General features: G+C 43.2%; 7 protein-coding genes across 15 annotated transcripts in view; 2 read left to right on the forward strand and 5 right to left on the reverse strand.

Annotated features, from left to right (window-relative positions):
- Nucleotides 1-6,135: 6,135 nt before the first annotated feature.
- Nucleotides 6,136-7,634, forward strand: LOC121551811 (prostaglandin E2 receptor EP1 subtype-like). The gene is made up of 2 exons (XM_041864524.1): nt 6,136-7,050; nt 7,371-7,634. Exons 1-2 carry the CDS (start codon nt 6,136-6,138, stop codon nt 7,632-7,634), a joined length of 1,179 nt encoding a protein of 392 aa, XP_041720458.1.
- A 1,099-nt stretch (nt 7,635-8,733) lies between these two features.
- LOC121551326 (long-chain fatty acid transport protein 1-like) lies at nt 8,734-20,604 on the forward strand. The gene is made up of 13 exons (XM_041863921.2): nt 8,734-9,228; nt 9,627-9,794; nt 9,997-10,391; nt 11,221-11,388; nt 12,584-12,653; nt 12,808-12,899; nt 13,073-13,182; nt 16,850-17,059; nt 17,273-17,399; nt 17,597-17,734; nt 17,903-18,067; nt 18,577-18,723; nt 18,885-20,604. The coding sequence occupies exons 2-13, from the start codon at nt 9,628-9,630 to the stop codon at nt 19,040-19,042; spliced, it is 1,947 nt and encodes a 648-aa protein (XP_041719855.2). The 5' UTR covers nt 8,734-9,228; nt 9,627; the 3' UTR covers nt 19,043-20,604.
- A 681-nt stretch (nt 20,605-21,285) lies between these two features.
- Nucleotides 21,286-34,650, reverse strand: LOC121551327 (zinc-binding protein A33-like). 5 transcript variants are annotated; one of them, XM_041863925.1, is made up of 8 exons: nt 34,270-34,341; nt 33,218-33,253; nt 26,541-26,790; nt 23,742-23,837; nt 23,356-23,586; nt 23,197-23,219; nt 22,102-22,220; nt 21,286-21,948 (listed from the first exon to the last, which is right to left on the reverse strand). In XM_041863925.1, the coding sequence occupies exons 1-8, from the start codon at nt 34,317-34,319 to the stop codon at nt 21,407-21,409; spliced, it is 1,347 nt and encodes a 448-aa protein (XP_041719859.1). In that variant the 5' UTR covers nt 34,320-34,341; the 3' UTR covers nt 21,286-21,406. The 5 variants fall into 5 exon arrangements, with proteins under 5 accessions (XP_041719859.1, XP_041719857.1, XP_041719860.1 ...); XM_041863923.1 differs by having other exon boundaries at nt 26,541-26,820; XM_041863926.1 differs by lacking the exon at nt 33,218-33,253 and having other exon boundaries at nt 26,541-26,820; nt 34,270-34,333.
- A 6,027-nt stretch (nt 34,651-40,677) lies between these two features.
- LOC121550773 (transmembrane protein 238-like) lies at nt 40,678-42,609 on the reverse strand. The gene is made up of 2 exons (XM_041863134.1): nt 41,869-42,609; nt 40,678-41,335 (listed from the first exon to the last, which is right to left on the reverse strand). The coding sequence occupies exon 1, from the start codon at nt 42,408-42,410 to the stop codon at nt 41,886-41,888; it is 525 nt and encodes a 174-aa protein (XP_041719068.1). The 5' UTR covers nt 42,411-42,609; the 3' UTR covers nt 40,678-41,335; nt 41,869-41,885.
- An 872-nt stretch (nt 42,610-43,481) lies between these two features.
- LOC121550789 (phosphoinositide-interacting protein-like) lies at nt 43,482-45,241 on the reverse strand. Its single transcript, XM_041863147.1, has 2 exons — nt 45,151-45,241; nt 43,482-44,861 (listed from the first exon to the last, which is right to left on the reverse strand). The coding sequence occupies exons 1-2, from the start codon at nt 45,151-45,153 to the stop codon at nt 44,466-44,468; spliced, it is 399 nt and encodes a 132-aa protein (XP_041719081.1). The 5' UTR covers nt 45,154-45,241; the 3' UTR covers nt 43,482-44,465.
- An 808-nt stretch (nt 45,242-46,049) lies between these two features.
- On the reverse strand, nt 46,050-56,443 carry LOC121551329 (eukaryotic peptide chain release factor GTP-binding subunit ERF3A-like). 2 transcript variants are annotated; one of them, XM_041863927.1, is made up of 14 exons: nt 55,978-56,443; nt 53,861-53,908; nt 50,970-51,221; nt 50,570-50,603; nt 50,324-50,401; nt 50,028-50,208; nt 49,599-49,753; nt 49,160-49,300; nt 48,835-48,928; nt 48,389-48,469; nt 47,919-48,092; nt 47,695-47,784; nt 47,374-47,542; nt 46,050-46,869 (listed from the first exon to the last, which is right to left on the reverse strand). In XM_041863927.1, exons 1-14 carry the CDS (start codon nt 56,168-56,170, stop codon nt 46,817-46,819), a joined length of 1,743 nt encoding a protein of 580 aa, XP_041719861.1. In that variant the 5' UTR covers nt 56,171-56,443; the 3' UTR covers nt 46,050-46,816. The 2 variants fall into 2 exon arrangements, with proteins under 2 accessions (XP_041719861.1, XP_041719862.1); XM_041863928.1 differs by lacking the exon at nt 53,861-53,908.
- A 7,188-nt stretch (nt 56,444-63,631) lies between these two features.
- LOC121551330 (pyridoxal-dependent decarboxylase domain-containing protein 1-like) overlaps nt 63,632-69,007 on the reverse strand; it is a 16,538-nt gene continuing 11,162 nt past the window's right edge. For 2 of the 4 annotated variants that reach the window (XM_041863933.2, XM_041863932.2), the window contains exons 14-23: nt 67,378-67,438; nt 67,089-67,159; nt 66,906-67,011; nt 66,486-66,657; nt 66,174-66,292; nt 65,907-66,028; nt 65,631-65,723; nt 65,438-65,534; nt 65,253-65,351; nt 64,426-65,092 (exon numbers count right to left, since the gene is read on the reverse strand). In XM_041863933.2, coding sequence (XP_041719867.1) covers nt 64,770-65,092; nt 65,253-65,351; nt 65,438-65,534; nt 65,631-65,723; nt 65,907-66,028; nt 66,174-66,292; nt 66,486-66,657; nt 66,906-67,011; nt 67,089-67,159; nt 67,378-67,438 — 1,263 coding nt within the window. In that variant the 3' untranslated portion in view covers nt 64,426-64,769. Of the gene's footprint in view, nt 65,093-65,252; nt 65,352-65,437; nt 65,535-65,630; nt 65,724-65,906; nt 66,029-66,173; nt 66,293-66,485; nt 66,658-66,905; nt 67,012-67,088; nt 67,160-67,377; nt 67,439-68,336; nt 68,418-69,007 lie in introns of all 4 variants that reach the window. The other 2 variants (XM_041863931.1, XM_041863930.2) reach the window with 2 other exon arrangements.

Consider the following 69,007-nt stretch of genomic DNA (forward strand, 5'->3'; position numbering starts at 1 on the left):
TTTGAACTCGTTACCTGTATAAAAGACACCTGTCCACACACTCAATCAAACAGACTCCAACCTCTCCACAATGGCCAAGACCAGAGAGCTGTGTAAGGACATCAGGGATAAAATTGTAGACCTGCACAAGGCTGGGATGGGCTACAGGACAATAGGCAAGCAGCTTGGTGAGAAGGCAACAACTGTTGGCGCAATTATTAGAAAATGGAAGAAGTTCAAGATGACGGTCAATCACCCTCGGTCTGGGGCTCCATGCAAGATCTCACCTTGTGGGGCATCAATGATCATGAGGAAGGTGAGGGATCAGCCCAGAACTACACAGCAGGACCTGGTCAATGACCTGAAGAGAGCTGGGACCACAGTCTCAAAGAAAACCATTAGTAACACACTACGCCGTCATGGATTAAAATCCTGCAGCGCACGCAAGGTCCCCCTGCTCAAGCCAGCGCATGTCCAGGCCAGTCTGAAGTTTGTCAGTGACCATCTGGATGATCCAGAGGAGGAATGGGAGAAGGTCATGTGGTCTGATGAGACAAAAATAGAGCTTTTTGGTCTAAACTCCACTCGCCGTGTTTGGAGGAAGAAGAAGGATGAGTACAACCCCAAGAACACCATCCCAACCGTGAAGCATGGAGGTGGAAACATCATTCTTTGGGGATGCTTTTCTGCAAAGGGGACAGGACGACTGCACCGTATTGAGGGGAGGATGGATGGGGCCATGTATCGCGAGATCTTGGCCAACAACCTCCTTCCCTCGGTAAGAGCATTGAATATGGGTCGTGGCTGGGTCTTCCAGCATGACAACGACCCGAAACACACAGCCAGGGCAACTAAGGAGTGGCTCCGTAAGAAGCATCTCAAGGTCCTGGAGTGGCCTATCCAGTCTCCAGACCTGAACCCAATAGAAAATCTTTGGAGGGAGCTGATAGTCCGTATTGCCCAGCGACAGCCCCGAAACCTGAAGGATCTGGAGAAGGTCTGTATGGAGGAGTGGGCCAAAATCCCTGCTGCAGTGTGTGCAAACCTGGTCAAGACCTACAGGAAATGTATGATCTCTGTAATTGCAAACAAAGGTTTCTGTACCAAATATTAAGTTCTGCTTTTCTGATGTATCAAATACTTATGTCATACAATAAAATGCAAATGAATTACTTAAAAATCATACAATGTGATTTTCTGGATTTTTGTTTTAGATTCCGTCTCTCACAGTTTAAGTGTACCTATGATAAAAATTACAGACCTCTACATGCTTTGTAAGTAGGAAAACCTGCAAAATCGGCAGTGTATCAAATACTTGTTCTCCCCACTGTACATGTAGATGGTATCATCAAAAAATTATATCAATTTAGATCATATAAGAGACAAACCTTACCTTAAATTGAGGAGATCTGAAAAATTTTCAGTTAAGTGCCTGCACCTGCTGTCCTTTCAAATTCAAATCCAAATGTTTCAGTTGGGCAGTTAGGTTCCTGCAAGAACCCCCACCAACTAAGGAGGTTCCTCGATGAACCCCACCTCCTATGGGGTTCTTGGAAGAACCTTTTGGGGGCAATTTTCAGTGCCAAGAACCCTAAGGTTCTTCGAAGAACTTTGGGGATCTTAGAAGAACCCTTGTTGAACCCCTAATTCTTAGAGTGTAGGTGGATGTGGTGGATTGAGACGCAGCACATGCAAACTAACAGATATCTCTACATTAAATGTAAGGATTTCTATGGGGATTTGTGTATTATGTTTAGATAGTTAATAGAGTTAATGATTTTAAAGAGTAACAAAAACAAAACAAAAATCTGTGGTTGAAAACGATATTGCATCAATATCAGTCAGAAACATTTATTCTAGTGTAAAAATGTGCGACAAAGGGTAAATAGCATAATTTGGGTCATAAAGACAGTATCTTTAAAAACGGAGATTTGCAAGATTTATGAAGGCTGTTACGTTCCTAGATACATTGGATATTTGATGGTTGAGTTTTGATTTTGATCATGCACACTAACACTGGGAGTTGGTAATGCCTATGGAGATTTGTCATGCACGGAGAAACGCTGCGCTTATTGCGCTCTATCCAATTGTACAGCAGAACCTACAGACAGTGCACTGATAAACAGTGTGTAGCGTGTGCTTTATTTAGGATAGTTTGACAGCTTACTGAAGTTGTAGACATGTTCTCAGAAATCAGTCCTGAGCGCAGCAGCATCTGACTCGCAGTGTTGCCAACTCCTCAGTAAGGATTTATACTGTCTGCAGTGCAGTACTAGTTTTCATGCACATTTTTTGTTTACTTGAGAAATACGGCACCAAACACATTTGCTAGATGTAAAATTGCGCTACTAAGACCTCCTCAGCAAAAATCGTAAAGAATTCTTTTTCAGACTATTTGAGGGTGCAAAATGTCACACAAAAACTGCAGCAGAAAGAGGGATAAAGGAGTATAGTGGAAAAAAAATCTACCCAGCAAGTTTACAAAGCTACTGATTATTTCCATGCCCACCTGGAGATGTCATTTTGCTGTATTGTGCCAGGTGTTATTTTACCACAGCAGAAGGAAGGAAATGTAAGGACGGGTGGTTGTAATTTGCTGTTTGAAAAGAGTCGGCTGATGAGTGTGAAACATCATTATCCTCTGGCAGGCTAGCATGGCTGAAATGGAGTGGGCAGCCATACTAGCAGTCTGCAGAGGAAATGAATGAAGACTTGAGTGCTGGCCATGTTCAGTGATGACATCAATAATTTCCTCATTCAAGTGTTGACTACGGGCACAGAGCAATAACCCTGAATCCATTTTCTGTTCTGAGCTGCTCAGAAGTGCCCTGTAAGCAATCTGTTTTTCACTCTCTTTCTTTAACCTGGTGAGACCAAGCATAGATTCCAAATTAGAAAAAAAATATATAAATATTATTACACTTCAGAAATACTACCTTTTTAGAATTTTATAAGTTTGTAGAAAAAAATTCTGGAAACATTGCAAAAATACAACATTGGGCTTCAATGGTAACAAAAATGTGTAGTAAGAAAATTGTTAAATAAAATTTTAATCACATCAAAATGGATCACAAGCATGTACACTACCGGTCAAAAGTTTTAGAACGCCTACTCATTCAAGGGTTTTTCTTTTATCTTTACTATTTTCTACATTGTAGAATAATAGTGAAGACATCAAAACTATGAAATAACACATATGGAATCATGTAGTAACCAAAAAAGTGTTAAACAAATACAAATTATTTTATATTAGAGATTCTTCAAAGTAGCCACCCTTTGCCTTGATGACAGCTTTGCACACTCTTGGCTTTATCTCAACCAGCTTCATGAGGAATGCTTTTCCAACAGTCTTGAAGGAGTTCCCACATATGCTGAGCATTCATCTCAATTGGGTTGAAGTCAGGTGATTGTGGAGACCAGGTCATCTGATGCAGCACTCCATCACACTCCTTGGTCAAATAGCCCTTACACAGCCTGGAGGTGTGTTTTGGGTCATTGTCCTGTTGAAAAACAAATTATAGTCCTACTAAGCACAAACCAGATGGGATGGCATATCGCTGCAGAATGCTGTGGTAGCCATTCTGGTTAAGTGTGCCTTGAATTCTAAATAAATCACAGACAGTGTCACCAGCAAAGCACCCCCACACCATCACACCTCGTCCTCTATGCTTCACGGTGGGAACAACACATGCAGAGATCATCCGTTCACCTACTCGGTGTCTCAAAAAGACACTGCTGTTGGAACCATAAATCTCAAATTTGGACTAAAGAACAGATTTCCAAGCATACCTCTGTCTAATTTGGGTCTTGGGGTGAGGACATTTGGGTGATGGGTGGGGACAGCCATCTGAAATATGTCAGTGTCCCACGCTCCTAAACAATAGCACAGGCATGGAGCTCTGGTGACCTGTGGACCTAGTGGTGACAGACTACTGGCATGGCATGGCCGGGACTGGAGTCATCCTGGTGCACAGGGAGGAGCAGCAGTTTTACTGTACTGTGACCCTTGTGTTAAACAAATGAAAATATATTTTATATTTGAGATTCTTCAAATAGCCACCCTTTGCCTTGATGACAGCTTTGCACACTCTTGGCATTCTATCAACCAGCTTCATGAGGTAGTCACCTGGAATGCATTTCAATTAACAGGTGTGCCTTGTTAACAGTACATTTGTGGAATTTCTTTCCTTCTTAATGAGTTTGAGCCAATCAGTTGTGTTGTGATAAGGTAGGGTTGGTATACAGAAGATAGCCCTATTTGGTAAAAGACCAAGTCCATATTATGGCAAGAACAGCTAAAATAAGCAAAGAGAAATGACAGTCCATCATTACTTTAAGACATGAAGGTCAGTCAATACAGACAATTTCAAGAACTTTGAAAGTTTCTTCAAGTGCAGTCGCAAAAACCATCAAGTGCTATGATGAAACTGGCTCTCATGAGGACCGCCACAGGAAAGGAAGACCCAGAGTTACCTCTGCTGCAGAGGATAAATGAATTAGAGTTACCAGCCTCAGAAATTGCAGCCCAAATAAATTATTCACAGAGTTCAAGTAACAGACACATCTCAACATCAACTGTTCAGAGGAGATTGCGTGAATCAGGCCTTCATGGTGGAATTGCTGCAAAGAAACCACTACTAAAGGACACCAATAATAAGAAGAGACTTGCTTGGGCCAAGAAACACGAGCAATGGACATTAGACCAGTGGAAATCTGTCCTTTGGTCTGGAGTCCAAATTTGAGATTTTTGGTTGCAACCGCCAAGTCTTTGTGAGACGCAGAGTATGTGAACTGATGATCTCCGCATGTGTGGCTCCCACCGTGAAGAATGGAGGAGGAGGTGTGATGGTGTGGGGGTGCTTTGCTGGTGACACTGTCTGCGATTTATTTAGAATTCAAGACACACTTAACCAGCATGGCTACCACAGCATTCTGCAGTGATACGCCATCCCATCTGGTTTGCGCTTAGTGGGACTATCATTTGTTTTTCAACAGGACAATGACCCAACACATCTCCAGGCTGTGTTAGGGCTATTTGACCAAGAAGGAGAGTGATGGAGTGCTGCATCAGATGACCTGGTCTCAATAATCACTCGACCTCAACCCAATTGAGATGGTTTGGGATGAGTTGGACCGCAGAGTGAAGGAAAAGCAGCCAACAAGTGCTCAGCATATGTGGGAACTCCTTTAAGACTGTTGGAAAAGCATTCCAGGTGAAGCTGGTTGAGAGAATGCCAAGAGTGTGCAAAGCTGTCATCAAGGCAAAGGGTGGCTACTTTGAAGAATATAAAATATATTTTGATTTGTTTAACACTTTGGTTACTACATGATTCCATATGTGTTATTTCCTAGTTTTGATGTATTCACTGTTATTCTGCAATGTGGAAAATAGTAAAAATAAAGAAAACCCCTTGAATGAGTAGGTGTGTCTAGACTTTTGCCTGGTACTGTAAATCCTTGACACTCCATTTAGTATATGTTTAGTTTCGTATGGTATGTATTAATTTGTTGATGTCCATCACTCATTTCGTATGATATGTTACGTATTACAGTTCATATTATATGTCACAAATTTTGCTAAACGTACAATATGTTACAAATTTGAAAACATACAACATGTTACGAATTTGCAAAAAGTATATGTTACGAATTCTAGCTAGGTGTCTAACGTTAGCTAGGTTAGGGGTTAGGGTCAAGTTTAGGAGTTAGGTTAAAGGGTTAAGGTTAGGGTTAGGGAATGGTTAGCTAAAAGGGCTATGGTTTGGGGAAGGGTTAGCTAACATGCTAAGTAGTTGCAAAGTAGCAAGTAGTTGAAAAGTTACTAATTAGCTAAAATGCTAAAGTTGTCCGTGATGAGATTCAAACTCGCGACCTTTGGGTTGCTAGACATTTGCATTATACGCCCACCCGTCCACCCCGACTTAAGTAATCATCTGTCTTATGTAACCATATCAAACGTAGCATATCATATTAATTTGAGCGCCCTGGATTTACATTTACAACGTTACGTCTAGTCTATGAGACCATGTTGGATTATATAGACCTAATACACAAGTACTGTTTGCTAACAAACGTTTGAACCAGTCTTCAACTTAATTTCTCTCATTCTTTGCAGATGGCATTGAATCTGAAGACTCCTTGCTCCTCTATGACATCATGGCTACAGTCTCTGCCCCTCCTCTCCCTCCCTCCGTCCTCCTCCACCTCCCAGAGCTCAACTTCTCCTCCTGCCCCTGTCCATCCATCCAGACACTGAATGCCACCACGCTGCCACCCCCCATCAACCCTCCCTCCTTAGGAATGTCCTGTTTCACAATGACCCTGGGTGGCCTCTCCAACCTCACCGCCCTGGGCATCCTGGCCAAGTCCTATGTCCGCTTCCGACATCGGGCCAAAGCGCCGTTCCTGCTGTTAGTGGGGGCTCTACTGCTAACCGACCTGGCTGGTAATTTGATCCCCGGTGCCTTTGCCCTCCATCTGCACCTGGGTCTGAGTCGGAGGCACAGGGTGGCTGCAGGAGTGCGTGAGCCTGCTGGGGTGTTCTGCCAACTGTTCGGTGCCAGCATGGTGTTCTTCGGCCTGTGCCCTCTATTACTTGGCAGTGCCATGGCCGTGGAGCGTTGTGTGGGCATCACCCAGCCCCTCCTTCACTCTGCCCTGATCACGGTGACCCATGTGCGTCTGGCTGTCCTTCTGCTGCCCTCCCTGGCCCTGCTGCTGGCCGGGCTCCCCCTGGTGGACGTGGGTAGTTACACAACACAGTTCCCTGGTACGTGGTGCTTTCTGAGCGTCCACGGGCCGCTCTCCACGGCCGACGCCAGCCTGGCCCTCACCTTCTCCGGCCTGGGGCTCATTGCGCTCAGCCTCTCCCTGATTTGTAACACCCTGAGTGGGCTGGCTCTGCTGCAGGCCAGGCTCAGCTCCCAGGGCATCAGAACAAACACTACAGCAGCACCAGGTCGATATGGAAGAACCTCCTCCTCCTCTCCCCTACGCTCGCTGGACGTAGAGATGATGGCCCAGTTGACAGTGATCACAATGGTGTCCTGTGTGTGCTGGAGCCCCTTTCTAGTGAGTAGCTAGAGCCCCTACTGACATTTGACCTTGTTTATACTGTAGATGGTTTAACATTGGTAGCCTGCTTATCGTAGGCAAGGCTTTTGCTTGTTTAAACACAGACACATAAGTGTTTCTAAAATTAATAGTAGATTACAACATATTCACCTCATGGATTCAGGCCTGTCTCATACAGTGTGCCTTTCAGTGACCCCCAGTGGATTTTCTGTCCCTAACATATTTCCTAAATAGCTATTCTACAATAGCACATAATCATGAACTACTATACTGCTAACCACATCCATACTTATTCTCACTCCCTCCACCATCACCAGATCTCCATCTCTCTGCTGGTGGGTCAGTTCTACTGCGGTGGGCGAGGCTCCAGCCACACGTTGCGTCAGTCAGAGAGGCTGGTTCTGTTGGGCCTCCGCATGGCCTCCTGGAACCAGATCCTGGACCCCTGGGTCTACATCCTGCTCAGACGGGCTGTGCTGCGAAGGGTCTTCCGTGTCCTCCAGCCAGACACCAGGTCCACCCTGACACAGAGCAGCTCCTGCACTACAGCCTCACGCAGACAGGGGATCGGACTAAACTGACCCATGAATGTATTATTCCCATTTGTGGAGACACTCTCTGTGATGAACTGAGTGAAGAGAGAACTCAAAAACACCAAGTGAAACTGGTTTGAGATGCTGTACATCGATGCATAGGCCTACAGTACAAGTATGTGGACATATTCCCATAGCAGAAGAGCAATTGGCAATCATGGGATAGTCAACTCATTAGAGATGTTTCACTTAGTTTGGTAACCTGTAAACACCAGCAAGTTTATCAGTGTCTAATTTCTACTACTGTATTTGTGTTGTAAAGCTTGTAAACAGAGAGGAAGAGGCGAAGCGAGAGGGTTTACACCGCCCAAAATCTGTCCATGAAAATAAGACCACGAAGTGCGGAATTTTTGTATGAAGGTCAATGAGAGTGTCGAATTTGGTCAACAAAAAGTGCAATTGCTAATTTGATCGAATTGACGTTTCGTAATGGTTAGGTTGTTACACGTGGCATTTCGGCCACTTAGATTTATTTTTCTTTATATCAGAGCGCTTTATCTGCCCTCTCATTGGCTAGAATGGTCCCACCTGATCTCGCCTCCTCTGCCTGCCTTCCATCTTTGAGGACATATATTTCCATTGTTAGAGCAGTCACTTGAATATCTTGTCATTATAATAGATAATCTTTGTTGTAAACCACCAGACTGCAATGTTTATGTTTACTTTAAATGGCAGCATGGAATTGCTTCATTGTGATTCAAAATAAACAGCTGCTCCTCGACAAAGTTTCATTTCAACATTTGTAGAAAGGATTAGGCTACTGTAGAGGTCAAAACTATTTGACTCATAAGGAAAGTATAGCCTCCCCGAGAGCCTCTGTATGACAAAGTAGAGAATAGATCAGGGCTTTTTGCATCACACACATATATAGTTTCAGTAAGATATCTGTATACAGTACACAGTATTTGTCTGAATGTGACCTAATATTCTCAATATGTAGCAACACTTGGAATCATTGGTCAACTGGATGAAGTGAACCTGAAACAGGCGGGTGAAGAGGCGGATTTTCCTTCATCATCATAACATCGGCCAATGGGATTGAGTCGGTAATTCGATGAGCAGCAAATGGCTGAGTTCACAGAGAAGGAACGATACAATTAGGGCGGTGCTGTTGGTGGTCGTCGCAATGCAATTGTATTCAATATGGAGTACAGAGTAGTGTGATTCTTGTATTTCGGCTACTAGATAAGTATCCATTAGCTGTCTAGTCATTCCATCATTTTAGCCGCTCGGTGGGGAATCTGCTGTTTCGAAACTCTTTAGAGCGCGTAGGCTATGCATTTGATGTTCATAAATGGATACATTGTTAACGTTACAGGAGAGGCGTTGTTCTGATAGCTATTTGGTGTGGTGACAGTTAAACTGTTGTAACATTTGGATACGTATTAATGTAGCAATATTTCAAATGATACATGTTATCCTTGCAACGCATTCAACAGCGTGTGGTGGAGATAATAATTTGTATACAAGCCTGGTAGTGGCTAAAGCGCTATTGAACGTTTTGTAGAATACGAGGTTACTAGGTGAAAGGTTAGGGACACCGTTCTCAAATAGTTCGTCGTCGGGTCGTGTATGATCATAGGTAAGTGACTAGGCCTACGTTCTGTAGGCAACGCTACATTATATGATTACATTTTTTCCCAGTACACTTTCACTAGCCTGCCTACAACAACAAATAAATCACGGGCCAAACACCTACAGTATGTAATCCTATAAACTGTGCTATAAGGTCGTGGCTACCTTGCATTTAATTGTAATTCATTACACATTTTCACTGTTCAAGTTAGGTAGTCAAGTTAGTCATTTTTATAAGAGAGACTGGTCCAAAAGCACTCTTACCTCTCTCTGTCCTCCACTGCCACCTGTTGTACACCCTCTATCCTAACCCCTCTGCCATTACATTTTAACCGCATGTTGTAGGCCTATATCTCTCTCTCTCAATTATCCCACCCTTTTGAAACTCCTCTCCTCCACTGCTAGGATGCGCAATGCAGCCAGTGCCTCTGTGTCTCTGGGATCGCTGGGTCTGCTGCGTCTCTTCGGGGTCCCCTGGTCCTGGAGCTTTGCAGCAGGCTTCGGGGTCTTTCTGGGCACAGGCGGTTGGAAGTATCTCTACATTGTAGTCCGCACTGCCAAAAGAGACCTCAAGTGAGTGCCTTTAATTTGTTAAGAATGTGTAGTGTGCTTGCTTCAACTTCTCCTACAACCATAAAACATACTTTTAGACTGCTGAAGCAGGTACACACATTTTCTTCAGGAAATTTACCTTTCCTAGTTAGTCATTTTCACCATAGGCAATGGTAAAATAGTAACATTCTCTCACCAATCTCCCTCTCTTTACTCTTTCCAGTGGCCTTTACGTGTTGTTACGAGTCAAGATAGCCTTGTGGCACCACCTACGACGCAACAGCAATATCCCCTCCATATTTGCCCAGACGGTGAAGCAACACCCAAATAAACCTGCCCTCATCTACGACGCCACAGGAGAGACGTGGACCTTCACCCAGCTGGACCTGCTGTCTAACGCTGTGGCCCAATGGGCTCTGGCCCAGGGCTGGGCCCCGGGGGATGTGGTGGCCCTCTTCATGGAGAGCCGGCCCTTGCAGGTGGCCCTCTGGCTGGGCCTGGCTAAGGTGGGGGTGGAGGCGGCCCTCATCAACTTCAACCTGCGGAGGGACGCGCTCCTGCACTGTGTTGGAATGTCTGCGTCCAGAGGGATCGTGTTCGGAGCCGAGCTGGCTGGTGGTAAGTGGGATTCAGAGATGGGGAAATGTGGGGTTTGGGGCCCGTATTCACAAAGTGTCTCAGAGTACTAGTGCTGATCAAGGATCAGGTCCCTCTTACACATTATGATTTAAAAGGCAAAATTGATCCTAAATTAGTCAATGCAGGCTTCTTCTTTCAAGCATTCCAAAGATAATTTCTGATGGCCTGATGCAATATTCCATCTCAGAATTCTGTCTGTCTGTACGTCTGGGTGGGTCAACTGTCTGGCAACAGTCTTACGTCTGCTTATTTCAGAATTCTAGCTATCCTTATAAAGCGTTCCAACAATTTTTTTCTGATGGTCTGTTGCAATATTCCATCTCAGAATTCTGTCTGTCGATTCTGTCTGGGTGGGTCAACATTCTGTCTGGCAGCAGTGTTCCATCTGCTAATGTCAGTATTCTGTCTGGCTTTCTGTTTGTCTGAGTCTTGTCTGGGTCAACATTATGTTCTGTCTGCTAATGACATTTGTTTTGTTGCACTTTTTTTTGTCAACATTCTATGCATAATGCATCAGTACTCTATCTTTCTTGTAATGATTAGTTGTCTCTTTCATTGACCAGGTAGTTAATCGATAACTACCTTTCAATTCTGTTTTCACTTTCCCAGTGAAAGTCCCCTTCTGAAATATCCTATGGCTCACTCCTCTACTCTCCCTCCTCTATCGCTCTCTCTCTCCCTATCTCTCCTCTCTCTGCCTCCCTCCCTCTCCTTCCTCTCTCTCTCCTTCTGCCTCCTCTTTCTCTCCCTCCTCTCTCTCTTTCTCTCCCTCGATCTCTCTCCCTCCTGTCTTTCTTTGTCTTCTCAGCCATGTTGGAGGTGAGCTCATCCCTGAGCCCGTCGATGGTGCGGTTTTGTACAGGAGAGCTCAGTGTAGACTGTCTGGCCTCCCTGGCTGCCCAGAATCTGGACCCTATCCTGGCCTCGGCCCCTACACTGCCCCCTCCTCCCTGCATCCCACCCAAGAGCTTCAATGGTGAGTGTCCTCCTTCCCCTCACATCTTATTGTTCATCCAGTCTCTTATAACTTACAGATACATGTGGCTGGACACTTATATTGTGTATAACCTCATAATACTACACACTACTATGCTCTTTGCTGCCAAGGTAACTTAGACCTCACAATCTCTGGCCAGTCTCCAACAAGATAAAATGTATCTCGCCATATGTAAAACAGTTTAGCTAGAGTCCACAACTATCTGCTAATACCCATCTCACATTGACAGCTTAGTAGTTCAGAGCTGACGGGTAAAATGATCCCACAAGAAAAATTTGATCTGTATTCCATGGAGTGTATTCCACATGAATATTCCACTGTCATCCTCACTTTCTCAAGTGAAATAACAGTTCAGCCACTTTTCCTTGTCACTCACTATCTCACTCAGACAAAGAGCTGTAATTACCAAGACTAAATTGGAAGCCCTAAGATGATTGATCCATCCCGATTTTCCTGGTGATTTTTGTATTCTACTCAGTCCTGGTAATTTTTTGGTATGCGTGTCACAGATACAGTCTAGGGCAGATGTGGCTTTGATTGACAGCTCCAGGTGTCAGCTGAGCTCTGAGTCACTAAATCATGTTTTAGTATGAACTTATCTCCAGGGCAAATTAACTTCTTCTCACATACCCTCAGCCAATTCCATGTATTTTATCTATTCCGGTAGTAGCATACCTGATTTAACCTGTCAACTAATCATCAAGCCCTTGATTAGTTGTATCAGGTGTGCTAGAACAGGAGTATATCTAATAATTGGAACAGGCTGGGGGTACTCAAGGAGAGATTTGGGAAACTTTCTCTAGGACATTGCTTAGTCAGTCTCAGGCATATCAGTGGGCAGCCCAGTCAGTCAGCTGGCCATCCCGGAGAGTGTTATGGAGATGCTGGGTTTTGCTAAATGGCCTCTCTGGGGTCTCTGTGCTCTCATCAGATGTGTTGTGAGGACAGTGTGTGTTTGTGGGTGTCAGCATCTTGGTTTGTGTGGGTACCAGTGGCCACTTGTCTCTCTGTGGTTGTGAGTGTCAGTCTCACTGTTGTAAATAGAATGTGTTGTTTCAGTCATGTTATTTAACCTTCCCTTCCTCTCTCCATCCTCCTCTTCCCCCCCGTCCTTTTCTTCACCCTCTGCTCCTCTCTTCTCTCCATCCTCCCCCACAACCGCCAACCCAAACAGATCGTCTGTTCTATATATACACCTCAGGCACCACAGGACTCCCTAAAGCAGCCATAGTGGTGCACAGTCGGTGAGTCTCTGTCTCAGCACCCTAATGCCCAGCAGCGATACACTTGTCTGGTGTGTTTCTGCGTATGATGATTCCCAATGCTACAGCATAGCTTAGCACCCACTGCATTCATGTATTTGATTATTGAATCCCTTTTGTGTTGTTCTATCTCCAGGTATTACCGTATCGCTGCGTTTGGCTACCATGCTTTCCGCATGCACCAGGATGACATCATCTACGACTGCCTTCCCCTCTACCACTCTGCAGGTGTGTGTCTTCTCTTCATCCATCTCTGGCTTCATCTTTCTCTCCATCTTTGTTTCTGTCCCACCACCTTCCACCGTCTTTCAGGAGTCATTTGGTCTGACAGTGTGGTCCTGATTCTCCTGTCCTCTCACCTGTCACCCTCACTGGCTGGCCCATGTTCGTCTCCTGTACAGGTAACATCATGGGTGTAGGCCAGTGTCTCATCAATGGACTCACTGTGGTGGTGAAGAAGAAATTCTCAGCCAGTCGCTTCTGGGAAGATTGCATCAAGCACGACTGCACTGTAAGTAGAAAAAAAGCTTATGTACAGTTTTTTGTTATTTTTTTTCACCTTTATTTAACCAGGTAAGCCAGTTGAGAACAAGTTCTCATTTACAACTGCGACCTGGCCAAGATAAAGCAAAGCAGTGCGATTAAAAACAACAGCACAGAGTTACATATGGGGTAAAACAAAACATAAATTCAAAAATACAACCGAAAATATATATACAGTGTGTGCAAATGTAGCAAGTTATGGAGGTAAGGCAATAAATAGGCAATAGTGCAAAATAATTACAATTAGTATTAACACTGGAATGATAGATGTGCAAGAGATGATGTGCAAATAGAGAAACTGGGGTAAAAATGAGCAAAATAAATAACAATATAGGGATGAGGTAGTTGGGTGGGCTAATTTCAGATGGGCTGTGTACATGTGCAGTGATCGGTAAGGTGCTCTGACAACTGATGCTTAAAGTTAGTGAGGGAGATAAGTCTCCAGCTTCAGAGATTTTTGCAATTCGTTCCAGTCATTGGCAGCAGAGAACTGGAAGGAATGGCGGCCAAAGGAGGTGTTGGCTTTGGGGATGACCAGTGAGATATACCTGCTGGAGCGCATACTACGGGTGGGTGTTGCTATGGTGACCAATGAGCTAAGATAAGGCAGGGATTTGCCTAGCAGTGATTTATGGTCTGGCCTGGAGCCAGTGGGTTTGGCGACGAACATGTAGTGAGGACCAGCCAACAAGAGCGTACAGGTCACAGTGGTGGGTAGTATATGGGGCTTTGGAGACAAAACGGATGGCACTGTGATAGACTACATCCAATTTGCTGAGTAGAGTGTAGGAGGCTATTTTGTAAATGACATTGCCGAAGTCAAGGATCGGTAGGATAGTCAGTTTTATGAGGGAATGTTTGGCAGCATGAGTGAAGGAGGCTTTGTTGCGAAATAGGAAGCCGATTCTAGATTTAACTTTGGATTGGAGATTCTTAATGTGAGTCTGGAAGGAGAGTTTACAGTCTAATCAGACACCTAGGTATTTGTAGTTGTCCACATACTCTAGGTCAGACCCGTCGAGAGTAGTGATTCTAGTCGGGTGGGCGGGTGCCAGCAGCGTTCGATTGAAGAGCATGCATTTAGTTTTACTAGTGTTTAAGCGCAGTTGGAGGCTACTGAAGGAGTGTTGTATGGCATTGAAGCTCGTTTGGAGGTTTGTTAACACAGTGTCCAATGAAGGACCAGATGTATACAAAATGGTGTCGTCTGCATAGAGGTGGATCTGAGAGTCACCAGCAGCAAGAGCGACATCATTGATATACACGGAGAAAAGAGTCAGCCCAAGAATTGAACTCTGTGGCACCCCCATAGAGACTGCCATAGGTCCAGATAACAGGCCCTCCGATTTGACACATTGAACTCTATCTGAGAAGTAGTTGGTGAACCAGGCGAGGCAGTCATTTGAGAAACCAAGGCTATTTAGTCTGCCAATAAGAATGCCGGGGTTGACAGAGTCGAAAGCCTTGGCCAGGTCGATGAAGACGGCTGCACAGTACTGTCTATTATCGATTGCGGTTATAATATCGTTTAGGACCTTGAGCGTAGCTGAAGTGCACCCATGACCAGCTCGGAAACCGGATTGCATAGCGGAGAAGGTACGGTGGGATTCGAAATGGTCGGTGATCTGTTTTGTTAACTTGGCTTTCAAAAACTTTCGAAAGGCAGGGCAGGATGGATATAGGTCTGTAACAGTTTGGATCTAGAGTGTCACCCCCTTTGAAGAGGGGGATGACCGCGGGGATCTCAGACGTTACGAAAGAGAGGTTGAACAGGCTAGTAATAGGGGTTGCGACAATTTCGGCAGCTAGTTTTAGAAAGAAAGGGTCCAGATTGTCTAGCCCAGATGATTTGTAGGGGTCCATATTTTGCAGCTCTTTCAGAACATCAGCAAGTTGCAGCGGAGGGTGCAGAGCTTGTGGCCGGGGTAGTGGTAGCCAGGTGGAAAGCATGGCCAGCCATACATACACCTTAGCCAAATACATTTAAACAGTTTTTCACAATTCCTGACATTTAGGCCAAGGAAAAAATCCCTGTCTTAGGTCAGTTAGGATCACCACTTTATTTTAAGAATGTGAAATGTCAGAATAATAGTAGAGAGTGATTTATTTCAGCTTTTATTTCTTTCATCACATTCCCAGTGGGTCAGAAGTTTACATACACTCAATTAGTATTTGGTAGCATTGCCTTTAAATTGTTTAACTTTGGTCAAACGTTTCGGGTAGCTTTCCACAATAAGTTGGGTGAATTTTGGCCCATTCCTCCTGACAGAGCTGGTGTAACTGAGTCAGGTTTGTAGGCCTCCTTGCTAGCACATGCTTTTTCAGTTCTGCCCACACATTTTCTATAGGATTGAGGTCAGGGCTTTGTGATGGCCACTCCAATACCTTGACTTTGTTGTCCTTAAGCCATTTTGCCACAACTTTGGAAGTATGCTTGGGGTCATTGTCCATTTGGAAGACCCATTTGCGACTAAGCTCTAACACATGATGCCATCTATTTTGTGAAGTGCACCAGTCCCTCCTGCAGCAAAGCACCCCCACAGCATGATACTGCCACCCTCGTGCTTCACGGTTGGGATGGTGTTCTTCGGGTTGCAAGCCATCCCCTTTTTCCTCCAAACATAACGATGGTCATTATGGCCAAACAGTTCTATTTTTGTTTCATCAGACCAGAGGACATTTCTCCAAAAAGTACGATCTTTGTGCCCATGTGCAGTTGCAAACCGTAGTCTGGATTTTTTATGGCGGTTTTGGAGCAGTGGCTTCTTCCTTGCTGAGCGGCCTTTCAGGTTATGTCGATATAGGACTCGTTTTACTGTGGATATAGCTACTTTTGTACCTGTTTCCTCCAGCATCTTCACAAGGTCCTTTGCTGTTGTTCTGGGATTGATTTGCACTTTTCGCACCGAGGTACGTTCATCTCTAGGAGACAGAACGCGTCTCCTTCCTGAGCGGTATGAAGGCTGCGTGGTCCCATGGTGTTTATACTTGCGTACAATTGTTTGTACAGATGAACGTGGTACCTTCAGGCGTTTGGAAATTGCTCCCAAGGATGAACCAGACTGGTGGAGGTCTACAATTTTTTTCTGAGGTCTTGGCTGATTTCTTTTGATTTCCCCATGATGTCAAGAAAAGAGGCACTGAGTTTGAAGGTAGGCCTTGAAATACATCCACAGGTACACCTCTAATTGACTCAAATGATGTCAATTAGCCTACCAGAAGCTTCTAAAGCTATGACATCATTTTCTGGAATTTTCCAAGCTGTTTAAAGGCACCGTCAACTTAGTGTATGTAAACTTCTGACCCACTGGAATTGTGATACAGTGAATTATAAGTGAAATAATCCGTCTGTAAACAATTGTTTGAAAAATTACTTGTGTCATACACAAAGTATGTCCTAACCGACTTGCCAAAACTATAGTTTGTTAACAAGAAATGTGTGGAGTGGTTGAAAAATGAGTTTTAATGACTCCAACCTAAGTGTATGTAAACTTCTGACTTCAACTGTATCTTATTCTATGAGGATAGGAACAACACCTGACTTGAGTGGTCGATATGCAGCTATATGATTTTTTGATTGAAACCCGCATTGAATTTAAATCTGATTTATACGCTGTTCCCCATCCGTCCACTAGGTGGTACAGTACATAGGGGAGATCTGTCGCTACCTGCTGTCCCAGCCGGTGCGGCCATCTGAGAAGGGTCACCGGGTTCGCCTGGCCGTGGGGAATGGGCTACGCCCTAGCGTCTGGGAGGCCTTCACCGAGCGCTTCGGGGTGGCCCAGGTCGGGGAGTTCTACGGAGCCACCGAATGCAACTGTAGCATCGCCAACATGGACGGCAAGGTAAGGGGTCATGGGCAATGTCATCAACTGCCTCAATCAACAATTATGTAAATAATAGAGAGCAATATGTTTTTGCTAAAGTTGCAACTTTTGTAGAGCCACAATTCAATGTGGTGTACCTCAAGGATCTATTCCTGGGCCATTATTATTTCTTATTTACATAAAGATCTTCCTGCGGTATCAAATACTTTTTATGTCTTCTCCACTGTCCAGGTGGGAGCTTGTGGGTTCAACAGCCGCATCCTTCCCAACGTGTACCCCATCCGCCTCATGAAGGTGGATGAGGAGACCACGGAGCTGGTGCGGGACAGGCACGGCCTGTGTGTGCCCTGCCGCCCTGGTAAGTAAATGGGCACCGATATCAAAAGTCTACATTTTTAGACACGATATCGAATAAATATAGGAATTTTACAAAACCAACTGTGTGAATGTTAACTTGGGTAACTGTAAAGCATGTTGTGAAAAAGTTATGTAAAAAGGGATTCATAACTATGCTTGGATTGATTGACCTCTCCATGTACCTCCTCCTATCTTCAGGGGAGCCAGGGCTGCTGGTGGGAAGGATCAACCAACAGGACCCGCTACGGAGGTTTGATGGCTACGCCAACCAGGACGACACCAGGAAGAAGATTGCCAACAACGTCTTCAAGAAAAACGACTCTGCATATCTGTCAGGTAAACCCACAGGCCCTTAGTGTGATTAAACAATAACAATGGATTTCTTATGTTTACTTGGGTTATCATACTTGGAATTCATGCTATTATTATATCAGTCCTTATCTTCTCATTATCTTTACCACAATGTAATATGTCATCAACTCACCTCGCTCTACCTCCTCCCAGGGGATGTGTTGGTGATGGATGAGCTGGGCTACATGTACTTCCGGGACCGCAGTGGGGACACGTTCCGCTGGAGAGGAGAGAACGTCTCCACCACCGAGGTGGAGGGAACACTGAGTGGTCTGCTGGGCCAGGCTGATGTGGCTGTGTATGGGGTATCTGTACCAGGTGAGATGAAGTTCAGACTCTATGTGCACCATTTTACATGTATGATAGTGACAGGTGGTGAAACAAGGAGTTACTCTTCCACTTAAAGGCCCAGTGCAGTCAAACTTCAGTTTTTTCTGTTTGCATGGGTGGAGTTTTGGCTTGCCTGGTGCCATCACCAGGCGGTAAATCTAGTTAATCGACCAATAACAGCGTTCCAAACCTCTCTGCCAGTAACAGCTAGTTTTCAGTTGTCCCCTCTCCACTCAAACCACTCCCAGACAAAATTCTTGCTTGAGAAATAGTTTTTTGCTAAAAAGCTATTTGTTTATTTTTGACAATTTTGAATGGAACCCAGAAATGATTTGATATTGATGTAAAATCAGCTGTATTGGGCCTTTTAAATGTTGATTTGACTGCATTGTCCCTGTCAAATAAATGTAAAACTCGACCAGTCAACAGGGGGGTTGAGTGATGAGGAAGACTTTGCAGCATGGTGCAGCCTGACGTGTTTGTTTGTCTCCCCGTAGATGTGGAAGGTAAGGCAGGGATGGCTGCCATCGCAGACCCAACAGGGACATTTGACTGTGATGCGTTCCTGCGAGAGGTCCAACAGGCCCTGCCCCCTTACGCCCGCCCCGTGTTCCTACGCATTTCCCCACAAGTAGACACCACAGGTGAGTGGACTGGACTAATTCTGGCTAATTCTAATGTGAAATATCGATCAATTGTGTTTTTTATAAGGCCTTGCATGAAGCATCTAATGCTCATTCCAAGAAATAATGGAATATATTAATGAATATATTAATGGCCTATTATCTTTGTTTCCCTCTCCTAGGTACCTTTAAAATCCAGAAGACCCGGTTTCAGAGGGAGGGATACGACCCGCGCATATCAACCGACCAGATCTACTTTTTGAACTCCAGAGCAGGGCGTTATGAGGCTGTGAATGAGGAGCTACACAGTGCTATAGTGGAGGGTAGGATGGCTCTATGAGATGATGGACTACTTTAAGCTGGGTGTACACTACACGTTTATGAGGCTGCTTTGAGCCACAGCTCGTTGTAGCTACGTTAAATCTAATCACATCATTGTTTTCGCGAGATAGCGTGGTATAGACAATCCTCACGACCAAGTGAAGATTCTTGTTCCATGTGACCCCTGTCTGTGCCACATCGTTTAGTGTGCGCACCACTACGTTGGCAAGACAAAAAAACTACAGGAAAGACAGTCGTTTAATGTGAGAGGCTCAGCGATGTTAGGATTTTGAAAGTCATGTAGTGTACACCCAGCTTTAGGAGAGTGACTGTCAAGGTGTCAGATACTGCAGACGGAGTGGAAAAGCCTTATCATGCCGTTATAATGCATTTTAAGACTTGTCTTAAGCATGTATGACCCCTTATAATGTCTTATAGTCAACTCATAATGATCCTGTCTAAATACCAGAAATTTTTTGTCAGTTTATATTTTGATACGTTGCGAAAAAATAACATAGTATAAGCTTTACTATAAACCATTATAAAGGCTTGTGTGCTTATAACATGTTTATAAAGCATTACACCTGCAGGCTTTAAATAGTGTTATTGCCGACATCTCCATGTATCAGTGTTTCTCCCTACACCAGCACCCTGGATCTAGACTAGATCAGGGGACTGAAGGGCTACTGATCAATCAATAGGAAAACATTAACTGTTACAAAACAATGTTTTAACACTGTATCAATAACATCCAAGGACAAGGTTGTACGAGGGCATTTTCCCCCGTTTTATTTCTTCATTTGTGTTTCTTAGTTTAGCCAAATGAAAACTTTCAAGCTTTCAACACTACAATGCACATAGAGTAGAGTAAGTTTTTACTTGAAATCAGGACATCTGTTACAATGACAGCATTTGTCTTTGTTACAAAAGACTGTAAAAGAGATGAGAGCTGTGATTGAATATACCGCAGTCGTTGAGATATCAGTCTCTTGAAGAATATTGTGTTACAGGCTATTTGCTCCCAACCTTGTAATAGTTGTGTGCCACGAACACCACCATGTAATAGAACAAAATACTTAACAGATTTTAGCAATACTTGAGTGTCCATGTTGGATGAGGTGTTACTACCTGTGTAGTATGATAGAACATGACGCAGCTAAACATGCCTCTTATTCCAAACACTAACTAACCGTAGAAGTTTAGATTGCGAGATGACATCATTTTACTTAAAACTAAAGCCGATCACTTAACATGTTTGAAGTAATGGATGATGTGCACTTACTGACCACTCAGGTTCACACACATTGATATTATGTGCCTTGTGGAAGCCCTGTGTGTGTCCTGAAACGATTGGGGTGGTATGCTTAACCTGACTAAGGAACTCCAATACAGAAGAAAGAACATTATTTAAACAATATCTTGACAATCTGTCAGTAAGTCAGCGATCATGTGTGCCCTATTATGTAATAAAGCATTTTCTCAGAGTAATATTGTAGATATAATTGATTGTGAACATTATTCTAGCTCTCCATTTCCATACATTTGTTTAGGTGTAACTCAAAAATAAAGGTTTGTAAAAGACACCAGTGTTATGTTGTGATTCAGAACAGAGTTATAAGGGCTCTGGCATTCTAGGACAAACTTGGGGGCTGCTAACTAGTTTCTACCTATTTCAAGACTTGGTACTTTTCAAGTCAACATGTACACTGACTGTACAAAACATTAGGAATGCCTACTCTTTCCATGACAGACTGACCAGATGAATCCAGGTGAAAGCTGAGATGCCTTATTTATGTCACCTGTTAAATCCACTTCAATCAGTGTATATGAAGGGGAGGAGACAGGTTAAAGAAGGATTTTTAAGCCTTGAAACAATTGAGACAAGTATTGTGTATGTGTGCCATTCAGATGGTGAATGGGCAAGACAAAATATGTAAGTGCCTTTGAATGGGGTATGGTAGTAGGTGTGTTTAGAACGGTGACGCTGCTGGGTTTCACACGCTCAACAGTTTCCCATGTGTATCAAGAATGGTCCACCACCCAAAGGACATCCAGCCAACTTGACCCAACTGTGGGATACATTGGATTCAACATGGGCCAGCATCCCTGTGGAATGCTTTCTACACTTTGTGGAGTCCATGCCTTGACGAATTGAGGCTGTTCTGAGGGCAAAAGTGGTTCAAATCAAGATTAGGAAGATGTTCCTAATGTTTGGTATACTCTGTGTATATCTTCTGTAGACACATAATACTCACAAACATATGACCATTACATGCTTTATTCCAGACTGTCCCTTCCAAGTGATCAGCCTTTATCTTCTAGGACTAGGTAGTAAACACAACTAGATTGATATCTGTAAGTAACTGAGCCTCCATGGAGCTCTCTAGTGCTCCACATCAGCAGACAACCTGACGGGCAGCAGTCTCAGTGGGTGTTCCTTACAGGCCGTGCAGAAGTAAGGGAACACCCGGGGTGAGATGAGGTCTGTAAACGTATAGAGGGGCGTCCTCTCCCTGGGGTCAAAGAAGGTCACCTTGCCCCTGTCCATGTCCAACACCACCCTGATGACCTGTGGCTCCTTGCTCATCATGGTCAAGGGCGCCCACGGTGCTGTGCACGCCTTGTGCTCGCCGTTGCGGAAGCGTATAGTCCAGAAGCCCTCGGCCGGTGTCAGCACGTTCTTGCCCTTCCTGTTGATGGACTCGCTGGCCACGCCTATCACCCAGTATGTGTTATCCTTTACCTCCACCTCCCAGCTGTGGCGGCCAGAGCAGAACCCCTCAGAGCCCAGTAACTCAGCGCTGATGTCAAACCTCTCAGGGTTGTTGGGGAGCTTGAAGACCTGGGAGCAGCACTGGACCACGGTTAGATCCTCAGACAGGATGAAGCAGCTAGCGGCTGTGTTGGGGTCCAGAGTCACAGGAGCTGGGGAGAGAGGAGAAGAGATGAGCCTCAAATGGAAGAGAGAGGTGATCGAAAGGGCAGAACTGAGATTAAATTAAATATATGGAATAACTTTATTTCCTGTGAGGGAACAGTACAGTCACTTCTACCTACTCATATTTGATTAATACTCACTATATTGAATGATGCTCTTCATCTTGTCCCAGATGTTGAACTTTACAGAACCCAGGTGCTTTGCCACATCAATCAGAGTTCCAGGAATCATCTTTGGATCCAGCGGCATACGCCAGGTTCTGGAATGATGACATTCAGTGATGAGTCATATGTCTATTATACCAGAGAAAAAATATATATTATTTTACCATGAAATGTATGTATTGTATCATATTCATTGCTATTTTGTGTAAAAGTAAAGTTCATTTGAACATAATTATCTGTTTTTATTAAAGGTAGACACAGTAAAATGACTTTGCCACGAGCAGCACCGCAGATATTGCGATGAGTGAGATGCAAGACTTCGCTCTCACACAGTCATACGTGTGCATGGGTTCACGCTGAGAAGTTTAGCCTCGCGCTTCAACTCTCTTAGTTATATGCTGTTTACTTTGTACACCTACGTCATATCGCTGAGTCTACCTTTAAGGGCTCTATTCAATCAGATCCACTTTAGCCAACATCCACATAGCGGTTGTTTTAGCGGTGTCGGAGGTGGAACTGTGTTAGAGCTGTCAAATCCACAAGCGGCTCCTGGCATTATACCTAAAGCGGACATTGCTATTGACTGCTTGAGTCGCCTTGTTTACAATTTCGAACACTGGAGTTTGAGATGTAATCTACACCTCAATTAGGCTGATACAAATGCTCATTATTTAGTTTTATGATTTTCTATTTGAGCGTCATTATTTCTATATTGCCTAAACTTTCTCGTTCTAAACTTTTAACGCGAGTGGGAGGGTGTGGCTTTCTGACTATGATCAAGAGCATCTGCTCACCGCCAGAACATCAGCTATGCAGGTATTGGCTATCGCCGGTTAACGCTTGATCTGATTGATTCTAGGCCTGAATTAAGGTAATAGTTGAATCTGAAAACACACGTGAGCCTTAGATGTGTCTGCCACATTCACTAGCTAGATCACTGTTTTCATGAGTATATTATGGGCACATGATAGTGAGGCAGTATGGGTCTCTGTCTATTTTTGTATTTTGCCTCTGTTAGCTCATGACATCAACCCATGGGTCAAACCGACGGCTATTCCTGACTCCACTTACCTCTTGATGATATCCTTGTAGTTCTGAAAAGCAAATAAATGTATCGCTTTTAGATGGACAGCCACACTATTCCACATGCATGTTATGTTTTTATATTTTGTTTTGGGAATTCCCTTTGTACTGTAAGTAGGGTTTCACTTCACTTCATACTGTGTATACCTGTAAGAATGGGATGTCCTGAGACCTCATCTCTTGCTCTACGGTTCTGATGGTGTTTGAGAGGGACATCAGTTCGTTGGACATCTCCTCAATCTTCTCCTTTATAAGCAGACTCTTCTGATCCTCCTCTGCCTTCAGAGCATGCAATCTGGCTGCCTCCTCATCTCTCAGGAACTGGCGAAGGGTTTCAAACTCATCCTTTATCTGCCTTTCAGTATGCTCAACCTGGTTCTGGAATTAGACATGTTTAGAAATGAAAGACCTGAAACACTCAATGACCCCAGGTTACATTACTGATGATGTGTTCCATGAGCATTATAAGATGTATTCATCCAAAAAGGACACCATCAAAATCTTTCTAAAGCGCTAGAAATACAATACCCTACCTTGATGTGCTCTGCTGTTTGATCACAGATGATCATAGCCTTCTTGTACAGCTGCAGCTTCTCCTTCAATGGCGTCAGTGCATTCTTAAGTTCCTCCTGGAATGGAATGGCAAGATATTAACACTTTAACACATACTACAGGGTCAGGCTGGCCACGAGCACAATGTGTTGCTTTCAACTGCCAGGTACCACCGCACTGCAGCCCCATCACAGCATTCAGCTGCATGTGTGAAAGGTCACAATACCTCCTTGACTGGAAGATCCAGCTCAATTGATAGCTGGACCTAGCTAATGCCACGGCAACATTAACAGAGTTTGGATCATGTGATTGAGTGACAGAGAGGGTGGAGATGATGATGATGAAACAAAATGGCTACACACAGATTCATAAAGTCAACGTGCCAGAGAAAGACATATAGAAAGTTTGGACATTGAGGTTTCTGCATTGTGAGGCACACTCAAGCTCATGATTCATGCTCTGTTGATGTTGTCTTTGAGTATTACATTCTAAGATTAAAAATGTGTCTTGGTGAAAGCTGCCTTGTCCCTAGGACTGGGTCAAAGACAGATGGTGGGACAGGGGAGGAGTGGAATGTAGAGGGGCACACTTGAGAAGCCTTCTGGGATCTAGTTTCATTCCTCCCAGGGGCCCAAGCAGTGACCAACCCAAAATATGAATCTATTAATAGAGTGATAATAAACTCTTCCAAACCCCCTATTAACCATCCCATTATGTCAAAGGTGATTTCTATAACAAAGGTTTTTACAACACAAAACTGTAAAAAACAAAATAAAAGATGTTACTTTTCATGATGATAGAAGTGCTGCTGGTTTAGCAACTTGTGAAAGTTTTGGGCTAGAAATAAGTAGTTATTTGACAATGCGGGCGGTAAAGGATGACAGCCGGAGGTTAGATGAGACTGAACATACAGATGAAAGTGAGTTTCCCTCTGACAAGCAACGTTAAGAGCAAGGGTATTGATGATGAGAGACACATTCAGTGACAGTGACACTGACAGCACAATGAAGACAACTAAGGTTGTGCTCGCCTACCTTACAGTCGTGTGCACCTTCCCCAATGGGGTAGAGCCTGTGCCCCTTGTGTACCGCCGACGTCTGGCACGCAACACAGATGGGCTGCAGATCGTCCAGACAGAAGAGTGTGAGTATCTCTCCATGTTCCTTACACGCCATAGGGTTATTCCTGCTGCTCATCTCCTTCCTGAAGGACTCGCAGGCCTTCTCCAGAATGGTGTTCACCACAATCTCATTCATGGAGGAACGTCTCCAGCACAGAGGGCAGAAGTGGCAGTCGTCCTCACCTTCCTGGGTACTCCAGCTGTCCTGAAGGCATGTTTTACAGAACCTGTGTCTGCAGGAGAGCACCACGGGCTGGTTGAAGATAATTCCACAGATGGGGCAGGAGAGATCGTCTTCACGGTGCCTGGACGCCATTCTGCCTTTCAGGTTTTTAAGAGCAGCAGCAGGGTCAGATAAGGTTACTATGCTCCTCCCACCCCTGTTGCCGGGGTTCTCTGGGGTCTACCTCAGTTCAACTTTAATACTTAAAGGAAATTAATATGTCCATAGGGCTTCCATCGGCTTGAATAGTGGATATGCAAATAAACACCTCCCACTGCATAATAAAACACAGCTATCCACCAAATATCTTTGAAGGAAGGCCAGAGTGAGTGATAGTCCCACTTCTTTGACGCAGTGTTCTGAGATCAGTGTTGTTGGAGAGGGGGGAAGATTGGCACGTCAGAGTGATGATGCCAGGGGGTCTGCCTTAAACAGCCAATAACATTTTGATGATGGTGATGTAATAATCATTTGATAATTTAATAAGTCACAAGACAAGACTGGTGGGGGCAGCATATTGCATAAGAATGATATGGTCCATCAGAGTCTGGGAAGAAACACAATAACCAAGAAAAGATGGGAAGACGGTGAGTATTAATAGGTGGGGAGAATGTATTAGGTGGGAGGGAGGAGAGTAAGAAAATACCCCTCCACTGACCCCTGAAACATTTTCCAAAGTCCAACTTAGCCTTGACTAAGTGCTGGGTCTAACATTTGACAAACCCCTGTCCTGAAAGCGCCCCATGGTCCAAGATGTCTTAAAACACTAAATTGTTGTGCAAACGGGCCATAATTTACTATTTTTGTATTTTGTCCTAAAGAAGTCAATTTAAGTCACTGTAAATTATTAACCTGCATTTGTTGGTAACACTTTACCCAAAGCCTACAGGTATAATGCATGATGATGTGGTTGTAATGCATTTGGAAGACTTGTCATAAGCAAATATGATGCCCCTATAATGTCTTAAAGGTATAGTTTTTTTAATGTTTTTAAGTTTAGCTCATTTTCGACCTAGGGTGTTGTTGTTTCTGGATGTTACTAAATAACCAGCGAGCTCATTTAAAAACGGTTTGGTGGAAACAACAACACCCTAGGGAAGTTGAAAATATGCCAAACTTTTACAAAACTATCCCTTTAATGTATTAATTTTTTTGTTCTGTCCAGCTTTCTGGTGCCTGACACTCTCATTCAAATCAGAATAATGGGTTTTATAAGAGGAACATCAAAACAACTAATATTTTTGCCACACGTAGGGACTATTTATTGGGGGACAAAGTTGTTAAAGTTTAGTGGCATTTAGCTGAACGTGCATTCTGGTTGCCGAAGCTATTATTATAGTAACCCAATAGTTTGGGTAGTGGGAGTTAGCCCACAAGGATCAAATCCTGCACTGGGAATAGATTTAAACACTAAATAGATTTACTGTCGCAGCTTACCTTGCAGTCCACCACTGCTTCAGCTATTGGGTACACTTTGTGATCCTTATGGTCAACTGACCAATGATAATCACAGATAGGCTGCAGGTCCGTGACACAGAAGATCTTCAGTTTGTCCCTGTGTTCCTCACACGTTCTCTGAGGACCTCTAGCGTAGTCGGTGATGCACAAAGGACATATTGCAGAACCCTGCTGCTCCCAGAACTCATCCAGACAGGGATTGCAGAAGCTACAGCCACAGGTATGGCAGCTGAGAACCACAGGAACAGAGAAGACCTCTCTACATACAGCACAGGAGAGATCATCATCCTCCAGGATAGAGGAAGCTTTGGCCTCCATTCTCCCACAGAGCTAGAGCTGGACTCCTGTATGCATCTATAACAGGCCGCAGTGGCTCAGATATGGTTACGCTGGCCTGTGAGCCTTCGCCCCTCTGACATTTATTTTACTCTAAGCTTTGTAAATCAAGAGTGAACTTTATAGTGACATTGAATAGCGGCACAAGTCAATATCTAATTTGTGCCAAAAGAGAATCTGAACAGGAAAATTATTATAATTTGTGATTATAATTAACTACCTTTTGAGAAGAATATTATCACCTCACAGAAGAATTAGAAATCAACTGAGAATCATTTCCCTGACCGATCCTTCTGAAGAGCAACATGAAGTACAGTTGAAGTCGGAGGTTTACATACACTTAGGTTGGAGTCATTTAAAACTTGTTTTTCAACCACTCCACAAATGTCTTGTTAACAAACTATAGTTTTGGCAAGTCGGTTAGGACATCTACTTTGTGCATGACACAAGTAATTTTTCCAACAATTGTTTACAGACAGATTATTTCATTTATAATTCACTGTATCACAATTCCAGTGGGTCAGAAGTTTACATACACTAAGTTGACCGTGCCTTTAAACAGCTTAGAAAATTCCAGAAAATGATGTCATAGCTTTAGAAGCTTCTGATAGGCTAATTGACATCATTTGAGTCAATTAGAGGTGTACCTGTGGATGTATTTCAAGGCCTACCTTCAAACTCAGTGCCTCTTTGCTTGACATCATGGGAAAATCAAAAGAAATCAGCCAAGACCTCAGAAAAAATAATGTAGACCTCCACAAGTCTGGTTCGTCCTTGGGAGCAATTTCCAAATGCCTGAAGGTACCACGTTCATCTGTACAAACAATAGAACGCAAGTATAAACACCATGGGACCACGCAGCCGTCATACCGCTCAGGAAGGAGACACGTTCTGTCTCCTTGAGATGAACGTACTTTGGTGCGAAAAGTGCAAATCAATCCCAGAACAACAGCAAGGGACCTTGTGAAGATGCTGGAGGAAACAGGTACAAAAGTATCTATATCCACAGTAAAACGAGTCCTATATCGACATAACCTTAAAGGCTGCTGAGCAAGGAAGAAGCCACTGCTCCAAAACTCCCATAAAAAAAAGCCAGACTACGGTTTGCAACTGCACATGGGGACAAAGATCTTACTTTTTGGAGAATTGTCCTCTGGTCTGATGAAACAAAAATAGAACTGTTTGGCCATAATGACCATCATTATGTTTGGAGGAAAAAGGGGGACGCTTGCAAGCCGAAGAACACCATCCCAACCGTGAAGCACGGGGTGGCAGCATCATGCTGTGGGGGTGCTTTGCTGCAGGAGGGACTGGTGCACTTCACAAAATAGATGGCATCATGAGGAAAGAAAATTATGTGCATATATTGAAGCCACATCTCAAGACATCAGTCAGGAAGTTAAAGCTTGGTCGCAAGTGGGTCTTCCAAATGGACAATGACCCCAAGCATACTTCCAAAGTTATGGCAAAATGGCTTAAGGACAACAAAGTCAATGTATTGGAGTGGCCATCAAAAATCCCTGACCTCAATCCTATAGAACATTTGTGGGCAGAACTGAAAAAGCGTCAATATATCCACCTAATTTTCTTTCCTCATGATGCCATCTATTTTGTGAAGTGCACCAGTCCCTCCTGCAGCAAAGCACCCCCACAGCATGATGCTGCCACCCCCTTGCTTCATGGTTGGGATGGTGTTCTTCGGCTTGCAAGCACCCCCTTTTTCCTCCAAATATAACAATGGTCATTATATATGGCCAAACAGTTCTATTTTTGTTTCATCAGACCAGAGGACATTTCTCCAAAAAGAACAATCTTTGTCCCCATGTAGTCTGGCTTTTTTATGGTGGTTTTGGAACAGTGGCTTCTTCCTTGCTGGGCGGCCTTTCAGGTTATTTCCATATAGGACTCGTTTTACTGTGGATATAGATACTGTTATGATAAGTTTCTCGGGTATCAAGTAATTCAGGATGCAAAAATATACTTAAACAATTATATGGAGAGTTCATACAAATATTTAATATTGCTCTGCCTCTTGTCATCCGAACTACTGAACAAAGGAAATCTCTTAGTTTATATACTTCCTGTTACACATTTCTTCAACAACATCTGTTAACCCTCAGTTGGCACTCCCTTCTTCGATGGTATTATCTTGTACCCCAAGTCAGTATATTACATCTATCAATCATTCTAAGATAAACCTCAGTAAGCTCCCTCGACATACTGGAATCCAGACTCTGTGGCACCAAGAATTACCTATCTACTAAATGTAACCTTGTTCCCACAACACTGTGAAAAGACATCATAACAGATACTTGTGTACCTGTTTCCTCCAGCATCTTCACATGGTCCTTTGCTGTTGTTCTGGGATTAATTTGCACTTTTCGCACCAAAGTACGTTAATCTCCAGGAGACGGAACGCGTCTCCTTCCTGAGCGGTATGACGGCTGCGTGGTCCCATGGTGTTTATACTTGCGTACTATTGTTTGTACAGATTGTGATGTCACGAGAGGCTGTGTCCTGGAGGGACGTTACATCCCCCTGAGATGGCTGCAAACCCAGACAGCTATGGCTCCATCTGCTGGTATGGTCGGGAACTCCAACCCTCTATGGCCAATCTTCCCACGCAGGTGAAACCAATCAGGAGCTGATGAGCTGAAGGTTTGTTGAAGGGAAGAGACACGGTCTCCAAGCTGGGCTCTCTGGAGGACAAGAGTGCTGCACGTCCACTTCCATGAGGAATATAAGGATTTGGAGATACTTACCTTTGGGAAATACTCACCTTTGGATATATGCACCTGTGGAAATACGTGTGGGACATTTGGAAGGACGTTTTGCTGGGTTGGCCACTAGCTGCAACGTGGAATACAGTAAGGCTGGGGAAAAGTTATTTGAGCGAGGGAGAGTTATGATTTTGGATGTGGAAGAGACATCCCTGAACTGTTAACCCTTAAGAGCCACCAGAGAACAGAATTGTGTTATAATTTCGTTAGTTTCCCAAGACCTTTAATAAAATCCTTGTTTTGGTTGAACCTGGTCTCCTTGCACTACTTGAGCAATCCCGCTGAAAGCTGTGTAGCCTCTCGTGACATCACAGATGGTGGAGAATACGGGCACGCTCAAGCGTTAATAGTGCATGTCAGAGGAGGATACCGAAGGTTTGATCACCCAGTTTTCCAAGTTGGCCGTAGGCTCCCCGCCGACTGAAATGGAGGACATATTGAAAGCCCTTGTTGCTGGCCAGCAAGCCCAGATGCAAGCAAACGTGGCTCTCTTGGAGGAGCAAAAGAAAGCCAACCTTCTGAAGGCAGAGGAATTGCAGTTGCAGAGACAGAGGGTGGTCCAAAATACCCGCCCAATAAAGGCAAGTGACTTTATATCTAAGATGGGAGCTACCGATGACATTGAGGCATACCTGCATGCATTTGAGGCCACGGCCACTAGGGAAGCCTGGCCCAAGCAACAGTGGGTTGGTCTGTTAGCCCCCTTTCTAACCGGGGAATCGCTGAATGCTGTCCGGGACCTGGGCCCTGACCAGGTTACTGACTATGATGCCCTGAAGTCTGAGATCCTCAGCAGATATGGACTCACAAAGTTTGGTATGGCCCAGCGCTTTCACAGCTGGACCTTCCAACCAGACCAACCTCCTCGGGCGCAGATGCATGAACTTGTCCGAATCGCAAGGAAATGGCTGGATCCGCAGAGGAATACAGCAGCGGCGGTGGTGGAGGCCGTTGTGGTGGATCGTTACCTACGCGCCCTGCCTTATGAGGCAAAACGGTTCATCAGTCAACAGGCCTTGACCACGGCTGATCTGACCGTGGAAGCTGTGGAAAAGTACCAGGCCACAGCGGAGATGCTGAATGCTTCCGAAAAGACCCCAGGAGTGCGGCCCCACCACAAATGGGAAGAACCCGTCCAAAGGACCCCCAAGGTCTCGAACCCAGCCACGTCAGGACTTATCCCGGCTCCAGGGGGAGCCAGAAACCAGGCGGGTCCAAGAAGAGTACACCAGGAGGGGGGAAACTCGACAGTGTTACCGGTGTGGGGAGATGGGACATATCTCCTGGCAGTGTGGGAAACCAGCCGATGAACCTATGCCCACTGCGGAGTCCTCCAGCTCAGCACCCACACACCGTTTTGCCTCGCTCTTGGGAGTCGTAGATGGCGGCCCAGATCGACCCCCCACCTGCCCGGTAACTGTGAATCACCATGATGTGGAGGCCTTACTGGATTCTGGTAGCCGGGCCACCCTGGTGCGTAAGGATTTGGTGGGCCCAACGTGTCTGACCCCCGGGGAAAGTCCTCCCAGTTTCCTGTGTCCATGGGGACACCAGAGAATACCCCATTACTGAACTTACAATGACCAGCACACGGGGAACCATACACACGACGGCGGGGTGGTTGATTCCCTCCCCGTCCCTGTCCTAATTGGACGAGACTGCCCAGCCTTTTACCCACTCTGGAGAGAGTCTCAGGAGAGGATAACCCGAGTACCTCGGAAACGGAGAGGCAAGACTCATCCTGGGAAGGCTCCGGTGCAATCCTCCGAATTACTCACTCCCGCCCGGGCTCTGATAGGGATGGCAGGTGCCCAGACCGACACAGAGACAGAGCTACAGAATCTGGACAAAGAACTGTCTGGTCTGAAGGGGACCGCTGAGAGGTATCGTTTGTTAAAGCAACAGTTAGACATGAAGACAGAAGAGTTAGATATCCTCCAGGCTAAACTCCAACAGAGCTCCTTCCATAAGCAACAGGAGGAGCTGGAGAGGCTGCGCAGGACCATCGAGGAGTGTGAGGAGACCCTGCGCAGTAGTAAGGAGGTCCAGAAGAAGGCAGAGGAGAAGTACAAGGTGTTGGAGAACAAGATGAAGAATGCGGAGGCAGAGAGAGAGAAGGAACTGAAAGCTGCTCAACAGAAGCTAAACTCTGCTAAAACCAAGGCTGATGCGTTCAGTAAGAAACTCAAGGAGAGACAACAGGAGGCTGAGTCCCTGGTCCTAGAGGTGGAGGAGTTGAAGAGAGAGCAGGCTGGCAAGCACCACGGCAATGCGGACGCCCTCTCCCGGCGTGATGCCTTCTTCGCTGCCTTTACCCCGACGAGGACGTCGGTCCCGAGGAGGGGATGTGTGATGTCACGAGAGGCTGTGTCCTGGAGGGACGTTACATCCCCTGAGATGGCTGCAAACCCAGACAGCTATGGCTCCATCTGCTGGTATGGTCGGGAACTCCAACCCTCTATGGCCAATCTTCCCACGCAGGTGAAACCAATCAGGAGCTGATGAGCTGAAGGTTTGTTGAAGGGAAGAGACACGGTCTCCAAGCTGGGCTCTCTGGAGGACAAGAGTGCTGCACGTCCACTTCCATGAGGAATATAAGGATTTGGAGATACTTACCTTTGGGAAATACTCACCTTTGGATATATGCACCTGTGGAAATACGTGTGGGACATTTGGAAGGACGTTTTGCTGGGTTGGCCACTAGCTGCAACGTGGAATACAGTAAGGCTGGGGAAAAGTTATTTGAGCGAGGGAGAGTTATGATTTTGGATGTGGAAGAGACATCCCTGAACTGTTAACCCTTAAGAGCCACCAGAGAACAGAATTGTGTTATAATTTCGTTAGTTTCCCAAGACCTTTAATAAAATCCTTGTTTTGGTTGAACCTGGTCTCCTTGCACTACTTGAGCAATCCCGCTGAAAGCTGTGTAGCCTCTCGTGACATCACAAGATGAACGTGGTACCTTCAGGCGTTTGGAAATTGCTCCCAAGGATGAACCAGACTTGTGGAGTTCTACAATTCTTTTTCTGAGGTATTGGCTGATTTCTTTTGATTTTCCCATGATGTCAAGCAAAGAGGCACTGAGTTTGAAGGTAGGCCTTGAAATACATCCACAGGTACACCTCCAATTGACTTAAATTATGTCAATTAGCCTATCAGAAGCTTCTAAAGCCATGACATAATTTTCTGAAATTTTCCAAGCTGTTTAAAGGCACCGTCAACTTAGTGTATGTAAACCTCCGACTTCAACTGTAGATTGCAAAATAGTTGGGAAGAGATTTTTGACGTACCGATTCCATGGCATAGTGTTTATGAACTGATACGCAAAACGACGCCAGATTCAAAACTTATAATTTTTCAATTTAAATTTTTATACAAAATTCTTGCTACCAATAGAATGTTATTTATATACAATCTTCCCAGCTCTGCAGATTTTGCTGCGAAGAGACAGAATCATTAGATCAATTGTTTTGGTACTGTCCATTTGTAGCTTGTTTTTGGCCACAGGTCCAGGAATGGCTGAAGGATTGCAATATTTACCTGGAGCTAACCCTGCAGATAGCACTGCTGGGTGATCTGAAAAGTCATAGTCAATCGATCAATAATATAATAATACTTTTAGCAAAATGTTTATTTTCAATTTACAATCTGTAGAAACAATGAGAATAGAAAGGTTCAGAACTTTTGTGAAACATCACAGTACAGTTGAAATATATATGGTAAATAGAAATCCAATGTGGATGGTGTTAAGAGATAGATGGGACGTGTTGAATGGAGCTGAAGGATGGGACTAATAACAACTAACAAAAACTAATAATAACTAATAACTACAAGATAACTAATGTAAAGCATACTGTGTCCATAATAAGTATATAGGTTATAGGTTGAGAGCTTTTGTGAAAGAGCACAGTTCGAAAGATATGGCATATAGAAGCAAACCGAATGGACATCATGAAAATGATCGGAGAGTTTGATGGTAGAGGAAGTTCAGGAGTAAAAACAAACAAAATAGAATTATTGTAAAATTGACTGTGTCCATAAAATGTATATAGTATGTATAAGCTGGAAATAGAGGCCTAAGCGTTGTTGTTCACTAGTTTACTACAATTAGGGAAGGGGTGGTGGGGTTGGAAAGTAATAAAGGGAAATATATTTTTTAAAAGGATATGTGTATATATATATGTATGTATATGTATGTATGTGTATGTATATGTATGTGTATGTATGTATATATATATATATATATATGTGAGAGAAAAAAACCATATGGGGGATTGGAAGTGATGCAGACAATTACATTGATGGAAGTTACAATCTATCTGCAATATTAAAGCTGATCTACCCCCCAAAACAAATAAAAAATAAATAAATTATGGAGTTAATTTCATTTGATTTGACTTTGAAATTTAGAAAAACACTCCCATCTAGCGGTGGCTCAAGTTTGAACCATAGATTGTGGTTTCTCTAGGCCCATATACTACTTTCAGGTTAAGGAACCATTTAACATTAAGTTGTAAAATACTGAACTTATCCTTTAAGGTTATGCAGACTTCTGTGAAACAGACCATAACAAACTACTCCTTTAAGCATACCTTGCAGTCCTCCAGAGCCTCTTTAATGGGGTACACCCTGTGGTCCACATGCTGCCCTGTGAGAGGACACTCAGAACATATAGGCTGCAGGTCCGTGACACAGAAGAGCGACAGTTTGATCCAATGTTCCTCACACTTTCTCTGTGGAGGTTTCTGAGAAGGTCTTTTGATGATGCACATAGGACATACTTCAGAGCCCTTCTGCTCCCAGAACTCATCCAGACAGGGTATGCAGAAGCTACAGCCACAGGTCGGGCAGCTGAGGTCCAATGGGACAGTGAAGATCTCACTACATACAGCACAGCAGGAGAACTTGTGTGCCAGGAGAGTTTTAGCCTCCATTCTACCTCAGAGCTGGAGTTATATGTGCAGCTCTTTACTGCATGCATGTGTCTATAACAGGCTGCAGTTGCCTCAGATATGGTTACAGTGACCTGACACTATGGCCTGTAAGGTCTTCCCCCTCTGACATATATTTTTCTCCAAATATTTGTAAATCCAGTGTTATTTTTATCTCTCTCTCACACAAAAATACACAGACATACAGACAGACAGACAGAAACACACACACACCCATCCAATAACAGAGACTGAAGAGACCAACTTTAAAGTAATGTTCTTTATCAAAGAATGGGCCTAAAAAATATATATATTTTTTTTAATAACCTTTCTCTGCCACAGACGTGTATTCTGGATCATTGGTTACATTGTGGAAGGCAACCTGTCTGTCTAGACTACTATCACTCCCATTGATTTTAAGCCTGTGCCAAAAAAAAATATATATATATATAATTATTATTATTATAATAATAACCTGGATGGAAAAATGTTATCATTTGCACAAGCAATTAATGATCTACCCATGAACAGAACATTATCAATTCACAGAACAAGTAGAAATCAAATGACAATCTTTCCCCTGCCATAGAATGACCCCTTTGAAGAGCAGCATCAAGTACCTAGACTCTTCAATGATCGACCAGCTACTATGCAAATTCACACCGATGCTGACACTGGGACCCTTATGATTCCCAGATACTACTGACACACACTCTCTCTCTCTCTCTCTCTCTCTCTCTCTCTCTCTCTCTCTCTCTCTCTCTCTCTCTCTCTCTCTATCTCTCTATCTCTCTCTCTTTCTCTCTCTCTATCTCTCCATCTCTATCTCTCTCACACACATTCACACACACACAGACCCATACATAGACACCCCCCCCCCTCAACTGACCCAATTTATGGCAGTTCACCCAAACGACAATATAGCTGACTGAAGAGACCAACTTTAAAGTCACGCTTTGTAAGATGTGCATACCATCAAAGAGTGGGCTACCAACAAAAAAGAGACAGTTGTAGGTTGCTTGTTTTGTTATGATACTTGGCAAAAAAATATATTGTTAAAGTAGTCTATGAGCCAGGAGAAACTGCAATTCATGATTCGTTTTTTTTTAAACAGCCACTACAAACTTCAGCTAACATTATCCACCACAGCTAGCTAAAAATCAATGGAAGTGATAGGGGCAACCATGCAACATTATGATTTTTTTTATTGGCAAATCCCCTTACTAATGTCAAACCACATAATTAAGTTGATTTCATTTGATTTAGCCATACATTGATTTTTAGCTAGCAGAGGCTAGTTTGTAGTGCCTATTTAAAGAAAACCAAACCATAGATTACAGTTTATCCTGGCCCATAGACTTCATTCAGACATCTAACATTAAGTAGTAAAATACGGAACTTCCCCTGAAAAAATACTATAGTGTATACTATGGTAGGAATACTATAGTAATCACTGTAGTGTTTTTGCAGACTTTAATGTAGTATTCATTGTAGTATTTTTGAAGTATTCATTGTAGTGTTTAAGTCTGCAAAAACACTACAGGGAATACTGTAGTATACTGTAGTATTTACAGTTTACTCTAGTATAAATACTGTAGTAAAAAAATTGTGGTATATACTATAGTATTCACTGTAGTACTAAAGTGTTTTTGTTTTATTATCTTTGACAGACGTGGACGCTTCTCCTTGAGGAAAACTACTGGAGAAATACTAAAAGAGTAAATTTTCCATATCAAAAAAAAGATACATAGGTAAATAGGTAAGTAAGTAAATGAGTCAGTAAGTAGGTAAGTAGGACTGGGTTCTGAACAGAGCTTCTGCTCTTTTCTATAACCTGTAGGGGACACAATACATGGTCTATACTTGGCATGTGGGCTTCTCATTTACGAGTTGAACACATTAGGATAAGGGTGGAGGGAATGGGCAGGGTATATGCAAATTAAATACTGTAGTATTTACTATAGTTTAAAAAATGAAGTATTTTTACTGACTGTAGTGTTTTTGCTAAAATGTCTGTAGTATTTACTACAGTAATCTACCGTATTTCCATAGAGATGTACTAGATAGCTCATCTCCTTTCTTTGCAATGGCCGCTTCGTTGACAGCATGGGCAGCGTCATTGAGGGCTATCGCCATTTAAAAGTAGTCAACTTCTACTTCTATGAGAGTATTGGCTGTTTGTAAATAAACTAAAAAGGTGCTAAACACCACCTACTGTGTTGGAGTCTGAACAGATATGAAGCCAAGGTTGGTGATTTACTGCTACCTGCAGTTATAGAATGTTTGCTCAGGGGTATAATTATTTGGCTTACCCCTCCTGCTGACCTGGATGGAATTCTGTGATCATTCCTTAACGGCTTAACCCATAGCAAGTCCCACCTAGTTTACTACTTAAAAATTGTGAAAGCCCTCAATGGCGCTGCCCATGTTAAAACAGGCTTTGGTCCTAGTGTGCCTTCTAGCCGACTCTATGCGAGTGACTGACTTCATACTGACCCAGGGAGGAATGGTGGCAGGGGCTCTTTTTTAGTGTGAGAGTATGATAAAGTGTATGTTCTGGCCCAACCTTTTAAGTAACTCAACATTGAGTATAAATCATGCATGAGATACAAACAACCCATAACTTAAAGTGATGCTAGAGAGGTTTTGTATAATTTCAGCCACTAGTTTAGAAATTAACGCTAATGAGCCAAAACGGGTCCCCTGACAATTGTGAACAATTGTGTACAACGCCATCCATTTCGTATGATGTTACGTCCTGCATTTAAAAGAAATTGATTCTTAGCAATGTTTTCTGAGCAGGTCCAGGATAGTTTAGAATGCACATAGGACAAGTTTGAGAACCCTGCTGCTCCCAGAACTCCCCCAGAAATTGTTTGCAGAAGCTACATCCACAGGCATGGCAGCTGAGAACCACAGGGAAAGTGAATATCTCTCCACACACAGTGCAGGACTCAGACTCTGTCTCCTCCATTCTCTCTGGGACACAAACAGCACAGGACTCGGTCTCCTCTATTCTCTCTTGGAGCTGCTGCAGCTAAACTCCTATATCTATAACTGGCATTTGTTCTACATGCACACTACCTGTCAAAACTTTTAGAACACCTACTCATTCAAGGGTTTTTCTTTATTTTTACTATTTTCTACATTGTAGAATAATAGTGAAGACATCAATACTATGAAATAACACATGTGGAATCATATAGTAACCAAAAAAGTAATAAACAAATCAAAATATATTTTATATGTGAGATTCTTCAAATAGCCACACTTTGCCTTGATGACAGCTTTACACACTCTTGGCATTCTCTCAACCAGCTTCACCTGGAATGCTTTCCAAACAGTCTTGAAGGAGTTCCCACATATGCTGAGAACTTGTTGGCTGCTTTTCCTTCACTCTGCCGTCCGACTCATCCCAAACCATCTCAATTTGGTTGAGGTCGGGGGATTGTGGAGGCCAGGTCATCTGATGCAGCACTCCATCACTCTCCTTCATGGTAAAATAGCCCTTACACAGCCTGGATGTGTGTTGGGTCATTGTCCTGTTGAAAAACAAATGATAGTCCCACTAAGCCCAAACCAGAAGGGATGGCATATCGCTGCAGAATGCTGTGGTAGCCATGCTGGTTAAGAGTGCCTTGAATTCTAAATAAATCACAGACAGTGTCACCAGCAAAGCACACCCACACATAACACCTCCTCCTCCATGCTTTACGGTGGAAAATACAAATGCAGACATCATCCGTTCACCCACACTGCGTCTCACAATTTGGACTCCAGACCAAAGGACACATTTCCACCGGTCTAATGTCCATTCCGTATTGACTGACCTTCATGTCTTAAAGTAATGATGGACTGGCATTTCTCTTTGCTTATTTGAGCTGTTCTTGCCATAATATGGACATGGTCTTTTACCAAATAGGGCCATCTTCTGTATACCCCCCCTGCCTTGTCACAACACAACTGATTGGCTCAAATGCATTAAGAAGGAAAGAAATTCCACAAATGAACTTTTAAGAAGTCACACCTGTTAATTTAAATGCATTCCAGGTGACTACCTCGTGAAGCTGGTTGAGAGAATGCCAAAAGTGTGCAAAGCTGTCATCAAGGCAAAGGGTGGCTATTTGAAGATTCTCAAATATAACATATATTTTGATTTGTTTAACACTTTTTTGGTTACTACATGTTTCTATATGTGTTATTTCATAGTTTTGATGTCTTCACTGTTATTCTACAATGTAGAAAATAGTAAAAATAAAGAAAAACCCTTGAATGAGTAGGTGTTCTAAAACTTTTGACTGGTAGTGTATATACGGTATGTACATGGCTCGCAGGCCAGATATAGTAACAGGAATGGGAATTCCATACCAAAGCTTAGCCTAATTGCCTCTTGTTGAACCACACTGCAGTATATATTGAAGGTTGTGATAAGTCAAGAACAAAAACTGGTTTAGGGGGCAAATAAATGTTATGAGAAGAACTACAGTCCTTCCATTATCCACGGCATAAAGAGGATTAACTTTGTCATCAATTGATCTACTTCAACGTTCATGGAAAAGAGCCTCAAATATAGACACTTAGGAACAACTCCACAACCTTTGATTTCATATGGGAGAGACTAAAGGCACTTTGGCTGCATCTCAAGTCAACAGCGACTTCCTCTCATCTCCTTCATCTGCTCTGAGGTAAAGGAGCTGGACAGGTGAAAGCAAATGCCTGGTGGAGGGCAGCCGCAATGTTGTCACCTGTTCAGTGTTTTCAGAACTAGACAAGGGGAGGAAGCCACAGTAGACTAAGTTGGTTGACCAACTTACAATAGTGCTTCGCAAAGATACCTGAGAGCTGTGGAGCTGCAGACTATTTCTGGTGTCACAACATAAAGCTATTTACAAAAGTGAATGCCAATTCTTCTTCAACTAGTGGCCAGATTCTAACTACAGGCCTTGGGTTTATTACTGCTACCTAACGCAAAGGTGTGCACACTGTACATGTACAGTAGATGCTTGCTGACTGACAAAGCATTTGTTTATGATTTATAATTTGTTTGGTGAGTAATGATTGGAGATCTGTGTGGTTATTTCTTCACTTAAAAGTCCATCATGTACAGTACCAGTCAAATGTTTGGACACACCTACTCATTCAAGGGTTTTCCTTAATTTTCTCAATTTTTTACATTGTAGAATAATAGTGAAGACATCAAAACTATGAAATAACACATATGGAATCATGTAGTAACCAAGAAAGTGTTAAACAAATCAAAATATATTTTATATTTGAGATTCTTCAAATAGCCACCCTTTGCCTTGATGACAGCTTTGCACACTCTTGGCATTCTCTCAACCAGCTTCATGAGGTAGTCACCTGGAATGCATTTCAATTAACAGGTGTGACTTCTTAAAAGTTCATTTGTGGAATTTCTTTCCTTCTTAATGTGTTTCAGCCAATCAGTTGTGTTGTGACAAGGAAGGGGTGGTATACAGAAGATGGCCCTATTTGGTAAAAGACCATATGTGTTGTTTCATAGTTTTGATGTCTTCACTACTATTCTACAATGTAGAAAATAGTAAAAAATAAAGAAAAACCCTTGAATGAGTAGGAGTGTCCAAACTTTTGACTGGTACTGTATGTATAGTATATGTAAAATGTCCAGAATTTCAGCCACCTGATGTTGGCACAGAACTTTGGTAGGATCTTATTTTGAGCCAGTTTGCTACAGCAGGAAAATAATCCTGCAGCAACGGGAAATGTGAATTGTTGTGTGGATTATAATTCATGGACATTTTTGTAGGGGTTGATACATTTTTCGTAACCGCAAATCAAGTTTGACATTTTAAAGTGGAAATTACAAACTTCAGAAGCCTTTTTAAACCTCAAATACACTACAAGTTCAATATTTCCTGCATTGCAGGAAAGTTATCCTGCACCAGGGTGATCAAATTAAGATCCTACATCTGTAGTACCTCTCAGCCATAAAAAAAAACAGCAGTTCCTCATATAATCACTGTCAACATGTGATAAAAGGACCTTGGCTGAAGCTCAAAAACGTAGTACAGTACACCGCTCCCATATTTTATTGTGTGGAGTAACAAGGTGTCAAGGTCTAGGCTGGCCTATTGTAGATAATCAAAGTATTGTCATTCCACACAGTAACGCACTTAAAAAAAAAAAATCTCTAGTCAATGTGTAGGTACTGTGTTTGGCAAAAATCAGAGAATTGTCGGTTGGAAATACAAACAGGTAAAATGTTTTGTTTTCACCTTCAGAATCATAAAGCACGATGAGGCAGCCATATGGACATACAAAAGTCACGTCTGTATAAATAAAGGTAGGGAAATCCATAGGGTACAAAGGTTGTTGATGTGCTATATTGCTTATCACCACTGTGGGTGGGGATGTAGAATACAGGTGCCAGGTCAAGTTTACAACAAGCACCTTCTCAGTAGCACTTAGGCCTAAAAATGAAAGTCTGACATATTTGGTAGAAAAAATCTCTGTATTATCAAAGTATTGCATTGCTTATCCACAGAGTATTCACAAATTATTCACAAAATTGACATAAAACAAACAGAAAGTCCTCACTGAGGAGCATAATTTGAATTTTAAAACGAAATGTTACAAAGAAAAAAGCCCATATGGACAATATTAAAAACGAAATGTACTTGTAAACATTGTGAGATGGACAAGTGAAATGTCCTTATGGGGTTCAGTGCTGCCAAGCCTCCAATTTCTGTTGGACAAAAGATATGGTCACCTCATGATGTCATAGTTGCAACATACAGTCATACTGTAGTTTACATCAGTTTAGATAGATGTCAAAAATGTATCCTAACTCCTAAGATAGACAATTCCTGGTCAACCTAAGCTACTTTGTTTCATGTAGCAGCATATCTATTTCTCCCTCTCAGAAACAGTTTTATTGTTTGAACAGGGCTTGTCTTTAGGCCTGCACTGCCATTCAGTGAGGTTAATGGTTAACTGAAAGATAAAGGAAGTATGTTTCCATTAGATCACACAGTTTCTTTCCTCCTTCACTGAAACTCTGTCATTTAATTTGATTATAAGGAACATTATTGCCTACTGAATTGTTGATCAAAGTTGTGGGCTATTATCAAGCAAAAACAATAGCCTACAATGAAGTTGGCCTATAAAACCTATAATCTATGCACATATTTAATACAAATTAGGCCTATCCAATAACAACATGTATCCCTAGGCTATAGCCTAAATGTCTTACTGATCGATTGGAAATAATAGGTTAACCTTGTGCGCATTGCGCATCATATGGCCGAAGTCTCTGTAGCTGTGTGCGGGACAGGTATGTCAGTGTCCACGGATGCAGACACCGTGTGCACGTCCTCATCACGCGGGCCCATCGCCAATACGACAGGCGGGGGCTCCGGTTGCTGTTGGGCATCCCTCATGTGCGTCGTAGACAGCCCGGTCCCTGCCCTTCTCGCGACCCCTCGGGGGGGGGCTCCATTCCGCCGCAGAGAGTTCCTGATACCGTTGGAGAGACGGCTGGAGAACCGCCTCACCGCACCTGCGATGTCCCGCTCCTTCTTCAAGAGCCCGACGTCATCCTCCAGCTCCTCCGGGGGGACCTCGATATTGCCCGTGTACCAGAACACCCACCAAATGAGGCTGAGGAAGATGATGATGGCCCCGGCGTAGATTAAAAAGTCATAGAAGAATATGTCCGCAAAAACACCGATCAAAAGAACGAGCAGCCCGAATATGTCGAAGGACACTGCCAACCAAAAAGCGCAGGAACAGCGCCCCAGACCGCGGTACGTCGGCTCCATGTCTCTAAATTGGCTTCGAGATAGGCCTCACAAATACTTTGTTTAGACCACCTTTTCTTTTCTAACTATCATTTGCGGTTGGTTTCCTGGTGGAATTCGGTTGGGGTAGACTTTCAAACGGAGCCGTTTGTTTGAAGAGGTAAGGTGAGACAGGTGAGGAAGCTCGCCCCTATTCAGGTTTACCTGTGTCACAGTACAGGGCACAGCACAGAGAGGAGTGGCGTGGCGTGGTAGCCGTAGACAGGTGTGGGAACTGAGGGCGGGGTAGACGGGGATACTGGCATGACAACAGCCATATTAATACTGTAAATGAGGTAGGAAATGTGTGACATGCATTGTAGAAAGGAGCCATGATGGTTCTGATTTTCTAAATATCTGTCATCCGTTCAATATGCAGAGAGAAGCCAAACATGGCACACTAATGTCTGTTCACAAGCATTATGATATTCCTTTCACCTGTGGAATGACATTCTGGAAAACATCTGACTCATTATGTGTCCCTCTCCCTCATTTTTACAAGAACATAATGGCAGAAATCTATTCACATCAGGATTTTTTCAATAAATTAAAACAGTAATGACACAGACACAAAAGCCTCTAAGGCTGTGTTTACAGAGGCAGCCATATTCTTATATTTTTTTCCACTAATTGGTCTTTTGACCAATCACATCAGATCTTTTCACATCAGATTTTTTTCAGAGCTGATCTGATTGGCCAATTAGGGGAAAAAAATATCAGATTTGGGCTGCCTGTCTTTGTAGCCTTAGTATAATGTGATACACCCCACCATGACATTTCACCTGCCCTCTCACCTGACTGCCAAGTAATGGCATGTAGGTCTATTGCCACCTTGTGGGCTTTTGTACATAATAATAATAATAATATGCCATTTAGCAGACGCTTTTATCCAAAGCGACTTACAGTCATGCGTGCATACATTTTTGTGTATGGGTGGTCCCGGGGATCGAACCCACTACCTTGGCGTTACAAGCGCTGTGCTCTACCAGCTGAGCTACAGAGGACCATATGGGTCCCCATACAATTCATTACTGTACATTGAAAATGAAAGACTAGTATATCAAATCTAATTTATTATTCATCACACAATTATTGCATAATGTTCATAAATAATATTACACATTTAGAAAGAAGATAAAGGGTACATGAAGACTTGCTTCTCTCACAATGTTGGGAATTACATGGAATCAGAGTAGCCTACATTAATGATTGAATGAACAAATGCACAATGCAATGTAAAACTGTAACATCTCAAGTTTATGTAAACATTCTGGCTAACTTAGACCAAATTCAAATCCCACTGGCCCCCACCTCCCGTAAACATTTGTTTTGCTTTTGACCACTGCCAGATGGACACAGCATTTTTGACCCAGAAACATAAAAGGTTAGATAATACATCCAGCAGAAGTATTTGGATGAGGGACAGAGCCAGGGTGCACCCACTACCACTCAGTGTCCAACTGTCCATCGTGACTTCGACAATCAGCAATAATCATGTCCTGTAGCATTTTCTGCCGCCGTAATCCTGTTTCTAAAGGATTTAGCAATCCACTACAACAGCAGCTACAAGGGAAAACAGCGGCTTATGGTGGAAAAACAACAACTAATACAGATCACAATCAGACAGACAGATGGGATAGCCTGGGCCACAGCAGCAGGGCTATGTTCTGATCATGTTAAAACCCTCCAACAGAGCAATCACATGATGTTCCCTTTTACAGGACGAGGTCATTCAATCCCATATTTGTATTAGGGCCTAGATATAGAGGACAGCTACATAAAGAAGACATACAGTACATTTCACAGAGGTCTCTCTTGCAAAATACAATCTATATGAATAAGACTAACCTGTATAAATAAAGGTTAAATAAATACAAATCCTTCTATGTTATGTTACACCTGCCTCCTCACACATTTATACATATTTTAGGAAGTGTGCTTTTCAGAATTCTGTTGGGAGAAAACCCCACTAACACTGTTGACCTACTCTACAGTACAAAACACAACATCGTTTTAGCTTTAATAGTCCATGGTGCTTCAGTGCTGTTCATGCACCTGAAGCGCCTTGCCATTGACCTTGGTCAGAGCCTTGTAATCCAGTCTCTGTTTCACCACGGGCACCCATACCAGCCCCGTGACCAGGAACATGAGCCCCACAGAGAGGAACACAGGACCCAACAGGTAGGGCACATTCCCCACCTGGGTGAAGTAGAGCAGGGAGAGGGCCGTGCCCAAGCCAAACAGCACCCCGCCGATAAGGATGGCCAGGATGGGCCTGGTGAAGTAGTACCAGCAGGGGAGGTTAGTGCCCAGGGTGACCCCGTCAGGGACAGGGTTCAGTGGGGTAGATGCTTCAGTGTCCTGAGCCTCGTGGCTGGTTCTACGATCCATGTCTGACACAGTGACCACTGTGGATTGCATCCTTGGGTTGTGCTGAGGAAGGGATACCAGACCAGACACCACTTAAAAGTATAGGACTTTATGAAGCACTGATACTTCAGACATACTTTCAGAGATGTACAATTTACTATTTGTCAACCAATCTGCCATTGCAGAACTCACTATTTCAGATCTTTTTATTTGACTTGTTAAAATTGCAATAAAACTACATGGAAAAGGGATTTCCATCCCATTTTTACATTCAATCAAATCCTGTAGTCTTACATTTTATTCATGAATATAAACTTGGAAAAACAAAAAAACAAACAATGTCCTCACTTACCATTAGGCGTTTCGCCTGTGTTGTCTCTCGCTCTTTGCCCAGTGTTGGTCAGAGGCTGGCTGGCTGCTCCTCTGATGACTACTGTCAAAACCTCTACTCTGGCCAAAGCCACGCCCACAGAACAGTGACCCCACCCTGTCGTTCCCGCTCCTCATCCTCTCTCGCTCGGTGTCCCTCCACCATGTCATGACAATCTGCTTTGCTCCAGTTTGTGCCCTGTTGACATACAGTACATTCTCCCTACATGGCATTTTAGACTATGTAATATGGGAATATGGAACAGTACATTATGATTATTTCTAAGATGTCAGTTGTAAGGGCTATGGCAGGGGCATGCCATCATGACCCTGTTTTTGATGGGGCCTGATGGCCAAATTCTACAAATAAAATCAATAGAATAGACATTGCACATTTGAATGATACAAATTGAGGTTTGAAAACGGCATGATACTTACGGAGAATGGGTAATTTATGGTATGGGAGAGGAATATTATATACATTCTAATTGGATGTCAGCTGTGTATAGATATTTAGGTTAGTGTATATACAGGTAATGTTTGATTTATTAAATTGAGCTGCGATTAAAATGACAATATCCATTAGCGTTAAAGTTTAAAGGGAGAGAAGAGGCGCCACCTGCTGGTCATGTAATTGAGTTCAGTAGAAAGGTACATGCTGTCATTACACACAGGCAAATATCTTGCTGCAAGCACATTTTCTGTACGGGTCGAAAATAAAGTATTTTATGCTTTGAAAAGGACTGCCTGAATACACCTGTGCCGTGAAACAGCTCTACTAAATTCCATCTTTCTATGCATGATAAAGACGATAAAACACATTTTCCCTCCAACATTACATGCTTCTGTGAAACAGCCCAAATAAAGAACCAGCACGTCTTCTCCAATTTTTTGATTTTATTGTCATAGTAGTTTGCTTTAATAACATGTGAAGGCGCTCGAGCACACTGCCAGAACGCCATATGAGAAGAGAAACCAAAAGTGGGTAAAAGCAATGGGAGACATGTACAACTAGGGTTACAAAAATCCAGTCACTTTCACAAAATTCCCAGGTTTTCCAGAAATCCTGGCTGGAGGACTCTGGATTCCCTGCATATTCCCTCCTGATTCCGCATTTTGGGATAGTTAGTGGATATTTGCAACCCTAAGTACAACCAAGATAATAACATTTTGGTTTCAACTTGTTATTCTCAAACATCTTAGTTTTTTTGTAAATAATATATTTTTCTGTATTACAAGCAAATCCTGGTCCTCATCTGGTTACAGATATAACTGCTGCCATTTTACATTTTCATTGATGGAAGAAAATAAAAATACTTTTAAAAAATGCAAGAAAAAAGTTATGGTCATGAGTAGACCAGCGGGTTTGGGGGGAGGGGCCTAACCCAAAAATGGCATAGCTGAGCTCTCAATATGAGAAAGCTGACTTGTGTGTACTTGAATTCGTTTTTCATTTGCTTAAAAACAGGTTTCTTTTTCAGAGAAGTTTTTTTAAGCTGATCTTCGACAGGTCGAGGGGGAGAGAAGAGGGGCGCAAGCAGAGTGGCCGTCACCGCCTCCTGTGTTCCCATCGATGACCCCTGACCCCACTCTTCCCCCCCACCCCACCATGGCGCCGGACTGTGATCGGGTACTCCCATGCAACCGCTTCAGTCCCTCTCAGCAACGAGCTTCAACACCTTACCGATGGCAATGGTCTTACCTGGGGGAGAGGACACAGAGACACAGGTTAACAGCAAGGCCAGTCTACTCATGTCCAATGGGCTAGTTTTAAATTAAAATCAAAAGTCATAAGTGGAGCCCCTCCACACTCCGACATCCTCCTACAGACTTTCTCCCTCTTTAGGGTCCCAATGAATGACCCATCCCCTCTACCCAACAGTACTTTTTCACCACGAATGCAACTCAACCACTAACACAGACTAACCTTGGTTTCAGTTTGGACAACATTTAAACCATTGTTCCTTCCAGCATGGCCATTTAGGGGCTACTAACATTTTACATGTACACTTTCGTCATTCAGCAGACGCTCTTATCCAGAGCGACTTACATAAGTAATTAGGGTAAAGTGCCTTGCTCAAGGGCACACCGGCAGATTTTTCAAGTAGTCAACTCGGGGATTCAAACCAGCGACCTTTAGTTTACTGGCCCAACGCTAGGCTACCTGCCGCGTACTAACAGTCCCAGTGATGGCAGAGCCCCGTACCTTCATCCCGTAGGGTGAACCGTCCCATCTGGGGGAAGTCTTTGAAGGTCTCAAGGCAGATGGTTCCGGCGGTGCGCAGACGGGCGATGCACACCTGGTCCTGTTTCACGAAGCGCGGTCGCGTCTTACTTTTCTCTCCCGACTTCTTGTCTACCAGACAGATTAAGGCCTAGAGGTTGAGAGGAACCATCACTAACTATACTGGCATGTCTTTAAAACACTATTTGTCAGGTGCAGTTCAAAGGGAATACATTGCAGATTAAAAATGAAGATGGTTCCTTCTGTAGGTTTATGTTTTGGCATTATGACAGTTATCTTTACCGTAATTTGCACTTCTTCGATGCAGGTGTGGATGTGGAGGACTGCATTGTAACCAGGGCAGATAATGGACTTGTGTTCAATGATGACAATCTGAGCGAAACACACGACACAATACTGAGTAAAAACAAACACCAACAAATCCAATATGTTTGCCATTAGGGCGACATTCAAACAGGACAAGGGTCCAACCCCAACCGTCTATGTACCCGTGGTGACTGGCGTACCTGGGCGTCAAAGGTGCGTCCAGAGTGGCAGAGGTTCTCAGCGTTACAGAGGATGAAGCCTGGCAGGATCTCCTCCTCCTCGATGCCCTTCAGTCTCAGCTTCAGGTTCTCTCCAGGAGCAGCATCATCTGTCTCCACGTCATCACTCAGCAGGCTCAACACCTCCACCGTGTGCTGCAGGGAGGGATGGAGGGAGGGGTTAGAGGAGGAAGGGGGGCGGGATGGAAGAGATAAGAAGCCATTAACAAACATTCATAAGAGATGGAGGGAACCCCTTTACCGTATAAAAACAACAGAGGGAGATGCTGTGTGACACAGAGTGAAATGAAAAATACGAGAGAAAAAAAATACCTAAGACTAAACAACTCTGGCTTAAGATACTTGCCAGCCCATTGGCTATGATTAGCTATAGCTCTAATGCTCTGGTGGGCGTTGGAAGTTTCATGGCAGGCAGCTGGGGAACGTCTTACCCTGTTTGGCATCATGACAAGCTGCTGTGCTTTACTGATGGACCCCGACTCCAGTTTCCCCAGGATAACAGTACCCATGTCCTATAGGGTGGGGAACAACAGTAGAAAGAGGCGAGATTGAGTAACCCAGATCAGAAAAGCTGTGCTACAGTGGTGTGAGAGGCATTAAAACTAGTGTGGTTTAATAGGCTTTTTATTACCAGGAAATAGGATGTTACATGTACAGTGTAAACAGTGTTGCTGCTGATGTGGGCAGTATGAATGACATGGCTCAGTACAGTTGTTGACCATCAAAATACTGTCATGTAAAGGACAACCATATATAAATAAACACTTAAATATAATGAGTTGGTAAATATAATGAGTTTGTAAATATAATGAGTTGGTTGCCATTTTTATCGCAATAGAATAAAAATAGAAAGGTTTCATAATGTGGTCATCTTCACCTTGTATTTGTCTACAATGGGTAATCTGACTGGTCCGTCGCTCGCTCTGTTTAAGTTTGGCAAACTGTCCAGATGTGGAATGAATGGTAACCCTCTGGAAGACAGACAGGGAAGAGATAAACAGGTCAGGACAGTAGTGTCAGGAGAATATTCAATCCATTCACACCGGAAAGTTATAGTACCTTTGGTGTAGCTTCGTTAACAGAGAAGGAGTGTTTCTTAACGGACAAGAACAGATAGTACCTTCCCATTTTGGACTGTTTTCTTCCGTTTCGTACTTAGTGAACAGCCCAGGAACAGCAGTGTAAAAGCTGGTGATACTCACGTATACCAAGTGCACGACTCAACAGGCTCCTTGAGGTTGGCTCCTGTGAGGCCGGAGCAGGGCATGAAGTGAATGTCTTTCTTGGGGTTGAAGCCAACCTTCTTTAAAAATGGCACTAGTTTCTCCTTGCATTCTTCGTACCTGAGGTTTCAGGTTAGACAAGAAATCAATTGTGGGTTAAGCTGGATTTCAGATTCATGAGAATAAAATGTTCAACTCTCGAGCAAATCTTGTAATGACGTCAATGTATGTATGATTTCTGTTAAGGTTCTACAAAGACCCTACATCAACATAGGATTTCACCCTAGGCTATGACTATCATTTCATATTGACTGTAATGGGTGTCTTCATGTTTATCTACAAACTGAAGCAAGCACTCATGACTACCAGTTTCCTGTAGCCTGATGTGATTTCTGTGCTCTAAGTGGTAACTGCGCACCTCTCTAGGCTCCAGTTCACTGTGGGGTCGTCCATTTTGTTGACGAGGATGATCAGATGCTTCACCCCCGCCGTTTTGGCCAACATGGCGTGCTCCCGTGTCTGTCCACCCTTCTCAAAGCCCGTCTCAAACTCTCCCTTCCTGGCCGAGATCACCTAGGGAGGAGAAATACACATTGAAAATCATTCAAGGAACCATGACATTGCTGTGTGGATTTCAAAACCATGTGTTTTACGATCAAGTAAACAAATATTTATCATTGTTCATTCTTAAATTTAAAATTGTTATTTTTATAATCTTTATATTTACCATTTAAAAAGAGATATTTGTCTCTCAATAACTAGATATTTTGGTATTTGCAGCAACAAGTTATTTCAGGGGCCTTTTCCTCCCACCAAGAAAAACAAAAGCGTGAGCATATGGACTCACCAGTACAGCCAGGTCAGCTTGCGAAGCTCCTCCGATCATGTTGGGCACAAAGCTTTTGTGGCCTGGCGCATCCAGGATGGTAAAGTGCTTTTTCTCAGTTTCAAAGTACGCTCGGCCCACCTCCACAGTCTTCCCCTTGTCTCGCTCCTCCTGGTTAGTGTCTAGAGCCCAGGAGAGGTACCTGGCAGACAGAGGGAGGGAGAGAGTTAAACCTTTTTTATACTGACAGGCTTTAGTCATGCCATTTAATGTATTTTTTGCAGTAGACCCTGGTAAAAGCAGAGCGTGTAACTCACCAGGTTTCCCTGTTCTTCTCCTTGGCTTCTCTTTCATACTTCTCCAGAGTTCTCTTCTCCACCATGCCCGTTAAATACCTACCAGTGAAGAATGGGATAACCAGAGGGAGCGAGGAAGAGAGGGGGAAGGAGGGAAGAAGAGTGGAGGGGTGGTGAGAAATGCAACAGGTGTTAAAAGCCCCCATTGGACTGAACGAATCACGATTGAAAAGGAAAAATATAAGCACAACAGAAAGAGATCCTCACATGATTTGTCCTCCGATGGTAGATTTGCCAGCATCTAGGGAGAGATGAGGGACAACAGGGAGGGGTGAGAGCAGATAGAAATGGCATGTTGCTCGTCTAGCCTTGTAATGGGGCTGATTAAATGAAATGTTTCCTATTAATGCAAAAGCATAATTTCCCCTGGATATGTTTCTTTGTCAGAGACCACCATCAGCATCCAGGTGTGACAGTGGCACAACTATACACCATGGATGTTATATAGGGCTGCCAACAAACATTTTCTATTGAATCAAATGAAACCCCAAGAAATAGCAACAGAGCAATGCAGAGATGACCCACACACCTAAATGATAGTAGGTGAAACCACTGCAATAGTCATGAAAAAGAGGGACAAGAAAGAAGCAGATGTGCCCCCACTCACCAACATGACCAATGAACACCACGTTCACATGTTCCTTCTTGGGCGCGTCTGGTGGGAGGGCAACCACTTTAGGCATGATTGGCACTTCTTCCTCCTCCTCCTCCATGACTTCCTCCTCCAGAATCTCCTCGACAACTATTGGTCCCACGTCGCCACCAGGCCCTCCTCCTGGTTCTTCCTCATTGGGCTCCGCCCCTTTCAGGTCCCACGACTCCTCTGTGGTCATTTCAGAGTCGCCATTCTCCACCGGGGCTGGCCAGGGACAAACCGAACAGAGGATTGGAATAAGTAATCATGATTTGAGTTTGAAACTTGATCCCTCTAGTCTCAGGTGTCTGATGTGAAAAAGCTTACCACCGTAGCTAAGAATTTGGAAAATTATAAAATGTTTCTCTACAAATGTTTTGGTAGATAAAATAAATGTAATTAGATTGACATAAGATTTCATAATCAAAGGGGAAAACCTAACTAGGGCTACACTACAGGCTGCCAATGATGCAGAGTACTCATACAGTACAGTTAGAGCCAATTAATTAGGCCTGAGGGTATTGTTCTACGAGTCAGCTTGTTAATGTTTACTACAGCAAAACCTTTGGCATCAGTTATGACAACAGGTTTTACCGCCAAAACTACCAAATCTATAGAAAGTTAGAGCTTAAGGTCATCGAGTTCATTCCAATAACAGTGTTAACAAATTTCCCTTCTTCGATTTCCAGAAATAGCAGTTTGACACCTGAAATAAAGTGTAACCATTCAGCACCCTATAGGCTTTAAAGACCGTGGTAGTGATGACAGACCATGTTGACAGTTGTAGAGCATGGCTCATCATTCCAAAAAAAAATAAAATAATAATAATAATAAATAAAAATAATGAAAACAAAAAAAAACAAAAAAAATGTCCAACTATGAGACAGTGAAATCAGTAGCGTTTCTTAATCCGGGTCCTGGGGACCCAAATGGGTCCAAATTGTTTTGCCCTTGTCCTACAAACCTGATTCCACTTATCAAAGGTAAAATTAGTACATTAGTGGAATCAGGTGTGTGGTGCTAAGGGAAAAAACTAAATGTGTACCCCTTTGGGTCCCCAGGACCAGGAAACACAGGTGTAGTAGAATATGGGTTAGTGGGGACAGAGAGTGCTCCAAGGCTGCCTGGGCCCAGAAATATTTGGCTGGACTTCAAGCCTTTCTTCAATCCTGCACATTCACAACTTTTAGCCTAATGTAAATTATGTAAGACCTCAACCGTAAGGATGGCTGAAGTCATTTTGCTAGTCACAGGAAAAGTCAGACTAACTGAATGGAGTGGCTGTGGATCATTCTGGACCCTTCTTCCCAACAGCGAAAGGTCCCGAAGCTTCTGCGCATATGCCGGATTCTCTACTTTACCCTGCACAGTCTCTGCTCTACTCATAGAGAACAAGCTACTTTGACGAATGGTGCTTGTTCAATAAAATTAGATCAAAGCTGAATAAATGTCTGCTAGATCACAATATTATTCTACATAACAGAATGTAATAGCTAGTATAACATTACTGTAAGAAAAAACACCACTTTATTTTTTAAAATGAGATTTTAGGATGATTGTGCAAATGGTCTTATTTCTCGCTCTCATCCAAAACTCAACAGTGCACACCACTAGGCAAAATATGGGCTTTGATTGAAACTAAAAACACAGGTAGGCTATGCTACAGCTTAACACTATCTGCTCTAAAATTGGCTCACTAGCTAGATTACCATCCAATTGGCGACAGATTTTTATGCTAATATTCTAAAATCTGTATAAAAACAACATGCGCATTTTCCCACCACATATGTGTTTCCATCAAATGTTGCAGATAAAAGGCTGTGTGTGATGACGTAGTGCACATAAAAATACCTTTTGCGGTTAAATTCCCCATGTCCAAATACAAGTTAAATGGGTTTCCGTCACATTTTCAACGGATGTTTTCTCACACAAAAAACTGCGTTATAGTGTGTGTGTGTACCAACTCTGGAATTGGCATGTGCGGGCTGATGGCCAGAGTGCACGTATAGCCTACATTATATTATTATGGACAAAAGAGCAAGATCATTTTAATTTGTCAAACAGCAGCCAAGCAGCGATTATCATGTCACCAGAATAAGACCCTCAATATTTATTGGAAAGGAGTATCAAGCTCATCACCTGGCAGCGGAATCACGGATTGAGCGAGCACTGAGCAGCAGCTCGAAGGACTCGGAGGGGGAAGCACGCAGTGGATCCTGCACATGCGCAGAAATCTCTGGTCAAAAACGTCCGGGTTCGAGAAAATTAGGAACTGCAGCCACTTCGATTGGAATAAGGCAGCAAGTTTCCACACCAGACATCAAGTTCGGTCTTTGTCTGCACCAAAGCTATGGGCGCAGACAGAGCTAGCCAGCATCATCAATCTGTTTATTATGACAGTACAGCACCCTCACAGGATTCACAACACACCTTAGTTTGTACTTATTATAGAGGGTGGGTTATTGTCTAAATATAATGTAACAAGACATTAGCTAGTCAAATGGCGGTCACCTACACATGAGACGAGAAGGGACACACAGCGGTCAAAAATAGCTGACATACACAACCCTTCCACGGCAACAATGAATGTGCACAAAAAATATGTTCTAGAAGCTGTACTAGAAACATGTCAGAACATTGACTACCAATTGAGAAAATGTAGGGCCACAAGCATCAATTAGTGATTCTTACCAGTGACACAGTCGTTTTGGTGGACACTGAACAGTGGGTTGACAAGACTTACGGAGTTCTTTGTTAGAGGCCACAGGCTGGGCCCGTAGATTGTGAGGCCAGCTAGGCTATTCAAGGACAATGCTGGACAACAGGGCAAAATGACCACAGGTGTTAAACACACGTATACATACCTGCAGTTTCTGCGGCCTCCATGGTGGCAACAACTGGTTGAACGTCCGCTGAAAGAAGTAGAGCTTATTCACATTAAAGCTTCTTTCATCACGTTTTTCATCAAATAAAATGTAAGGTGGGATTGGTGTGAAATCTACCGACCAGCGCTCTTCCAGTCAACCACAACGGTCTCAACTAATACAGTTCTTATGAGGCCAATCAAGGTCATTACAAACTGCAGCATCAGTTCCCCCAGTTATCTGGTTCTCAATATGTACTATAGACAGGTTGGTTGTTTAGCAACAACCAAAGCCTGCGCATCTATGGGGCAAAACATACGGGGTTGGCTTAGATTGTTGACAACATGCAAACTATATTTCTCCAATGTTTATTGAAAACAAATTTGCACAATGAGCACTTGTGGTTTCAAATACATTGTTACAGATGTTAGTTAGCGAATTTTAGCATTAACATTAAATCAATTAAAAACACCTCAAAACAAGACATGGTATCAAGAACAAGATGCAACTAGCTAACACTAGTCACGATTCCCCACATGGCAATTTCTTGTCATTGTTGGTAGCTATCTGGCCATCCAGAATCACAACATCTGACTTCTGCCCCATTGAAGCATCAACCGTTTGTGACATTGTCAGCTAACCTATCTATACCCAACAACACTCCACTGGAAGAGCTTAACCCACCAACAGCTTGATGTTTACTATACTTTTACTGGACTGCCATTTTCCTCAAGAGCTGTTGAACATCTTTTGTATAAACACACATTAGTGATGTCCATCAACAACAGAAAGCCTGCACAGACGTGTTCGGCAGGTTAACTGTAAGCTAAGGTTAAAGGATAAGAAAACTCTACCTTAGGTAAAAAAAATATCACACTGCAAAAATAGCTATATTTGAATCGCCTCATGACTTACAAGTTAGTATTGCCTAATAGATCATCCATAACCACCACAACCTAAGGGCTTTTCTAGAGAGAATGGTCATTTAGGTTTCAAGGCAAAGCACCTTACATATTCCCCTCCATATTGGATTTGGCAAAAGACAGAACTGACCAAAATATGCCACAGCTCATTTTCATTACATCAAAAGTAAAACAAATCAGTTGAGATGGCTTTTGATCTGGGCAAGACTGTAGATACATAACATATCTATGTAAATAGCTAGCTAGACTTACATGTATGAATGGCTCTGACTAGTTATTTCTGCTTTCTTGGTCTGCTCAAATGGGACACATTGTTCACAAGTTTGTCTTCCACTTATGGACTGTACATACTTAAGATCATCCACGTCACACCAATAATGACAACACTAGCTACCAGTTCCTCAACAAGTTGTAATGTCTTGCGATTTATGCGGGGCAAGGTTGTACCCGTTCAAATAATGACTAGTTAGCTATCTACAGTAGCTAGGTACATGGCTTGAAATCCTAACTTACATTGTGGTAAGGGTATAGACAAAAAAAAAAGCATACTTGCCCAAGAACGTCTTAGCTAGCCATTTCTGACTACAAAGCCCACGTAGATGGAAAGACAAACCGCCCCCCAAAAACAGACTATCGTTACGTACACAATTGTCACACGACTGACATAGGATAGGATTGGCTAACTAACGTTAACTTAGTTATGCCAGTAACTAACAGTTGGTAAAATGATAACTAGGTAGAGACTAGCTAGCTAACGTTAACTAAAACATCGAATGTCCAAAATCTCATATGGTTAACATTAGCTAACTAGCCATCTAATTAGTGCAGACACTGTCGTCGACAGTTGGCTAAAATCAAGCTAAGTTAGCTAACCGGCAAATAGCTTGTAAGTAGTGGTTAGAAAGTTAACGTTCGCTAAAACCTACTGAAAATATTAACTACAAACAAGCCATTAACAATCCAACCATTAACTACCGAATATAGCTTAGTTACAGTAGCTAACTAAAAAAACTCGGTTGTTAGTTAACTAGTCTAGATAAATAACGTTAATTTGGTAACTAATGCTTGCCTTTAACTAGCTACTTTACGCGGTCTCTAACGTGTATACGCATGTGTGTTGTGGAGCTAGTTAGCGAACTAAGTTATCTTGCTAGCAAGCTAGCCAAACGCAAACGTGAGTGACCGCGAACTTACCACCGGAATCAGGATCTTCCGAGGGGCCTTTCTGAAAGAAGGACGGGACGAATTCGACAGCATTTATGTTGGGGACAAACGGTTTGGCATTCACGTTGAGGGCAGCGAATTCGGAATCGAGTTTCCCGTCGACCGGGGCCTCAACATCATCCTCTTGTTCCCAGGAATCAGGGGCAGCGTCTCTCGGGTCCATCGTGGGTCTTTGCTAAATGTTCACTACTGTGGATAAAGACTTGCGTTACGCAGTTGCTGAACTGGCTTGTGTCCGCACCTATTATTAACCCGTTGTTGAAGTCACCCGATAAAATTGATAAAACTCCCTCGCTAATGTCTAATATGTGCTTGATTTACTTAAAATAAAACAGCCGGTTTCTCTCGGTAAAGGGATACACGAAAGCAAGATTAGACTCAGCACTCCCAGCAAGTCCTCGTGTGCTGCTGACTCTCCCCAACCGATGGGAGCGACAACCAGCTGCATACTGGGAGATGTTGTGTAATGCAGGTGTCGCCATTATTCGGAAGAACGTAATGGTGGAAGCGAGAAAACTACATTTCCAACACACGAAAAGCACACTTTTAACGTCAACGTTCCTGACCGATCCGCACGTTCAAATAATGTTTAGTTCCGATTCGGCAAACGGTTGAACGGGATCGTCAAAGGCCAAGGTCTGTGCTAGTATGAACACTGAAAATGATTAAACCTCGATTTTATTACCTCATATGAACATCTCGTACAAAAATCGAGAAGTGCATCTGCAACAAACTTTATCATTGGATATTTTTGCATAGGCCTGTCTGTGTGAGTGCATGAGTTTTTCCACAGTGTAGGCCTTCTCTATTGACAGACAGTGGGTACCGCAACAAGTTCAAAGATTTTACTAAGTTATAGTTCATAGAAGGATATCAGTCAATTGAAATAAATAAATAAAGCCCTAATCGATGGATTTCACATGACTGGGCAGGGGCCCACTGGCCCAGCCAATCCGAATAGGTTTTTCCCTACAAAATGGCTTTATTAGACAGCTCTGTTGGACATTCCTGCAGTCAGCATGCCACTCGCAGGCTCCCTCAAAACTTGAGACATCTGTTGCGTTACAAAATTGCACATTTTAGAGTGGCCTTTTGTCCCCAGCACAAGGTGTACCTGTGTAATGATCATGCTGTTTAATCAGCTTCCTGATATGCCATACCTGTCAGTTGGATGGATTATCTTGGCAAAGGAGAAATGCTCACTAACAGGGATGTAAAGAAATGTGTGCTTATTTTTTTTAGAGATTATTTTTTTGTGCGTATGGAACATTTTAGGGATTTTTTTTTCTCCAGCTCATGAAACATGAGACTAACACTTTACATGTTGCGTTTATATTTTTGTTAAGTATAAAAAGACTGGTGTAAAGTACTCATTTTGCCACTAGGGAGAGACAACGTCTAGCAGAATGTCTAGCAGAATGTCCAGCAGCACAAAAAGGTCCATCCCAGGCAGGGCGAAATAACCCTGAGAAAAAGGTTTGAGAATTGCAGTGTGTATTTGGGTTATTTTATTCATTCCCCATTCTGATTGCATTGGTAATTTCTGACAGGGAGAAACACATCATCAAGCTGACATTGATACTAAATCAGGATTTCAATGAGGTTGACTGGAATTACTGATTAATTGGTAACTAACAATATGATTAACACCTTTTACCTGTAAATTCAGTCCCTGCAAATGATATATAAAACAGTTGTGTAATCAGTTTTAATAAAGGTGATTGGATTCTTCAATACATCCCTCTTTCCATCCCATTAAATTACATTTCAAACAGTGTTTTTTCAAAAATCTTTAAACAGGCATTGAACTTCAGTGAGACTAGTGCAGTACTTCAACCACCTACAGTGCATTCGGAAAGTATTCAGACCCCTTCCCTTTTTCTACATTTTGTCACAGCCTTATTCTAAAATGGCTTAAATAATTTCCCCCCTCATCAATCTACACACAATACCCCATAATGACAAAGCGAAAACAAGTTTAGAAATATTTGCATATATATATACACATACACACACACACCTTATTTACATAATTATTCAGACCCTTTGCTATTAGACTCGAAATTGAGCTCAGGTGCATCCTGTTGTTTCCATTGATCATCGTTGAGGTGTTTCTACAACTTGATTGGAGTCCACCTGTGGTAAATTCAATTGATTGGACATGATTAGGAAAGGTACACACCTGTCTATAAGGTCCCACAGTTGACAGTGTATATCAGAGCAAAAACCAAGCCATGAGGTCGAAGGAATTGTCCGTAGAGCTCCGAGACAGGATTGTGTCGAGGCATAGATCTGGGGAAAACATTTCTGCAGCATTGAAGTTCCCCACAGTGGCCTCAATCATTCTTAAATGGAAGAAGTTTGGAACCAACAAGACTCTTCCTAGAGCTGGCCGTCCAGCCAAAATGAGCAATCGGGGGAGAAGGGCCTTGGTCAGGGAGGTGACCAAGAACCTGATGGTCACCCAGAGTTCCTCTGTGGAGATGGCAGAACCTTCCAGAAGGACAACCATCTCTGCAGTACTCCACCAATCAGGCCTTTATGTTAGACTGACCAAACAGAAGCCACTCCTCAGTAAAAAGGCACATGACAGCCCGCTTGGAGTTCGCCAAAAGGCATCTAAAGGACTCTCAGACCATGAAAAACAAGATTCTCTGGTCTGATGAAACCAAGATTTAACTCTTTGGCCTGAATGCCAAGCGTCACGTCTGGAGGACACTTGACACCATCCCTACGGTGAAGCATGGTGGTAGCATCATGCTGTGGGGATGTTTTTCAGCGGCAGGGACTTGGAGACTAGTCAGGATCAAGGGAAAGATGAACGGAGTAAAGTACAGAGCGAGATCCTTGATGAAAACATGCTCCAGAGCTCTCAGGACCTCCGACTGGGGCGAAGGGTCACCTTCCAACAGGACAACGACCCTAAGCACATAGAAAGACAATGCAGGAGTGGCTTCTGGACAAGTCTCTGAATGTCCTTGAGTGGCCCAGCCAGAGCCCAGACTTGAACATCTCTGAAGAGACCTGAAAATAGTTGTGCAGCTATGCTCCCCATCCAACCTGACAGAGCTTAAGAGGATCTGCAGAGAAAAATGGGAGAAACTCCCCAAATACAGGTGTGCCAAGCTTGTAGCGTCATACCCAAGAAGACTCGAGGCTGTAATTACTGCCAAAGGTGCTTCAACATAGTACTGAAAGGGTCTGAATACTTATGTAATTTCCATTTATTTATTTTTTTAACACATTTGCTAAAATTTCTAAACCTGTTTTTGCTTTGTCATAATGGGTTATTGTGTGTAAATTGAGGAAAAAAAACAATTTCAGCATAAGGCTGTAAGGTAACAAAATGTGGAAAAAGTCAAGGGGTCTGAATACTTTCCAAATACACTGTAGGTCCTTAAAACATTGTTAAAGCATTAATCTATTAAATATTTTCACTTCAGAAAACTAAATTAATGGTGTATCAAAAATAACGCTTCCAGTTCAACAACATTAAATATCAGTTATTTTCTCCTTTGCTATGAGTGGATTATTGCACCAGAATTGCTGATTAGGAGCAGAATAAAAAGTAACATGTACGTAACCTGTTTTAAAGAATATGATAACAGAAAGTCCTCGAAGGTGATAGACCTAAAGCCTTACGACATAAAAAAGATCTACAACAGATGGAAATTATATCAGAGTACAGTGAACCAACATCTTTATAGTATCAAATTCAGAAGAGAATTACAGTTGTATTTTCAAGTTAAGTGCACATCCTAAATTAAGAAAAAGTAAATTAAAACGTAAAAGTATAAGCTCATTCTGTCTGCTTTGGATATAAAAAAAATTCAAAAACGGCAAAGTGTTGTACAGTGGATGCAAAAGCAGTCTTATAAGCAAATTATTGATTTCATTTGAAAGTCATGATGCCAGTAGTCTCCGGACACCCTAGGACATTAAAGTTCTCCCAAATGTGTATTACTACATAGCAGAAACATGATTGGTCAACGAGAATGTAACACCTATCATTTCAATAATTACAACTGTGTACAAAACATGTCTTAAACCACCTTAGAGCTGTAGGTTGATAAGTGGGGAAAAAAGTATTTAGTCAGCCACCAATTGTGCAAGTTCTCCCACTTAAAAAGATGAGAGAGGCCTGTAATTTTCATCATAGGTACACGTCAACTATGACAGACAAATTGAGAAAAAAATATCCAGAAAATCACATTGTAGGATTTTTAATGAATTTATTTGCAAATTATGGTGGAAAATAAGTATTTGGTCACCTACAAAAAAGCAAGATTTCTGGCTCTCACAGACCTGTAACTTCTTCTTTAAGAGGCTCCTCTGTCCTCCACTCGTTACCTGTATTAATGGCACCTGTTTGAACTTGTTATCAGTATAAAAGACACCTGTCCACAACCTCAAACAGTCACACTCCAAACTCCACTATGGCCAAGACAAAAGAGCTGTCAAAGGACACCAGAAACAGAAATTGTAGACCTGCACCAGGCTGGGAAGACTGAATCTGCAATAGGTAAGCAGCTTGGTTTGAAGAAATCAACTGTGGGAGCAACTATTAGGAAATGGAAGACATACAAGACCACTGATAATCTCCCTCGATCTGGGGCTCCACGCAAGATCTCACCCCGTGGGGTCAAAATGATCACAAGAACGGTGAGCAAAAATCCCAGAACCACACGGGGGACCTAGTAAATGACCTGCAGAGAGCTGGGACCAAAGTAACAAAGCCTACCATCAGTAACACACTACGCCGCCAGGGACTCAAATCCTGCAGTGCCAGACGTGTCCCCCTGCTTAAGCCAGTACATGTCCAGGCCCGTCTGAAGTTTGCTAGAGTGCATTTGGATGATCCAGAAGAGGATTGGGAGAATGTCATATGGTCAGATGAAACCAAAATATAACTTTTTGGTAAAAACTAAACTCGTCGTGTTTGGAGGACAAAGAATGCTGAGTTGCATCCAAATAACACCATACCTACTGTGAAGCATGGGGTGGAAACATCATGCTTTGGGGCTGTTTTTCTGCAAAGGGACCAGGACGACTGATCCGTGTAAAGGAAAGAATGAATGGGGCCATGTATCGTGAGATTTTGAGTGAAAACCTCCTTCCATCAGCAAGGCCATTGAAGATGAAACGTGGCTGGGTCTTTCAGCATGACAATGATCCCAAACACACCGCCCGGGCAATGAAGGAGTGGCTTCGCAATAAGCATTTCAAGGTCCTGGAGTGGCCTAGCCAGTCTCCAGATCTCAACCCCATAGAAAATCTTTGGAGGGAGTTGAAAGTCCGTGTTGCCCAGCGACAGCCCCAAAACATCACTGCTCTAGAGGAGATCTGCATGGAGGAATGGGCCAAAATACCAGCAACAGTGTGTGAAAACCTTGAAGACTTACAGAAAACGTTTGACCTGTGTCATTGCCAACAAAGGGTATATAAAAGTATTGAGAAACTTTTGTTATTGACCAAATACTTATTTTCCACCATAATTTGCAAATAAATTCATAAAAAATCCTACAATGTGATTTTCTTGAATTTTTTTTCTAATTTTGTCTGTCATAGTTGACGTGTACCTATGATGAAAATTACAGGCCTCTCATCTTTTTAAGTGGGAGAACTTGCACAATTGGTGGCTGACTAAATACTTTTTTCCCCCACTGTATAGTTGAAGTCGGAAGTTTACATACACTTCGGTTGGAGTCATTATAACTCGTTTTTCAACCACCACAAATTTCTTGTTAACAAACTATAGTTTTGGCAAGTCGGTTAGGACATCTACTTTGTGCATGACACAAGTACTTTTTCCAACAATTGTTTACAGACAGATTATTTCACTTATAATTCACTGTATCACAATTCCAGTGGGTCAGAAGTTTACATACACTAAGTTGACTGTGCCTTTAAACAGCTTGGAAAATTCCAGAAAATTATGTCATGGCTTGAAAAGCTTCTGATAGGCTAATTGACATAATTTAAGTCAATTGGAGGTGTACCTGTGGATGTATTTCAAGGCCTACCTTCAAACTCTGCGCCTCTTTGCTTGATATGATGGGAAAATCAATAGAAATCAGCCAAGACCTCAAAAAAATGGTAGACCTCCACAAGTCTGGTTCATCCTTGGGAGGAATTTCCAAACGCCTGAAGGTACCACGTTCATCTGTACAAACAATAGTACGCAAGTATAGACACCATGGGACCACGCAGCAATCATACCGCTCAGGAAGGAGACGCATTCTGTCTCCTAGAGATGAACGTACTTTGGTGAGAAAAGTGCAAATCAATCCCAGAACAACAGCAAAGGACCTTGTGAAGATGCTGGAGGAAACCGGTACAAAAGTATCTATATCCACAGTAAAACGAGTCCTATATCGACATAACCCGAAAGGCCGCTCAGCAAGGAAAAAGCCACTGCTCCAAAACAGCCATAAAAAAGCCAGACTATGGTTTGAAACTGCACATGGGGACAAAGATCGTACTTTTTGGAGAAATGTCCTCTGGTCGGATGAAACAAAAATAGAACTGTTTGGCCATAATGACCATCGTTATGTTTGGAGGAAAAAGGGGGTTGCTTGCAAGCCGAAGAACACCATCCCAACCGTGAAGCACAGGGGTGGCAGCATCATGCTGCGGGGGTGCTTTGCTGCAGGAGGGACTGGTGCACTTCACAAAATAGATTTATGTGGATATATTGAAGCAACATCTCAAGACATCAGTCAGGAATTTAAAGCTTGGTCGCAAATGGGTCTTCCAAATGGACAATGACCCCAAGCATACTTCCAAAGTTGTGGCAAAATGGCTTAAGGACAACAAAGTCAAGGTATTGGAGTGGCCATCACAAAGCCCTGACCTCAATCCTATAGAACATTTGTGGGCAGAACTGAAAAAGCGTGTGCGAGCAAGGAGGCCTACAAACCTGACTCAGTTACACCAGTTCTGTCAGGAGGAATGGGCCAAAATTCACCCAACTTATTGTGGGAAGCTTGTGGAAGGCTACCCGAAACGTTTGACCCAAGTTAAACAATTTAAAGGCAATGCTACCAAATACTAATTGAATGTATGTAAACTTCTGACCAACTGGGAATGTGATGATAGAAATAAAAGCTGAAATAAATCATTCTCTACTATTATTCTGACATTTCACATTCTTCAAATAAAAGTGGTGATCCTAACTGACCTAAGACAGGGAATTTTTATTAGGATTACATTTCAGGAATTGTGAAAAACATAGTTTAAATGTATTTGGCTAAGGTGTATGTAAACTTCCGACTTCAACTGTAACTTCTCTAGATAACATCTCCCATTTGAAGACAATGGAATGGAAGAAACATACAACTGGATCCTTGACCAAGAGCTTAGAGAAAATGTGAAATCAAATAGAGATTGTAATGGAAGCAGGACGGAAATATCGTTGTGTCATTTCAAGTCAGGAATCATAATTCTTCATCAAAGTAGTTATTGCGACAAATTATAGATTTTTCTTATTTTGAGAATAAAAAATACAAAATAAATGTATTATTGAAAAGGTTTTCATTAAATTAAGACATACTATGTGCAATATTAAATAAGGTAGTGAACACATGGAATACATCTGTTTTGATCTTTCCTTTTTTTTTTTTAAACAACCCTGCATTGAAACCAAATCCTTTAACCTGCAAATATGCTATCTTCAGTCTAGGTATTATAATAGCTACTAGGCTACTGCATGTCTGTCTCACAGGAAACATCAACATACAGTATAGCCACTATAAGTATTTCCTCAGAATGCATGTTAAGCAAGACTTTGCTTATGGACGTAAGGAAACGTTAGCCCCATTGGTCATATTATTAAAAACATACATTTATATTGTAAAAAAACAACAACATTGTACACCAATCAGACCCAAGTATGTGCAAATGTTAACAGGAGGGTGTTTGACAAACCGTGGAGGGTCTATCGGGGTAGTGCACATATACTGTGGGAGTGTTTAAAGATCAGAAGCAGGTGGATGCGTGTATTCTTTCTTGTTCAAGTCATATCACAGTATGCTTAAATTGTTCTACTACATTTCCCTCTATACAGAGCTGGTTTTACTGATCATTATGGTGATTGAGTGGATAGAAATATAAGGTATGTATACAATCTAAAATTGTTTCATTTCCAGTGTTAGTCACACGTTACTTGGCTTGCATATAAGCTGCTTTACCTCCGGGCCTTGACGAGACTGACTGAAGTCGAGTGGAGGCCATGAACCAGGAAGTCCTCAGACAACCCTTCACCTTTGACTCCCAGCCCCAGGTGTAGTTCCTGCTTGACCAGAGTTCTTAGGTCCTATAGGGTGTCTGAATTCTACTCCTACATAATTATTTATTAACCCATTGAGAGATCGAGTCCTCAGACAGTCAGACACAATCTCTGGACTGCTGTGGAAACAACCCTAGAGACTAAGGCTGGATTCCATTCTGAAATCCTGGTTCCTTCCCTCAGCCCTTGACCTCTCCCTCTCACAGTCATCATGGGACTGGAAAGAAAGAATAAAGAAGAGATAAAATGACAATAGCACTCCCTACCCTTCTGGTAGTCTAAGTGAACCCTTTGCTATCTAATTATCTTTCATCCCAGTCTCCAGTCCCTTCAGATCTACAAGGAGACAGTTGTCAAGAAAAGAGGCAAGGGAGAATTATTTGAGAATGGAATGAATCCCTGCTCTGCAACACCTGCTGGACTGGCCTGGAACCTCTCGGAGCCTGTTTCAAAGAACCCTGCCCTGGGGGCTGTCCTATCTGCCCATCTCCTCCACTGGTGCCTCCCCTGTTGCCTCCTGGCCCTCAGACTGTCTCTCCTCCTCTTCCATACTCTGTTCCCCTTCCTGTGTACCCACCTCGCTCCCCTCCTGCGTGGGCTCGGGTTCAACCGGCACCTGGGAGGTCTCTGGGCTCTCAGGGCCCCCGGAAACCACCTCGTCTGGGACAGGGGAAGGTGGGGTGGGTGTGGAGGGTTGTGGGACCCCCTCCCTGGAGAGATCCTCAGCATGGCCCACAGAGCTGGTCTCACTGTGGGAGTCAGAGCCCCCCGCACCCTCGCGCCGGAACAGCCTCTGTCCTGCAAGTGGAGGAGGAAAAGGAGGAGGGGGAGGAATCAGAGAGAATAGTAGTCTGTAAGATTTCCAGTATTTTCAATAAATAAAATATGCCCCTTGATTTTAAAGAGTGACTGCGAAAGAACAGGAATATCCCATTCTATAGATTCTGTGAGGCCATACCTGGCAGTCTCTTGGCAGAGGAGGTGGGGGTTTCTGGCGATGCCAGCCCACCTGTCTGGGCCTTCATGGAGTAGGTGGGCTCTGTGGAGTCCAGGGAACCTATGGGAAACACACAGTCACTTATTATACCATCGGAATGCAGACATACAGGAGCAACCTAGGAGCAGGCACAGACAGTTGTGTACCTGCAGCCAGGTTAAAGGTCCTGCCCTTCACAGTGCTCTGGAATGGAGAGAACCAGTTCAACACGGAGCCGACCAGAGGAATCTGTCTCAACACACCCTGAGAGAGAGAGAGAGAGAGATGATGGTGCAAAACAATAAATACAAATCAGTCCATAAAATGTGCATGTATACAAAAACGTGCACATGCACACACCTCCTCCATGAGTTTCTCCTGGTTGTCTTTCTGGAGCTGTAGCTCTGCCTCCTGGATGCCTTTCCTCACCACCTCCGTCATGTTCTCTAATAGCTAGTGACAAGATGGGACAGAAGAAAATAATCATTTACAACTGAATCAATGCAATGGGATTGTAGTTTTACATAGATTTTTGATTGCATTTTATAATCAAAAATCAATATAATCCGGAAGTACCAGCCATGTTAGAGGCATTGACAGACTGTAGGTAAACAGAGTAGAAGGAGATTGCGTTACCCTGCCGTTCTCCTCTATGTCCCTCCCCAGGGCGGCTATCGTATCCACTAGCTCTGGCACGTCTAGGTCCTCCATTGCCATGCCAATAAATATGCAGTCCTTCTCGGGTCCGAACTCCGGGCCTGAGGGAGGGAGAGAGGTTAAGAGGTAAAGCAGGCTGAATCAGAACCAGGTCTGAGTCATTCCTTGATTTGAGGGGAAGATTGAAACCTTGAGGTCCAGATGTGATAAAAGGAGCTCTGTGCTGTGGACAGGCACAGTACTGACCGGTGGAGAAGATGAGGTCTGCGTCCAGATCCCCTAGTTTCACCAGCAGCTCACCGTTGATCTTCTCCACCTCCAGCTGTCTCTTACGGTCGTTCATCTCCTCAATCCTCGGCTCATACCTGAGTGGACACACACACATACTTTCATTTTGTGGACAAGTCACATTGCTTTACATAAAACATTTTGGTTGCAGTTGCACATTATTTTACTGTACAGAAATTACCAGGTATTTACTATGAAATGGCATGGTAAAATGGTAATTACATAGCTATTAATAATACTAATACTGAATAAATAACAGTGTATTCCTACCTGACGGCTCCCAGGCCGGGCCAGCTGAGGTCCTCTATGTAACTGAGGGCAGAGTGGCGGTACACCTCCTCTCTGAAGTCCAGTCTGAGACGCAGCGTACAGTTCAGCACAGGAACCAGCTCAGTCAACCGCTCCACCAGGAGATCCACGTCACACCGCTGGGTCCCCAGGGCTGGGAGGGAACAGGTCAGAGGGCAGAGGTCAGGGATCAGAGGTCAACAGTTACAGGGTCAACATAAGGAGAGTTGTGCCTGACTAACATCCACTGTGGTGGGTGGATTGACTGACGATGATCAGGTGTTCTTCATTAACTGTACAGGTGAATGTGTGTAATAGAAATGATGGTATGTCTAACAGGTGAATGTGTGTCTTTCTTTAAGATGCGTGTGTCTTACAGGTGAGTCTGTGTGTGTGTGTTACCTGCGGCGGTCATAAGAGGGGTGAAGCGGACACAGGTGCCCTCGTCCTCCAACTCCACTATGTCTACCCCGCTGGCAGGCACAAGCTGTGCCAACCGCTCACACAGCTACAGGCAGACAAAATCAATCAACCAATCAATCAATCTTTATTGTCTCACCCATTAAAATGTATACAAATGCTCACCCATCTGTTGAGGGTATCTAGCACTTCTCTCTCTCCAGCAAAGTAGCCCTCCACAGAACCACCACTGGATTCTGAGTCGCGGGGGAGAGCATAGCATTACGACCTATTACATATAACTTGCCAAATTCAAATACATAGTACATTTACATGATACTCATTTGAATGCATTAAATACATAATTTGAATGCACAAATTGCAACTAAAGTAAGTAGGATATAGCTGAATAAGAGTTTCTGCTTAGTTGTGAGATAAATGTGTAGGAACAGGAAGAGTAGTGTTTACCACTCACCTGCACTGGTCTCCTGGGAGAACCTGAACACTACTACTGGAGAGTTCAGTTCATCCTCCACCTGCAGCACAGGAAAGGTGAGACAGACACACAGGTGAGGTTCCACACATCCAGGGTCATAACCTTTGACCTTTAAAACTGTCATTAACATGCAAACAGGTGTACTATGTGAGAATGGTCCTGAGAAGCTGTGTGATGTGATGCTATGGAGATGCCTGGGTTTGTGACACACATCCTCTGTTTGAGCAGTCAAACTGGTCTGCATGGGGATTGTTAAATCATGCAACTTTAAAAAGTTAAATGTTTGTGCGTAAATGTCAATGCCTATGACTTCCATTCACAATGGACATTCCTCTGTTTTCCATGGACGTTATGTATATGACTAACTCTTAACCATACAACCTACGACAAATCCACAACTCACCATTATATTGTATGTACTGTGTATACTTTGTACATAAACCATTGGGTCGGGCAAATTTTAGTTTTGGAGAAAATCTCAGCACAGGAAAGACACTACTCTTTCCTTCTGGTAATTTCTCTCCATCTCTAACAATTCACAGTAAGGGTATGTACTACCCAGTTACCCATAGCATAACTTTTGTACCCTAACAGGGTAGTTATGTAAACACAGTGAGGTCCATCTTTGATGACGCCTGGGTCAAAGTTCAACTTTAGAGTCATCAGGATTCTGTGAAGAAGTGGTGGTGGGGGGACAGGACATTCCCTGATGTGCTTAAAACATGCCTGTAGTGGTGATTGGACAGGAACCAGGAAGTGGACTGATGGCCGTTTTAGCCAATGGGTGCCCTCAATTTGAGCGGTATCTCAAATACAGTGCCTCTCAGGGCATTCAGGTGGACAAACATGGTCAGGTAGAGAGTGAAACAGAGGAAAAAGGAGAGAAGGAGGAGAGGAAGGGGGGAGCAGGCAGGGGGAAGAGGGTTGGTCCCACCTACAATAGACAGAATGAGAGAGCCCAGCAAGTCCCGTAGAGAGCCCCCCGAGATCGGCGGGATCCGAGAGAGAGACGCCACACCCTGTAACCAAGGCAACCCAACAGCTCACTATCTACAGTATACACACACTTACTACACACAAACAGCACACGACACTCACTACGACAAAAGGTACTCAAAGCCACCATCAACCCAACACGGTAACCAGACCCACACACTCTGCTTGTTCACCGGATCAGCTTCAGCAGTTACTGCACTGCACCGTTCCAATGATCTCTATATCATCTACATGTGTCAATCTTATTCACACTTTATCTAAAGATCACTACAGTGGGGAGAACAAGTATTTGATACCCTGCCGATTTTGCAGGTTTTCCTACTTACAAAGCATGTAGAGGTCTGTAATTTTAATCATAGGTACACTTCAACCGTGAGAGACGGAATCTAAAACAAAAATCCAGAAAATCACATTGATTTTTAAGTAATTAATTTGCATTTTATTGCATGACATAAGTACTTGATACATCAGAAAAGCAGAACTTAATATTTTGGTACAGAAACCTGTGTTTGCAATTACAAAGATCATACGTTTCCTGTAGGTCTTGACCAGGTTTGCACACACTGCAGCAGGGATTTTGGCCCACTCCTCCATACAGACCTTCTCCAGATCT

The sequence above is a fragment of the Coregonus clupeaformis genome, chromosome 35, assembly GCF_020615455.1.
Source record: "Coregonus clupeaformis isolate EN_2021a chromosome 35, ASM2061545v1, whole genome shotgun sequence".
Taxonomy (NCBI): domain Eukaryota; kingdom Metazoa; phylum Chordata; class Actinopteri; order Salmoniformes; family Salmonidae; genus Coregonus; species Coregonus clupeaformis.

Excerpts from the sequence above, each read along its gene's own strand:
- LOC121551811 (XM_041864524.1), top strand. The coding sequence starts at position 6,136 with ATGGCTACAGTCTCTGCCCCTCCTCTCCCTCCCTCCGTCCTCCTCCAC. Across the intron at positions 7,051-7,370 it reads TGTGCTGGAGCCCCTTTCTA|ATCTCCATCTCTCTGCTGGT; the intron begins GTGAGTAGCTAG and ends CACCATCACCAG.
- LOC121551326 (XM_041863921.2), top strand. The coding sequence starts at position 9,628 with ATGCGCAATGCAGCCAGTGCCTCTGTGTCTCTGGGATCGCTGGGTCTG. Across the intron at positions 12,654-12,807 it reads GCCATAGTGGTGCACAGTCG|GTATTACCGTATCGCTGCGT; the intron begins GTGAGTCTCTGT and ends TTCTATCTCCAG. Across the intron at positions 18,724-18,884 it reads CCCACAAGTAGACACCACAG|GTACCTTTAAAATCCAGAAG; the intron begins GTGAGTGGACTG and ends TCCCTCTCCTAG.
- LOC121551327 (XM_041863922.2), bottom strand. The coding sequence starts at position 25,196 with ATGGCGTCCAGGCACCGTGAAGACGATCTCTCCTGCCCCATCTGTGGA. Across the intron at positions 23,587-23,741 it reads AAACAGCAGAGCACATCAAG|AACCAGGTTGAGCATACTGA; the intron begins GTAGGGTATTGT and ends GTCTAATTCCAG. Across the intron at positions 21,949-22,101 it reads GAAGAGCATCATTCAATATA|CTCCTGTGACTCTGGACCCC; the intron begins GTGAGTATTAAT and ends CTCTCTCCCCAG.
- LOC121550773 (XM_041863134.1), bottom strand. The coding sequence starts at position 42,410 with ATGGAGCCGACGTACCGCGGTCTGGGGCGCTGTTCCTGCGCTTTTTGG.
- LOC121551329 (XM_041863927.1), bottom strand. The coding sequence starts at position 56,170 with ATGGACCCGAGAGACGCTGCCCCTGATTCCTGGGAACAAGAGGATGAT. Across the intron at positions 53,909-55,977 it reads GGAAGATCCTGATTCCGGTG|CGGACGTTCAACCAGTTGTT; the intron begins GTAAGTTCGCGG and ends TACTTCTTTCAG. Across the intron at positions 49,301-49,598 it reads GTGAACTGGAGCCTAGAGAG|GTACGAAGAATGCAAGGAGA; the intron begins GTGCGCAGTTAC and ends CTGAAACCTCAG.